At 42.0% G+C, this 72,089-nt stretch overlaps 1 protein-coding gene across 3 annotated transcripts; it reads right to left on the bottom strand.

Annotated features, from left to right (window-relative positions):
- Positions 1-31,131: 31,131 nt before the first annotated feature.
- LAMP2 (lysosomal associated membrane protein 2) lies at positions 31,132-68,850 on the bottom strand (the record flags this gene model as incomplete). 3 transcript variants are annotated; one of them, XM_081222232.1, is made up of 9 exons in its annotated part: positions 68,652-68,786; positions 57,756-57,874; positions 56,853-57,066; positions 52,637-52,795; positions 51,519-51,706; positions 50,145-50,267; positions 46,759-46,822; positions 46,174-46,338; positions 31,132-33,999 (listed from the first exon to the last, which is right to left on the bottom strand). In XM_081222232.1, exons 1-9 carry the CDS (start codon positions 68,713-68,715, stop codon positions 33,857-33,859), a joined length of 1,239 nt encoding a protein of 412 aa, XP_081078358.1. In that variant the 5' UTR covers positions 68,716-68,786. The 3 variants fall into 3 exon arrangements, with proteins under 3 accessions (XP_081078358.1, XP_081078357.1, XP_081078359.1); XM_081222231.1 differs by lacking the exon at positions 31,132-33,999 and adding an exon at positions 34,992-36,817 and having other exon boundaries at positions 68,652-68,850; XM_081222233.1 differs by lacking the exon at positions 31,132-33,999 and adding an exon at positions 43,662-43,801.
- Between the last annotated feature and the right edge of the window lie 3,239 nt (positions 68,851-72,089).

The raw sequence follows: 72,089 nt of genomic DNA, 5'->3' as shown, positions 1-72,089 counted from the left end.
TTGCAAATCAGCCCACCTTGAATGGAGCCCCTTCCAACAAAGGCTCTAGATTCTGTCAAAATTGCAATACAACAGCCAGTCTCATTAGTGCCCCTCAACTAGACTCCTTGCACAGTTGAAGCTTTAGCAGCCTTCTTCCATGCCTCCTGGAGTCTCTGGACCACCCATACTGGCCACAAGTCACTTATGGCTTTCTGATGCAAAAACTGCCCTCCTCAGCCCTGTCCTGTATGCCATTAGAACTGCAGTTGCTGACTACATCCTGGGCTTTCCTGGAAACAGAGGTCCCACAGGCCCTGAGCCCATGACCCTCCATACCCAGCTGCCCACTATGCATTGGGTCATGGGAACAGCACCGACAAGATTTCCAAGGCCACCAAGGCCTCCTTTGCTGCAGGACAGAACCAGACTGAGGCCCTCTTCCATATCCCATCTGCAGGAGGACTGGCTGTCCTGTCCTCATTTCTTTGCCAGATGTCATGGCACTGGAGGAGGCAACCCCTCTACTAGACCCCTTAGCTACCTGGGGAGCCCCTGGAATCAACTGAGTAGACAGCAGTGGGAGCTTGTACACTTTTCACATGCTTTTGCCACCACCACATGTAACTAAAGTTCACTGGAGAGCTACTGCTTTTTATCCCTTAACCAGGACACCCCTGATAAAGGATAAGACCCAGGGGTCAACACAATTGGCCAAACTTCAGGCATGTATCTAGGCACTGTTTTCCCTGGCTAAAAATCAGCCCCATCTGCACCATTTTACAGACTCTTAAGACTGCTGCCAATGGTCTGGCTCTCTGATCCAGCCTATGGCAGCAACAATAATTTCTTGTCCAAGGTTTCCCCTTTTAGGGTAAAGAATTCTTGCCTCATAGATACTCTAAATATAAATCAAGGTCACACATTCTTGTACATATACTGAAACCACAATAGAAGACCTTACCAAGACACTCTTTTTCCCCTTTGGAATCCAGGCATTACTGACAGTGACTAAGACACTCATTTCGCTTCTCAGAATACACAATACAGGGCCCTTGAACAAGATATTCAATGGAACTTTCACCTTCCTTACAGGCTACAGGCTTCAGGCTTCAGAGTGCCATAATCGCTTTTTTTTTTTTTTGCGGTACGCGGGCCTCTCACTGTTGTGGCCTCTCCCGTTGTGGAGCACAGGCTCCGGACGCGCAGGCCCAGCGGCCATGGCTCACGGGCCCAGCCGCTCCGCGGCATGTGGGATCTTCCCGGACCGGGGCACGAACCCGTGTCCCCTGCATCAGCAGGCGGACTCTCAACCACTGCGCCACCAGGGAAGCCCCATAATCGCTTATTTAAACAAGTTCAAATTCACTTACATGAAGCATGGTACACTTTTGTCATCACTCAAACATCAGGGGTGAATTATCATGAAGAGTCTGACTCCACTTTTTGATGTTTGACTACTGCTGACAGCCCTTAGGCCTCAACCCTCACTCTCACCTTGTGCCCCTCATCTGGGAAAGCTAGTAAGAAAGCCTCAGTGCTTCCTCCTTCGGTGCTGGCAAGAGTTCCAAGCCACAAGCCCCCACCCACACACTGGAACTGTCACCCCAGCCCCAACCCTAACTACAGTTAAAATCCCCAGCCAGTCTCCTTTCCTTGTTCTCTCAAGCCATTTTTGGACCAACTTAAGAGGCCTGGCTGTTCTCCTCAGAAAACTCCCTTATATAAGTAATAAAAATTTTCATACCCTCTTACTGTGTATGTGATGTCATCAGTCTTGACATCTGAACCAAGTTTGGTTCACCCTACATGATGGTCACAACATATGTCTGTCATTCATGGTCTCAAGGTAACTGCTGCAGCTCTAAACAACACATCCTTATACGGGCATCCCAAGGATGAAGGCTCATGGTGAAAGGTTTTCACTTCATTGGTCCTCTCTAATCACAAAGGAAAATCTTTCCCTGAAATCCCCAGCAAATTTCATGATACATCTCACTGACAAGCACAGGGTTACATGCCCACCCCTAAACCAATCATGAGACTCTGCCCAGGGCTTCACATACCACTGACTAAGCAATGTAGAGCTTCTGTTAGCAAGGAAGAAAGTAGGATTTGCTGTTATTAACAGCAACATCTGTCATATGAATGGTGATACTGTCTCTTTTCAGATATTTTATGTAGAATTTTTGCAGATGGATCAGTGTATTTATGCAATATTAATTAGTACACTATTTTTCTGATTGGCTATTAAATTTATCAGCTTCACAAAATGAACTGGGGAGCGGTCCATCTTTTTTATGGTGTGGAATATACCTCTTTAACTTACAATATGCATCTTTAACTTTATACCTTTAAGAGTTATTATAGGATGAATGGATAAAGAAGATGTGGCACATATATACAATGGAATATTACTCAGCCATAAAAAGAAATGAAATTGAGCTATTTGTAATGAGGCGGATAGACCTAGAGTCTGTCATACAGAGTGAAGTAAGTCAGAAAGAGAAAGACAAATACCATATGCTAACACATATATATGGAATTTAAGAAAAAAAATGTCATGAAGAACATAGGGGTAAGACAGGAATAAAGACACAGACCTACTAGAGAATGGACTTGAGGATATGGGGAGGGGGAAGGGTAAGCTGTGACAAAGTGAAAGAGCGGCATGGACATATATACACTACCAAATGTAAGGTAGATAGCTAGTGGGAAGCAGCCGCATAGCACAGGGAGATCAGCTCGGTGCTCTGTGACCGCCTGGAGGGGTGGGATAGGGAGAGTGGGAGGGAGACGCAAAAGGGAGGGGATATGGAAACATATGTATATGTATAACTGATTAAATTTGTTATAAAGCAAAAAATTTAAAAATAAAAAAAAAATTAAAAAAAAGAGTTATTATAGGACTTCCCTGGTGGCACAGTGGTTAAGAATCCGCCTGCCAATGAAGGGGAAATGGGTTTGAGCCCTGGTCCAGGAAGATCCCACATGCCGTGGAGCAACAAAGCCCATGCACCACAACTACTGAGCCTGCGCTCTAGTGCCCGCAAGCCACAACTACTGAAGCCCGCACGCCTAGAGCCCATGCTCCACAACAAGAGAAGCCACCACAATGAGAAGCCCGTGCACCACAACGAAGAGTAGCCCCCGCTCGCTGCAACTAGAGAAAGCCCGCGCGCAGCAACGAAGACCCAACCAACGCAGCCAAAAATAAATTAATTAATTAATTTAAAAAAAAGAGTTATTATACTCCTTCATATGTAATACAAGAATCTCACAACAAGGAATTGCTATCACATATTAACCAAAAGTAACATATAAATGTTGGTACAATCTCTTTGCAGCTATATTTATAAATGAGATGGGTCAATAGCATTCTTTTTGGTAATGTATATTTTTCTCATTGGATATTATAAAGGCTATACAAAATGACCTGGGGAGCTTTTCATATTTTTCTATGGCTGAAATGGCATACATCATAATTATCTGGTTTTAAAGTTTAAATAGGAATTAGCACAGAATCATTTTTGTGCTTTTAATAACTGACTATACTATAACTATGTGTCTATAAATTAGAGCGCACTGAGGCTCAGTCCTCTGTTTTCTACTCTCCCCTCTCCCTAGGGGATTTCATTCAAGTCCATGGTTGTTAAACGCCATCGACTTCTCCCCTGTGCTCCAGACCTGTATATCCCAGAAGGCCTGCTTGATATCTCTACTCTGGTCACTAAAAGATATCACAAACCACATCTCTGAAACAGTACTCTTGCTTTTCCTTTCTTCCCCCAGTCTTCTTTGTCTCAGAAATGATACCACCATCTGCCCAATTGCTCAAGCCTAAAACCTAGGGGTCATCCTTGTCTCCTTTCTTTCTCTCAATCTTTACAAACTCCATCCAAACAATCTATAATACCTGTCAATTTTACTTTCAAAATGTATTTTCAATCTATCTCCCTGTGTCCACGTCCACTAACACCACTTTAGACTAAGCCAAATCATGATTCATTCATTCTTTCTTTCTTTCTTTCTGGCCGCGTTGGGTCTTCGTTGCTGCCCGCGGGCTTTCTCTAGTTGTGGCGAGCGGGGGCTACGGAGATAAAGAACATCTTTATCAAATACCAAATACACAGAGAGTGTGTGTGTGTGTTGTCCATTAAATTGTTGGTCTATTATTATATCCATCTAACATTTGATCCTAGCTTTATAGCACATCTTAATAAATGCAGTACAAGTTATCACTCATTTCTTTCTTTCTAGACTTTCTTGGTGGTTATCACCTGTTTATTCTCAGTTGAAGCTTTACAATTTAACTCCACTCCTTTGAGTCCCAGATGTACTCCTTTCAGTTGGATTCTCTGAGGCTTATCCAATCACTTCATAATTCATTCCTTTGTTTAAAATAAATTTCTTTTATTTATTTATTTTTGGCTGCATTGGGTCTTCGTTGCTGCGCGCAGGCTTTCTCTAATTGTGGCGAGCGGGGGCTACTCTTCATTGCGGTGCACAGGCTTCTCATTACAGTGGCTTCTCTTGTGATCATGGGCTCTAGGCGCACGGCTTCAGTAGTTGGGGCACATGGGCTCAGTAGTTGTGGCTCTTGGGCTCTAGAGCGCAGGCTCAGTAGTTGTGGCGCACGGGCTTAGTTGCTCTGTGGCATGTGGGATCTTCCCAGACCAGGGCTTGAACCCGTGTCCCCTGCATTAGCAGGCAGATTCTTAACCACTGCACCGCCAGGGAAGTCCCCGTGGTCATTTCTTGCTTGGTCAACTGCAACAGCTTCCAAATTGTTACCCCTGTTTATACACTTGATGCCTTATAGTCTATTCTATGCAACATATGGAGTAAAACTCTTCAGAACTGAGGACACCACCCCTAGAAACACTACAGTGTTGTCCCCTCATACCTAGAATAAAATTCAGTCTTCTTAATGATTGCTTCTGAGGTCATGCAAGATGATGCTTTTGTCTATGTTTCCAACATCATGTCGTTCACTCCCTTCCTAACTTATCATGCTCTCGCCACACTGGAATCTTTTCTATTCCTTGAAGGTTTGAAGCTTTTCTACACCAAGCCTTTTGCCTCTGGAGTTCTGAGTCTCAGTTCAAATGTCACTTTCTCATAGAGACCTTCCCTAAATTCCTTATTTATAGGGGACAACCTTAAACCCCTGTGTAGTCCCTACCTCCCACATCAACTTATATATTAACTTGATAGCACATATCAATTTATAATTACCTTGCTTATTTATTTACTTTTTTTCATTTAATATTTCACCAACAGGATACTTTTCAAAATCATTTTTCACTGCTTTCTGTCAAGTGACTCTACTCTGTGTTCAATAGCTACATATGAAAGGAATAAAAACATATGTATCTGATGTTTACGAGAGATGTCTAAGTTGGAAATACTTAGACTTGTGATAGAGGTAGTATTTAAAATTACAGGAGTGGGGGACTTCCCTGGTGGCACAATGGTTAAGAATCCACCTGCCAATGCAGGGGACATGGGTTCGATCCCTGGTTTGGGAAGATCCCACATGCCACGGAGCAATTAAGCCCGCGATCCACAACTACTGAGCCCACGTGCCACAACCATGGAAGTCTGTGCGCCTAGAGCCTGTGGTCCACAACAAAAGAAGCCACCACAATGAGAAGCCCGCACACTGCAACGAGGAGTAGCCCCCGCTTGCTGCAACTAGAGAAAGCCCGTGCACAGCAATGAAGACCCAATGCAGCCAAAAATAATAAAATAAAATAAAATTACGGGAGTGGGATCAGGCCAGCTCACCCCCTCTCACGGGCACATCAAAATTACAATGATTTACAGAACACCTATCAATGAAAAAGACCAGAACCTACAAGAAAACATCTTCTACAACTAAAGATATAAATAAGAAACCACAACAAGATGGGTAGGAGGGGCAGAGTCATGATATAATCAAGTCCCATACCCCTGGGTGGGTGACACACAAAAGGGAGAATAATTACAACTGCAGAAGTTCTCCCCAAGGAGTGAGAGTTCTGAGCCCCAAATTGGGCTCCCCAGCCCAGGGGTCCTGCCCCAGGAAGATGAGCCCCCAGAACATTTGGCTTTGAAGCCCAGTGAGGCTTACTTTCAGTAGAGCCAGAGGGCTGTGGGAAATAGAGATTCCACTCTTAAAGGGTGCACACAAAATCTCACATGATCCAGGACCCAGGGCAGAAGCAGTAATTTGAAAGGAGCCTGGGTCAGACCTACCTGCTGATCTGAAAAATCTCCTGGAGAGGCAAGAGGCAACTACAGCTCACCCTGGGGACATAGACACTGGTGGCAGCCATTTCTGAGAGCTCTTTCTACCATGTGGACACTGGTGCTGGCAAGCACCATTTTGGAATCCTCCCTCTAGCTTATTAGCCTCAGGACCCAGTCCCGCCTATGCCCACCAGCCTGTAGGTCCAGTACTGGGACACCTCAGGCCAAGCAACTAACTGGGAGGGTACACAGCCCTACCAACTAGCAGACAGGTTGCCTTAAGACCCCCTAAGCCCACAGCCACCCCTAGACAAGGCCCTGCCCACTAGAGGGCCCAGAAGCAGGCCCCACACACCAGTGCATGCAGCAGATCTGGGACCACCAGGTTCCTATGGCCAGAGACCCTGGGACCCAGCTCCACCCAACAGTGTGCAGACACCAGCCTCAGAATCCCAGGCCCCACCCACCAGCAAGCCTGCTCTAGCCCAGGGAACAGCCTCACCCACCAGCAAAAGGACACCAGCCCCACTAAAACCAAAGCCCCGCAACCTGTATTCCCAAGTCACTCACCAGCAGGCCAGCTCCAGCCCTAGCACTAGCTGGGCCCTGGCCCTGCCCACCAGCAAACTTCCTCTAGCCTCAAGACAAGCCTCACCCTCCAGCAGGTGGATACTAGCCCCAGGAAAACCACAGCCCTGCAGCCTGCAGACCCAGACCAACCACCAGCAGGACAACACCAGCCCTGGGACCAGCTGAGCCCTGGTCCCACCCACAAGCAGGTCAATACAAGCTTCAGGGCACCCTGGGCCCTGCTGCCAGCTCTGTCAGGAACCAGCTCTGGGACCTGAGGCCCTGCAGCCAGATCCCAGGACCTGGCTTTACCCACCAATGGGCTGACACTAGCTCCAGGACCTTGCTTCATGCACTGGTGGGTGGGCACCAGCCCGAGGATCTCCTGGACCCCAACTCCACCCACCAGTGAGCCAGCACTAGCCCCAGGGACCCCCAGGGTTCTGCAGCCAGCCACCTTGTGACCTAGCCCCACCAAGCAATGGCCAGCAGCCTCTACAAAAGGCAGGGTCTGGCGACCAACTGGATCAGGGGCCAGCCAAGCCTAGTGGACCACCCACAGTAGCCACAACAGAAGGACTCAAGCAGCCCCGCATAGGGGGCGCCCCTAGAACATATAGCTCTAGTGACCAGAGGGAAGTGTGCTGCTGGGATGCATAAGACATCTCCTATAAAAGGCCACTTCTCCAAGGTAAGGAAACATAACCAACGTAACAGGCACATAGAAATAAAAATGCAAGTTAGGCAAAATAAAGCAACAGAGGAACATGTCCCAAATGAAGGAACAAGATAAAACCCCAGAAGATCTAAGTGAAGTGGAGATAGCCAATCTAGCTGAGAAAGAGTTCAAGGTAATGATCATAAAGATGATCAAAGAACTCAGAAGAATGGATGCACAGAGTGAGAAGTTAGAAGTTTTTAACGAAGAGTTAGAAAATATAAAGAACAACCAAACAGAGATGAAGAATACAATAACTGAAATGAAAAAAACACTAGAAGGGACAATGTGGTAGGAGCCCTCGCTCGGTCTCCTGCGCCTCCTCGGCCTCGGCGCCCGCTCTCGCGGAACCCCTCCAGCCAGCCGCAGCGCTATGAGGGCGCCTCTCCGGGGCTGGCCGAGGCCGGAGCCGGCTCGCTTTGCTCGCGGGGAAGTGTGAAGAGAGAGGCGCGGGCGGGAAGCGGGGCTGCGCGCGGCGCTCGCGGGCCGGCGCGGGTTCCAGACCCCGGAGGAAGATGGCGGAAGAGTAAGACGCGGAGATCACCTTCCTCCCCACAGATACATCAGAAATTCATCTACACGTGGAACAACTCCTACAGAACACCTACTGAACGCTGACAGAAGACCTCAGACCCCCCAAAAGGCAAGAAGCTCCCCACATACCTGGGTAGGGCAAAAGAAAAAAAGAATAAACAGAGACAATAGGATAGGGACGGGACCTGCACCAGTGGGAGGGAGCCGTGAAGGGGGGAAGGTTTCTACACACTACAAGCCCCTTCGCGGGCGGAGACTGTAGGTGGCGGAGGGGGAAAGCTTCGGAGTAGCGGAGGAGAGCACAGCAACAGGGGTGCGGAGGGCAAAGCGGAGAGATTCTGGCACAGAGGACCGGTGCCCTCAGGCACACACCAGCCCGAGAGGCTTGTCTGCTCGGCCGCCGTGGCGGGCGGGGCTGGGAGCTGAGGCTCGGGTATCGGCTTTCAGTCGGAGCGCAGGGAGAGGACTGGGGCTGGCGGCAGGAAGAGAGCCTGAAGGGGTTAGTGCACCACGGCTAGCCCGGAGGGAGTCCGGGGAAAGGGTCTGGAGCTGCTGAAGAGGCAAGAGACTTTTTTCCCTTTTGTTTCCTGGTGCGCGAGGAGAGGGCATTAAGAGGGCTGCTTGGGGAAGCGCCGGAGACAGGCACGAGCCGCGGGTAAGGCACGGACCTCGGAGACGGGCGTGGGCCGCCGCCGCCGCCGCCCGCCGCCGCGGCCCGCCACCGCCGCCGCCGCCACCGCCGCCCGCCGCGGCCCGCCGCCGCCGCCGCCGCCGCCGCGGGGCCTGTGTGCGAGCGCGGGTCACTGTCCGCCCCGCCTTCCGGGGGGCCTGTGCACCCCGCCACTGCCGGGGTCCCCGAGACCCGGGGACGGCTTTCCCGGGAAAGCGCACGGAGCGCCACGGGCTGCTGCAACGTCACGCCGGCCTCTGCCGCCGCAGGCCCGCCCCACACTGCGCGCCCCTCCCTCCCCTCTGCCTGAGTGAGCCAGAGCCCCCGAATCAGCGGCTCCTTTAAACCCGTCCTGTCTGAGCGAAGAACGGACGCCCTCCGGCGACCTACGCGCAGAGGCGGGGCCAGGTGCAAGGCTGAGACCCGGGAGCTGTGAGAGCAGAGGCAGGGAAATCTCTCTGTGCAGCCTCGGAGGCAGCGGATTAAAGCTCCACGGTCCATTTGATGTGCCCTGCGTCTGTGGAGTGCATGAATGGACAGCGAATCATCCCAAATTGAGGAAATGGACTTTGAGGACAAGATTTAAGACTTTCCCCCCTTTTCCTCTTTTTACAACGAATTATTCCAAATTAAGGAGGTGGACTTAGAGAGCAAGATTTCAGACTTCTCGCCCTTTTCCTCTTTTTACAACGAATTATCCCAAATTGAGGAGGTGGACTTGGAGAGCAAGATTTTTGATTTTTCCCCCTGCTCTCTTTATGTGAATGTGTATGTGTAATCTTCTGTGTAAGATTCTCTCTGTATAACTTTGCTTCCACCATATGTCCCAGGGTTCTATCGGTCCGGTTTTTTTTTTTTTTTTTTTTCAATAATTACTTTCTAATTTTAATAACGCTACTATATTTCATACTTTATTCTATTTTACTTTACCTGCTCTTTCTTTTTTTCCTACTCTCCCTTCCTCCCTCCCTCCCTCCGCTCCTCCTTTCCTTCTTTCTTTTTCTTTCCTCCCTCCCACCCTTCTTCTTTCCACTTTCTTTTTCTTTCCTTCCTCCCTCCCTCCTGTCTTTCTTCCTTTCCTTCCTCCCTCCCTCCCTCCTTTCTTTCCTTCTTTCTTTCCATCCTTCCTCCCTCCCTCCCTCCTTTCTTTCTTCCTTCCTTCCTTCCTTCCTTTCTTCCCTTCTTCCTTTCTTTCCCTCTCTCTTTCTTTCTTCTACTAATTCTTTCTTTCTACTTTTTCTCCCTGTTACTCTGAGCCGGGTGGATGAAAGGCTCTTGGTGCTGCAGCCAGGAGCCAGTGCTGTGCCTCTGAAGTGGGAGAGCCAACTTCAGGACACGGGTCCACAAGAGACCTCCCAGCTCCACATAATATCAAGCAGCGAAAATCTCCCAGAGATCTCCATCCCAACACCAGCACCCAGCTTCAGTCAACGACCAGCAAGCTACAGTGCGGGTCACCCTATGCCAAGCAACTAGCAAGGCAGGAACACAACCCCACCCATTAGCAGAGAGGCTACCTAAAAACATAATAAGGCCATAGGCACCCCAAAACACACCACCAGACGTGGACCTGTCCACCAGAAAGACAAGATCGAGCCTCAACCACCAGAGCACAGGAATTAGTCCCCCCCACCAGGAAGCCTACACAACCTACTGAAACAACCTTAGCCACTGGGGTCAGACACCAAAAACAACGGGAACTACGAATCTGCAGCCGGCAAAAAGGAGACCCCAAACACAGTAACATAAGCAAAATGAGAAGGCAGAAAAACACACAGCAGGTGAAGGAGCAAGATAAACACCTACCAGACCTAACAAATGAAGAGGTAATAGGCAGTCTACCTGAAAAAGAATTCAGAATAATGACAGTAAAGCTGATCCAAGATTCTATTTCCATGATCCATAATCTTGGAAATAGAATAGACAACATGCAAGAAACAGTTAACAAGGACCTAGAAGAACTAAAGATGAATCAAGCATCGATTAAAAACACAATAAATGAAATGAAAAATACTCTAGATGGGATCAATAGCAGAATAACTGAGGCAGAAGAACGGATAAGTGAGGTGGAAGATAAAATAGTGGAAATAACTGATGCAGAGCAAAATAAAGAAAAAAGAATGAAAAGAACAGAGGAGAGTCTCAGAGACCTCTGGGACAACATTAAACGCACCAACATTCGAATTATAGGGGTTCCAGAAGAAGAAGAGAAAAAGAAAGGGACTGAGAAAATATTTGAAGAGATTATAGTTGAAAACTTCCCCAATATGGGAAAGGAAATAGTTAATCAAGTCCAGGAGGCACAGAGAGTCCCATACAGAATAAATCCAAGGAGAAATACACCAAGACACATATTAATCAAACTGTCAAAAATTAAACACAAAGAAATCATATTAAAAGCAGCAAGGCAAAAACAACAAATAACACACAAGGGAATCCCCATCAGGTTAACAGCTGATCTCTCAGCAGAAACCCTACAAGCCAGAAGGGAGTGGCAGGACATAATTAAAGTGATGAAGGAGAGAAACCTGCAACCTAGATTACTCTACCCAGCAAGGATCTCATTCAGATTTGATGGAGAAATTAAAACCTTTACAGACAAGCAAAAGCTGAGAGAGTTCAGCACCACCAAACCAGCTTTACAACAAATGCTAAAGGAACTTCTCTAGGCAAGAAACACAACAGAAGGAATATACCTACAATAACGAACCCAAAGCAATTAAGGAAATGGGAATAGGAACATACATATCAATAATTACCTTAAATGTAAATGGACTAAATGCTCCCACCAAAAGACACAGAGTGGCTGAATGGATACAAAAACAAGACCCATATATATGCTGTCTACAAGAGACACACTTCAGACCTAGAGACACATACAGATTGAAAGTAAAGGGATGGAAAAAGATATACCATGCAAATGGAAATCAAAAGAAAGCTGGAGTAGCAATTCTTATATCAGACAAAATAGACTTTAAAATAAAGACTATTAGAAGAGACAAGGAAGGACACTACATAACGATAAAGGGATCGATCCAAGAAGAAGATATAACAATTGTAAATATTTATGCACCCAACATAGGAGCACCTCAATACATAAGGCAAATACTAACAGCCATAAAAGGGGAAATCGACAGTAACACAATCATAGTAGGGGACTTTAACACCCCACTTTCACCAATGGACAGATCATCCAAAATGAAAATCAATAAGGAAACACAAGCTTTAAATGATACATTAAACGAGATGGACTTAGTTGATATTTATAGGACATTCCATCCAAAAACAACAGAATACACATTTTTCTCAAGTGCTCATGGAACATTCTCCAGGATAGATCATATCTTGGGTCACAAATCAAGCCTCGGTAATTTTAAGAAAATTGAAATTGTATCAAGTATCTTCTCCGACCACAATGCTATGAGACTAGACATCAATTACAGGAAAAGATGTGTAAAAAATACAAACACATGGAGGCTAAACAATACACTACTCAATAACGAAGTGATCACTGAAGAAATCAAAGAGGAAATTAAAAAATACCTAGAAACAAATGACAATGGAGACACGACGACCCAAAACCTATGGGACGCAGCAAAAGCAGTTCTAAGGGGGAAGTTTATAGCAATACAATCCCACCTTAAGAAACAGGAAGCATTTCGAGTAAACAACCTGACCCTGCACCTAAAGCAATTAGAGAAAGAAGAACAAAAATACCCCAAAGCTAGCAGAAGGAAAGAAATCATAAAGATCAGATCAGAAATAAATGAAAAAGAAATGAAGGAAACGATAGCAAAGATCAACCAAACTAAAAGCTGGTTCTTTGAGAAGATAAACAAAATTGACAAACCATTAGCCAGACTCATCAAGAAAAAAAGGGAGAAGCCTCAAATCAATAGAATTAGAAATGAAAAAGGAGAAGTAACAACTGACACTGCAGAAATACAAAAGATTATGAGAGATTACTATAAGCAACTCTATTCCAATAAAATGGACAACCTGGAAGAAATGGACACATTCTTAGAAATGCACAACCTGCCAAGACTGACTCAGGAAGAAATAGAAAATATGAACAGACCAATCACAAGCACTGAAATTGAAACTGTGATTAAAAATCTTCCATCAAACAAAAGCCCAGGACCAGATGGCTTCACAGGTGAATTCTATCAAACATTTAGAGAAGAGCTAACACCTATCCTTCTCAAACTCTTCCAAAATATAGCAGAGGGGGGAACACTCCCAAACTCATTCTACGAGGCCGACATCACCTTGATACCAAAACCAGGCAAGGATGTCACAAAGAAAGAAAACTACAGGCCAATATCACTGATGAACATAGATGCAAAAATCCTCAACAAAATACTAGCAAACAGAATCCAAGAGCACATTAAAAGGATCATACACCATGATCAAGTGGGGTTTATCCCAGGAATGCAAGGATTCTTCAATATACGCAAATCAATCAATGTAATACACCATATTAACAAGTTGAAGGAGAAAAACCATATGATCATCTCAATAGATGCAGAGAAAGCTTTCGACAAAATTCAACACCCATTTATGATAAAAACCCTGCAGAAAGTAGGTATAGAGGGATCTTTCCTCAACATAATAAAGGCCATATATGACAAACCCACAGCCAACATTGTCCTCAATGGTGAAAAACTGAAACCATTTCCACTAAGATCAGGAACAAGACAAGGCTGCCCACTCTCACCACTCTTATTCAACATAGTTTTGGAAGTTTTAGCCACAGCAATCAGAGAAGAAAAGGAAATAAAAGGAATCCAAATTGGAAAAGAAGAAGTAAAGCTGTCACTGTTTGCAGATGACATGATACTATACATAGAGAATCCTAAAGATGCTACCGAAAAACTACTAGAGCTAATCAATGAATTTGGTAAAGTAGCAGGATATAAAATTAATGTACAGAAATCTCTGGCATTCCTGTACACTAATGATGAAAAATCTGAAAATGAAATCAAGAAAACACTCCCATTTACCATCGCAACAAAAAGAATAAAATATCTAGGAATAAACCTACCTAAGGAGACAAAAGACCTGTATGCAGAAAACTATAAGACACTGATGAAAGAAATTAAAGATGATACAAATAGATGGAGAGATATACCATGCTCCTGGATTGGAAGAATCAATATTGTGAAAATGACTCTACTACCCAAAGCAATCTACAGATTCAATGCAATCCCTATCAAACTACCAATGGCATTTTTCACAGAACTAGAACAAAAAATTTCAAAATTTGTTTGGAAAAACAAAAGGCCCCGAATAGCTAAAGCAATCTTGAGAACGAAAAACGGAGCTGGAGGAATCAGGCTCCCTGACTTCAGACTATACTACAAAGCTACAGTAATTAAGACAGTCTGGTACTGGCATAAAAACAGAAAGATAGATCAGTGGATCAGGATAGAAAGCCCAGAGATAAACCCACGCACATATGGCCAACTTATCTTTGATAAAGGAGGCAGGAATGTACAGTGGAGAAAGGACAGCCTCTTCAATAAGTGGTGCTGGGAAAACTGGACAGGGACATGTAAAAGTTTGAGATTAGATCATTCCCTAGCACCATACACAAAAATAAGCTCAAAATGGATTAAAGACTTAAATGTAAGGCCAGAAACTATCAAACTCTTAGAGGAAAACATAGGTAGAACACTCTATGACATAAATCACAGCAAGATCCTTTTGGACCCACCTCCTAGAGAAATGGAAATAAAAACAAAGATAAACAAATGGGACCTAATGAAACTTCAAAGCTTTTGCACAGCAAAGGAAACCATAAAGAAGACCAAAAGACAACCCTCAGAATGGGAGAAAATATTTGCAAATGAAGCAACTGACAAAGGATTAATCTCCAAAATTTATAAACAGCTCATGCAGCTCAATAGCAAAAAAACAGACAACCCAATCCAAAAATGGGCAGAAGACTTAAATAGGCATTTCTCCAAAGAAGATATACAGACTGCCAACAAACACATGAAAGAATGCTCAACATCATTAATCATTAGAGAAATGCAAATCAAAACTACAATGAGATATCATCTCACACCAGTCAGAATGGCCATCATCAAGGAATCTAGAAACAATAAATGCTGGAGAGGGTGTGGAGAAAAGGGAACACTCTTGCACTGCTGGTGGGAATGTGAATTGGTACAGCCACTATGGAGAACGGTATGGAGGTTCCTTAAAAAACTACAAATAGAACTACCATATGACCCAGCAATCCCACTACTGGGCATATACCCTGAGAAAACCATAATTCAAAAAGAGACATGTACCAAAATGTTCATTGCAGCTCTATTCACAATAGCCCGGAGCTGGAAACAACCTAAGTGTCCATCATCGGATGAATGGATAAAGAAGATGTGGCACATATATACAATGGAATATTACTCAGCCATAAAAAGAAACGAAACTGAGCTATTTGTAATGAGGTGGATAGACCTAGAGTCTGTCATACAGAGTGAAGTAAGTCAGAAAGAGAAAGACAAATACCGTATGCTAACACATATATACGGAATTAAAAAAAAAAATGTCATGAAGAACCTAGGGGCAAAACGGGAATGAAGACGCAGACCTACTTGAGAATGGACTTGAGGATATGGGGAGGGGGAAGGGTGGGCTGTGACAAGGCGAAAGAGAGGCATGGACGTGTATACACTACCAAACGTAAGGTAGATAGATAGTGGGAAGCAGCCGCAGAGCACAGGGAGATCAGCTCAGTGCTTTGTGACCGCCTGGAGGGGTGGGATGGGGAGGGTGGGAGGGAGGGAGATGCATGAGGGAAGGGATGTGGGAACAGATGTATATGTATGACTGATTCACTTTGTTATAAAGCAGAAACTAATTTAAAAAAGAAATAAATAAACTTAAAAAAAAAAAAACACTAGAAGGAATCAACAGTAGACTAAATGATACAGAGGAACAGATCAGCGAGCTGGAAGACAGAGTAGTGGAAATCACTGAAGATGAACAGAAAAAAGAAAAAAAAAAGAATAAAAGGAAATGAGGATTCAAAAAGAGTCATGTACCAAAATGTTCATTGCAGCTCTATGTACAATAGCCTGGAGATGGAAACAACCTAAGTGTCCATCATCGGATGAATGGATAAAGAAGATGTGGCACATATATACAATGGAATATTACTCAGCCATAAAAAGAAACGAAATTGAGCTATTTGTAATGAGGTGGATGGACCTAGAGTCTGTCATACAGAGTGAAGTAAGTCAGAAAGAGAAAGACAAATACCGTATGCTAACACATATATATGGAATTTAAGAAAACAAAATGTCATGAAGAACCTAGGGGTAAGTCAGGAATAAAGACACAGACCTACTAGAGAATGGACTTGAGGATATGGGGAGGGGGAAGGGTAAGCTGTGACAAAGCGAGAGAGTGGCGTGGACATATATACACTACCAAACATAAAATAGATAGCTAGTGGGAAGCAGCCGCATAGCACAGGGAGATCAGCTCGGTGCTTTGTGACCACCTAGAGGGGTGGGATAGGGAGGGTGGGAGGCAGGGAGACGCAAAAGGGAAGAAATATGGGAACATATGTATATGTATAACTGATTCACTTTGTTATAAAGCAGAAACTAACACACCATTGTAAAGCAATTATACTCCAATAAAGATGTAAAATAAATAAATAAAATAAAATAAAAGACTATTCCTAAACTGAAAAAAAAGGAAATCATGAGAGTTTAAGAGACCTCTGAGACAACATCACTGTTTGCAGATGACATGATACTACACGTATAAAATCCTGAAGATGCCACCAAAAAATTACTAGAGCTAATCAATGAATTCAGTAAAGTTGCAGGACACAAAACTAATATACAGAAATCTGTTTCATCTCTATACACTAACAACAAACTATCAGAAAGAGAAATTAAGGAAACAATCCTGTTTACAGTTGCATCAAAAAGAATAAAATACCTAGGAATAAACCTACCTAAGGAGGTAAAAGACCTCAGAAAACTATAAGACACTGATGAAAAAAACTGAAGATGACACAAACAGATGGAAAGATACTATGTTCTTGGATTGGGAGAATTAATATTGTTAAAATAACCATACTACCCAAGACAATCTACAGATTCAATGTAATCCCTATCAAAATAGCAAGGGCATTTTTCACAGAAAAAGAACAAAGAATTTCAAAATTTGTATGGAAACACAAAAGACCTCAAATAGCCAAAACAACCTTGAGAAAGAAGAACAGAACTGGAGGTGTCATGCTCCCTGACTTCAGACTATACTACAAAGCTACAGTAATCAAAACAGCATGGTACTGGCACAAAAACAGATACCTAGATCAATGGAACACAATAGAGAGCTCAGAAATAAACCCACACACTTATGATCAAGTAATCTACAACAAAGGAGGCAAGAATATACAATGGAGAGAAGACAGTCTCTTCAGTAAGTGGTGCTGGGAAAACTAGACAGCTAAATCTAAAACAATGAGATTAGAACATTTTCTCACACTATATATAAAAATAAACTCAAAATGGATTAAAGACCTAAATGCAAGACCTAAAACCATAAAACTCTTAGAAGAAAACATAGGTGGAACACTCTTTGACATAAATTGTAGCATTATTTTGGATCTGTCTCCTAATGCAAAAGAACAAAAAGCAAAATAAATAAATGGGACCTAATTAAACTTAAAAGCTTTTGCACAGCAAAGGAAACCATTAACAAAATGAAAAGACAACCTACTGAATGGGAGAAAATATTTGCAAATGATATGACTGATAAGGGGTTAATATCCAAAATATATAAATAACTCATACAACTCAATATCAAAAAAACAAACAACTTGATTTAAAAATGGGCAGAAGACCTGAATAGACATTTTTCCAGAGGAGATATACAGATGGCAAACAGGCACATGAAAAGATGTTCAACAGCACTCATCATCAGATAAATGCAAATCAAAACAACAATGAGATATCACCTCACACCTGTCAGAATGGCTATCATCAAAAAGGCCACAAATAACAAATGTTGGTGAGGATGTGGAGAAAAAGGAACCGTTGTACACTGTTGGTGGGAATGTAAATTGGTGCAGCCACTGTGGAAAACAGTATAGAGGTTTCTCAACTAAAAATGGAACTGCCATATGATCCAGCAATTCCACTCCTTGGTATATATCTGAAGAAAATGAAAACACTAATTTGAAAAGATACATGCACCTCAGTGTTCACAGCAGCATTATTTAAAATTATTTACAATAGCCAAGATATGGAAGCAACGTAAGCATCCATCAACAGACAAATGGATAAAGAAGATCTGAGGTGGACTTCCCTGGTGGTCCAGTGGTTAAGACTTCACCTTCCAATGCAGGGGGTGCAGGTTCGATCCCTGGTCAGGGAGCTAAGATCCCACATGCCTCGGGGCCAAAAAACCAAAACATAAAACAGAAGCAATATCGTAACTAATTCAGTAAAGACTTTAAAAATGGTCCACATCAAACAAACAAACAAAATCTTAAAAAATAAAGAAGATCTGAGATACACACACACACACACACACACACACACACACAGAGGAATATGACTCACTCATAAAAAAGAATGAAATTTTGTCATCTGCAACAACATAGGTGGACCTGGAGGGTATCACGCTTAGTGAAATAAGTCAGACAGAGAAAGGCAAATACTGTATATTATCACTTATATGTGGAATCTAAAAAATAAGACAAACTAGTGAATATAACAATAAAGAAACAGACTCACAGATATAGACCACAAACTAGTGTTTGCCAGTGGGGAGAGGGAAGGGGGAAAGGCAAGATATGAGTAGGGGATCAAGAGGTACAAACTACTATGTATAAAATAAGCTACAAGGATATATTGTACAGCACAGGGAACATAGCCAATATTTTATAACTATAAATGGAGTATAATCTATAGAAAATTTGAATCACTATGTTGTACACCTGAAATGAATATAGTTTTGTAAATTAACTCTCTCTCTACATATGTGTGTGTGTGTGTGTGTGTGTGTGTGTGTGTGTGTGTGTATAATATAACCAGACAGGATCTGGGGCTGTGATTGGGCACAGACTGTTAGAACTATGACCCCACACCACCACTATTATGACTTCTATTAGCAGCAACTATCTAATCATTGCAATAAGGATTAACATATTCTAAACATTTTATATAGATTACTATATTTAATCTTCACAACCCTATAAGGTAGGTCCTATATTCCCATTTTACAGCTGATGGATTGAAGCCCAGAGGAAAAAAATAAAAGTAAAATAAAATTATAGGAGTGAATAAGCTCATCCAAGGAGAACATATAGAATGAAAAGAGGAGGGGTCTGAAGACAAAACTGGGAAAATACTAACTTTGGAGCTGTGGGCAGAAGAAGAATAAATAGTTCAAAGAAACAGAAAGATAAGCCAGAGGAATAGGAGGAACATCAGAAGAATTTGATGTCACAGAAACCAAGACAGTATTGAGTGTCAAGGATGGAATGGGCAAGAGAATCAAACCCTACTGAAAAATCACGTGAAAACTAACTTTCAAAGTATCCACTCGCTTTTGTACTGAGGTAGGGACTGCTGGTGACCTTATCAGAGAATTTTCACTAACGTTTTGGGGGGTGAAAACCAAAGTGCAGCAGGTTGAAGGGTGAAGGGAGCAGAGTGAAGTGGACATAGTGTAGACTATTCTCTAATGATAAGAGAGAAAGGCCAGGACTTGGGTTAGAGGGAGGAAATTATTCCAAGTACAGAGGGAACTTGAACAGGTTTACCCTCTGGGAGAAAAATAACCAGTAGCACAGGAGGGGGGAGGGGCGGTGGAGATGCAGGAAATACAGGGGAAATAAGATGTAGTGAAGTCCCTGAGGAAATGGAATAGGAGGGACTGGGATCTAGAGCATGAAGGTAGGGTTTAGCAAGGAAAACCGAGGGGCTTCATGGCTCAGCCACTTGATTTTCTTGATGAGACGAACTCCAAGGCTGTCTGCTTTAGGATGAGGGAAGAGAGCAGACAGCTTGAGGCCGTATAGAAAGTTTGAGATAGCAGCTGACAGTTAAGCGAGAGGGAGCTGAACCAAAAGAAGCCCCCCCCCTCACGCCCACTCACCCGACTCCCGGGTTTGAAATTTGTTGCGCCATATCCAGGTGCCTTCCTTCAGAAGCTCTTGGAAACGAGAATCACTGTGAGGCGCACTGCGGTCCCCGGGAGCACAGTCACCAGCCAGCCTGCCCTGTAGGAGGCGCTGTGCCAAGGAGAGCACGTCCCAGGTGGACCCTGGAGCAGTCACCCAACTTGCCCGCCCAACAGAGGGCGCTGGGTAGAGTACGGTGGTTCCCAACATGCTTTGCGGCATGAGTCGGTGCCCACATCTCAGAAGTGCTAGCTCGTCGCTCTGAGGGGGTTTGGTATGGCGAGTGGGTCGCTTCACTCTTTGTTAGGCGAACACACGGGTGAGAGGGGAAGGAGGCTGAGGAGGAGGCCAGGACTGAGCTAGGGCTGAAGGAGGACTGCGTGAGGAGTGGAGAGGCAGATCGGTTGGCGGCCACCGCTCACCACAGAGGCAGTGGCTCTGCCGACGAGGCCGCGGCGGCCATGGCTGTGGACTTCAGAGACCCCAGCAGCGGTTTCCGCCACAACGAGGTAGTTATGTTCATCAACGAAGAGGTGCTTAGTAACGGAAGCGGCCCAGACTTCTACTTGACCTTCCGCTCATGGCCCTGGAACGAGATCGAGGACGAGCTGCAGTCCATCCTGGCCAACCTGCAGGTGCCATTGGCCATCAGGAGGGCCTGCACCTGGAGCGCGCTGGCCTTGAGCGTGCGTGTGGCCACGAGGCATCAGGATCAGCAGGCCTGCCAGGTCCAGTGGCTGCAGGAGCAGGTGGGGCAGCGGGAGACGGCCACCTGGGCTCTGACCTCGCAGCTGCAGTGCCTGCGCGAGGAGCGCGAGGAGATTGTCAGGCAGTTGCGTTGCACCCGCAGCTACCTGCAGCAGGTGCTGAAATAGCACGAGGCCCTGCGTAAGCAGCTGCTCCAGGCCGAGATGCAGTACCAGGACTTTGTATCCCGGTCTGAAGCCCAGCAGCTCTGGGCTGACGTGTGGCCCCTGACCCCAGAGAAGCGAAATACGTTGCTGGTCTCGACGTCGCAGCGCAGGCAGATGGAGCAACGTCGCAGCGCAGGCAGATGGAGGAGGCCCAGAATGCCTCGGCAGGCGGTGTGCTTTACGTGCCGCTACCCCCGAGTGCCTGGCCCCAGGTTGTTCAACCCCCTCCTCCCATGCCGTTCCACATGCCATTCCCATACCCACCGCCTCCCGCACCTAGGGTAGTCTCAAAAGCAGAAGCAGCAGCCGCAGCAGCAGCATTCCCACCCCAGATGCCTGCTGGGGGGATCAACCAACCTGGCATGCAGCCTGCAGTCGTGTCCCAGGAGGAGGTAGCCCTGCAGTGGGACCCGAGGATCCAAGGCCAAGAGGAAGGTCCTGTGAGGCCCCCACTTTGTAAATCCCTTGGGGCACAGCTGGAGCCAAGACGACCCAATGAAGCAACAACCTCAGGAACAGACGCCCAGGCCACCAGAGGTAAGAAAGCCTTTAAACCCCAGCAAGAGGAGAAACCTGCCCCAGACCTCAGGAGGAGGGATTGGGACTGCCTAAGGTATAGAGTGGGATTAATTTTTCCTGATACTTGCCTTGCAGTAAATGCCAGAAAATCTAGATACTAAGTGAGGTGGAAAGTCTTGCCCAAAACAAGCTCCTCATTAAATTCAGGGATGGGATGTAGAAAAAGAATGGACACATAGTCTAAAGAGAAATCAGTTTCTGGAGGCCCTCTTCTGATCAAAAACTAAGTCTTTTATTTACATCATAAAAAATTTGAAAATCCGTCGAACAAAAATTTTCATTATCCTACCATCAAGCAATAACCATTTTTAACACATAATATATCTGTTTCTACATATGGATCTCTTTCTCCCACTTTCATATTATACATGTATATGTATATGTGTGTATATAATGTGTATTGTTTTAAAGGAAGATGAGATTCTACTGAATATGTTAATTAATCCTTTAAAGGAAAATTTCTCCAATTGCATTTAAGTTCAGAGGTTGGTGGACTTTGGATGGCTGCTACCGATTGGTTGACACCCTCGAGAGGCTGATGTGATTAAACATTCTCTTTTTCTCCTTTCTGTATTCTTCTAACCTCCTCTCTCCCATAATACCAGGTCTTTGGCTGAGAATAACCATGCTCTTAGAACCTAAGATATACTTTATTCTAGGAACACTGCTTTTTCTTGAGAATGCTATTGTTATGCTGTATTCTGCAGCAGCGTTCATATTTGTTTCTTGATTTGTTTTTATAACATTCATTGGTTTGGGCCTGTTCTTTGTGTCTCTGAGCTCCAGGAACTTCGTGTGAAGCTGAAGGAATTCCAGCTCCCAGTGTGTGAATCCTTAGGAAATACCCTTCTGGCTCTCAGCAACCTTCACTTCAGTGAGATCTCAACTGGCTGGAGGTAAAGAGTATCAGAGAAAAGGAAACATTCTGGCACACATCTTGCAACAAGGGAGGGCAGACAAATTTTGTTAAACTTAATGCTTCTGTTGGGGACAAGAGATAGACATAGCAGAATCTCAAAGAGGGGGGTGGGAGGGTAGTATTAAACTGCAGGGGTTACAGAAAGTTTGTCAAATTGCATTCATTAATTCATTGAACAAATAGTGATTGATTGTCTATTATGTGCTAGGAACTACTATTGTATGTTATTATCTGGTGCACACATTTTAACTCAATTGGATAAGTTTGGTTAGATGACAGGAGAGAGCCTAATTTGGCATACAGATTATATCAAGAGTGACTTCTTTGCCTTACACATGGTATGGCTTTTGGGTAAACCCAATTGAAATAAAGTCAAGATCCATTTCTGCGATCCTGGGGGCAATGTCGAAGAGACTTTCATGGAAGGACTTGAATGACTGAACTGCTCCTCACATTAATCCCAGTGGAAATGAATGAGCAGGGGCATATATGGGGAATGTAGCCTCACAAAAGTACAGGCAGGACTTTCCTCATACTCCTGCTGATTTCCCCCCTTGAGAGGGACAGCTATTTTCCCAGTTGTCTGAAAGACCACTGCGTTGTCTTTAAGAAAGACAATGCTTTGGGAGAGTGTTGGCTACACACTCGAACCCTCAGCTTCAGGCTGCCCCCATCCCGAGCCCCTTTCCAGTCAAGAGCAGATGAAGAATAAAATGGATTCCAAGGACAGGCATTATGCTATGGATGGTGCTTCCCTTGGGAGTACCTACTGGATTCAAAGTAGAACTGGACTGGGACAAGCACCCTAAGTCTTGACAATGCCCCTGGGCCTTTCTCTTCCACTTGGTGTGTTCTCTGCAGGCTCTCTGCTCCCCGGAGGCAGCTGCTGCAAGCCAGGGGGAGCCAGGGTCGAGCCCAGGGGCTGGGAAGTTAGGTCAGCCTCCAGGATGAACAAAAAGTGTCCTCGAGTTCCCCCAGGAGATCCGCATTCACCAAGCTCAACATTTGTCAGAGGTTTTCTGATTCTACCTAGTAATACAGAGTGTGCACTTACTTGCTGTGTCTTCTGTGTAGTGTGTACCTCGTGGCAGGTTTGCTCAGAAGCGGCAGTTTGAACCTGCATGTTCCCTGCATCCCACTGAGGTGACAGAGAATCCAATCTCATTCACTATTGAAGGCCCCTCCTCTTCCTGTGAGTTACTCAAGAATGGGAGGGCAGAGGGTATTCTACAGGGTCTTCAATCCATTGTGATTGTCCCTGCTCCCCTCACTGTCCAAGTCCCCACGGTTCCTTGAAGGTGGGCATCTCTGCTACTCCTGGGCCCATGGGGCACGAGAGGTGAGGTGAGGAGGGGGCTTCTGCCTGGGCTGGGAGCCCTAATGCCTGGTGTCCAGCCTCCCTACATGCACCGAGAAGCCATCTCCCTGAGGCCCTGTCTCCCAGAGGTCCCCTGAGCAGAAATTTCCCCCCTGCATTTCTGCCCTGCAAGGCACTGCCCCCTCCCCCCTATGCATAATCCCATCAAGGTGCTCAGGATTCTGGAGAACAGCCAGGCTTAGACAGTCAGCTAGCAAGACAAATGTTCCCTGAGGCAAAGGCGGGTAGAGTCTGGCTACCTGCTTGGTGTAGAGACAGGAAAGGGGCAGAGAACAGAACCTGACCCACCAGCATTCTCTCTTCCCTCGGAGTCCTGATTGCCAGGAGGCCTGGGTAACTCGGGAGGGCGCTGGGGAGGAGGGGGACCATCAGGGACATCAACCCAAAGCTAGGTTTTCTGGGTTGGAGGATGGCTTTGTGATACACTTGTGTAGGCTGATAGCTCCCTGGAATTTTGGGAGGATGGGACACAGATGAGACTTGGGAATTATATTATATTATAGTACATTTTAATCCGGCAGTTCTCAATACATGGTTTCTGAGCCAGGAGCATCAGGATCACCTGGAAACTTACTACAAATGCAAATTCTCAAGCTCCACCTCAGACCTCCTGACTTGGGAAGTTGTGGGAGGTGAGGCCTAACAGGTGTTTCTGGTGCTTACTAAAGTTTGAGAACCTTTGTAACCCCTAGTGTAGTGTAAACAAATCACCCTGGATCTCGTTATGGTTGGTTCACTTAGGGCTTCACAACACACTCTGATGTCCATTGGAACGTCTGTAGATCCGTATGAAAGCAGACAGCCCAGGCACAACTCTTCCATAGCTCAGTCAGTGTGATCACCTAATATTTCAGGGCTGACTCTTTTCATAGCAACCTGCATGAACCTTTGGCCAGAATCATTGAGGGTGGCTGTCAGTCATCCCTTTGTTCTAGGCTGGGCACATGCAGGTAAAGGCAGCAAGTTGTTTAAGAGCCTGGGCTTTGGAGCCAGAGAGACTGGCTTCATACATCTGCTCTACCATTCACTAGCTGTGTGACCGAAAACAAACTAGTGAATTTCTCTGATCCCCCAAAAGTATTGGCTCCCTTCCCCCACCATTAGGGTTCTTCTCTGTGATGATGGGGTAATGGGTATAAAGGATACCCACTGTGTGCCTTCTCATACCACTGAGTACGTACTATGTGACACTGTATGGCCATTATCCCATTGGTGACCATCACAGCTCTGGAAAGTATAAGTATAATAGATACCTCTATCAATAGTTCTTCAAGGAGGATATTTTACTCCCATTTTTACAAATGTGGCAACTCAATAAGTTACCCAAAGTCATTCAGTTGGGAGTCGGTGAAGCCTGGGTTCTAACCCCAGTCTGCCTGGCACCAAACTCCATGCCCTTTCTACTACATCACAGAGCCTCAGCCTTGTACCCTTACCAATTAATAGCAGTTAACAGGGTCTGTCAATACCTTGATGGATATAATTGACGATAATGGAAGGACTGTGAATCATAGCGGCCGCCTGGTGGAGAGGGAAGTGAGTGGAGATGGCAAAAGAGTCAGGCTTGGTCGCTGTGGAGTGTTGGTGCTAGAAAAGAAGGTGCTGGAAGGAGTGTGGACATGGCTCCTAGGGGTGTCAGCCTGGTGAAAGCTGCAGAGACAGAGATGCAGAAGGCTGAGGCAGCATGCGGTGGCTGCCACGTTCCCTGCCCCACCTCCACCGAGCCCCTTGCCATCAACATTTCCACTCCCATTCGTCTCACTCAGCTGCAGAAGTAGTGGGCTCCAAGCCGACCCTTCCTGCGGGGGCCTCTGCAGGCAGCAAGTGTAAAGTTTAGGGATAGGGAGAAGCACCTCAGGTGTCACAGGAGGCAACAAAAGACCGATGGATAATAGGTATGCCTCTGCATCCCTCTGTGGGTGAGAGAACTCTGCCTGATGCATGGCAAAGGGCAGCTAACCAGACTAATGAGCAGTGTCAAATAAAAGGTTTTCTTTGATAAAACCAAGTTTCAGATGAGGGCAGAGCCCTGACACCTGGTACGAGTGGAGGCTTTGTCTTCTCACAGAGCCAACTCTTATTTATAAGCAGGATGCAAGAGAGAACCAAGGAGATTAAAACCCTTGGGAAATCATTTTCCTGAGGGCCTTTCTGACTGTCAAAGTAAACTAGATTCACCAAAACAAGAAGGAGGAAAAGCAATTGAAACCACACACAATCCCAAAACCTGGAGGCGACTGCTGTTTATATTTTAATGTATTTACTTTATACATAACACATATGCATATATATACCCACATACATATATACCAAGACACAATATGGTACATACTTTTTTGTAGCCTCCTCAACTGTGAAAGTAGTGGCTCAAATCTGGATCCTTTCTGTGGTGGGCTCCGCATCCCTCATGGGGGAAAGTATAGGGACTGGGAGAAGCACTTCTTGGATGGCAGAGGAGCAGTTACATAGATATAGATACATAGATATAGATAGATTTACCAAAACAGAAAACTGGTACATACTTCTTTCCTACATTTGTTTCTCACTTAACAGTCAGACACGAACATTGTCTCGTATTTGAATTATTTGAGAATATATGACTTTAAATGGCCGTGTAACGTGCTGTCATGTCAGTGTGTCAATTTACTTACGCTGTTCTATCTCACTGGGCATTTAGATTGTCTCCAAATTTTCCTTTCACTCTCAACACTGGGTTAGCGTGCAGAGTTTTCTGTACTGTGCCCAAGAGTAAATATAATCATTTAAAATATCTTTAACCAATTTGAAAGATACCTTGTTTTGATTTATATTTCTTTGCTTATTAGAAAGGTGGAGTAGTTTTTCAAATGGCTTATCCATTTGTATTTCTTCTGTCATGACTTAGCTATTCATGTCCTTATTCCAGTGTACTCATGGAATATTCATCTTGTTTTGTATTTGTTTGATAGTAAGGATATTAACCTAACCCTTTGTCATACTTAAGATGCAAGTATTTTCCCTTGTTTGTAGCTTAAATTTGTGTGTGGTGGCATTTTGATAGTCAGAAGTAGTAATTTCTTATATATTGAAATCTTTTCCCTGTCATTTCTTCTTTTTCATTTTTTAGGAAGGCCTTTATTCTGAGGTAAGATACAACCATCTATATTTGATTCTGTCTTTTACAGTTTTTAAAAATTTAACGCCTTAATCATCCTTGAATTGACTTTGGTACTTATGAGGTAGGTCTCAATGTCTTTTTTCCCCTAAATAATCAACCTAGTATCTCAGCATCATTTTTCAGTGTTCCATTCTTTCCCCATTGATCTGAAAAGAACATCTTTATCAAATACCAAATACACAGAGTGTGTGTGTGTGTGTGTGTGTGTGTGTTGTCCATTAAATTGTTGGTCTATTATTATATCCACCTAACATTTGATCCTAGCTTTATAGCACATCTTAATAAATGCAGTACAAGTTATCACTCATTTCTTTCTTTCTAAACTTTCTTGGTAGTTATCACCTGCTTATTCTCAGTTGAAGCTTTATAATTTAACTCTACTCCTTTGAGTCCCAGATGTGCTTCCTTCAGTTGGATTCTGTGAGGCTTATCCAATCACTTCATAATTCATTCCTTTTTTAAATAAATTTCTTTTATTTATTTATTTTTGGCTGCATTGGGTCTTCGTTGCTGCGCGCAGGCTTTCTCTAATTGTGGCGAGCGGGGGCTACACTTCATTGCGGTGCACAGGCTTCTCATTACAGTGGCTTCTCTTGTGATCATGGGCTCTAGGCGCACGGCTTCAGTAGTTGGGGCACATGGGCTCAGTAGTTGTGGCTCTCGGGCTCTAGAGCGCAGGCTCAGTAGTTGTGGCGCACGGGCTTAGTTGCTCCACGGCATGTGGGATCTTCCTGGACCTGGGATCAAACCCATGTCCCCTGCATTGGCAGGTGGATTCTTAACCACTGTGCCACCAGGGAAGTCCCATTCCTCTTTTTTTAACCTAGTTTGAGTAGATTTCTGTTCCTTAAGGCTTTAATCTCAGCCCTATTCTTTCTCTTCACTTCCTCCTTCCATGATCTTATCTAAACATTTGACACCTATCATCTTTAGGAAGAAGATTCCAATCTATATAATAAAAAAAGATCATGCTTATTGCTTATTATGTATATTTGGTGGCATTATCTTATTTAATTCCATTTAAAACCCTACAAGATAGGTAGTAGTACCACCTTCATCTTACAGATGTAGAAACCTAGGCTTAGAGAAGTTAACTAACTTGTGCTGTGTGTTAAGAGCCAGGATTCAAATTCTTTTCTGATATACCTGCCATCCTAAGCTATGTAGCATTTAAAAGAAGGAAACGTGAATATTAAAAATTCTGTCTGCTTTAAAACTGAAAATCATAGCCACCACAGATACAGACTTGTGTTTTTGGAATTGAAAATGACACAAGAAGCAGTATGTCATACTAAAGGGAGGTTGTAATGGTAGCGTGCTTAAAGGCATTGGCTCTGACCACTTGGGTGTGAATCCCAGATGCATTCAATGGATTAATGGTGTTATAATCCACATACAGAACTCTCCACAGTGCCTGGTACATATCAACTCTAAGACGTACATTTTTGGGGGTTCCCTGGTGGCCTAGTGGTTAGGATTTCGGGCTTTCACTGCCATGGCCCGGGTTCAGTCCCTGGCTGGGGAACTGAGATGCTACACGGTGTGGCCAAAAAAGAAAAAAAAAAATGTACTTTTCCCACATTTTTGAAACCAGTAGGTCTCTCACAATTTAATTGGCAGTATTTATCTTACAACTGATGGCATCTTAGATTTGATGAAATAAGGTAGAAAGTGCTTAATAAGTGTTTAGCTAGCACGCAAGATGACCACTCATCCATCAGCAAATATTTCTTCAGTGTGAACTATGTGCCAGGCACTGTTCTAGGGACTGGGATGGACTAGTAAACACAGCAAAGATTCTTGCTCTCATGAAGTTTACCTTCTAGTGGGAGACAAACATGAAATACAGATGAACAAGTAAAGTATATAGTATGTCAGATGGCAATAGGTGGTAAGTAACAGAAGTGAAACAGAAGAAGGGGGATGGGAAGTGGTGGGGGCAGGGAGTGCTCTATTAGAGTGCACAGGGAATGCTGCCCTGACTAGGTGACATTTGAAGAGACCTGCATGGGATTAGAGGGTGAGCCATGACGATAGCTGGGGGAATATCTTTCCAGGTAGAAGGCAGAGCAAGTGCAAGTGGCTTGAAGTGAGGGCACCCTTAGGGTCTTTGAGGGGTAGCAAGAGGGCCATTATGGCTGGAGAGAAGCGAGTACAGGAGAGTAAATGAGGTGGGAGGGGGAAGTGCTGCAGATTATAGTTGGAAACTTTAAGTATGTGGATAAGGATTTCTTGAAATCCTCTCAAAAAGGCTCTAGATCTAAGAGTAGGAACTGCGTATTGGGGCTCACAACCACCTAGCAAGGATTGCTGAGTGTCATGGCTACACTGCACTTAAGGCTGGGGGACGGCTGCGGGGTAGAGATGGCATTAATTTAGGTAAAGTGAGGAGAGAGACAGTTCCATTTAGTCTCTTAAACACACTAATGCACAGTCAAAATGATTCATGGTGCAGAACAGTTTGAGGGCAGAATGATAATGATACGTGATCAGAATAACTAGATGAAGCTACTCTGAAAAAAAAAGTGACATTCAGGGCTTAACATTACTAATGAGGTACAGCACAAACTGGCCTTGGTTTGATCTTTCAAAAGGCATGCTGCCACAGCATCCGTCCTTGCTTCAAGTGGGCTGGACAAAACTAAAGTTATTTTAAGAATACGGAAGAACATTTACAGGGTAACTACATGTAGGACAGAAGAGTACAGAAGTCAGACTTCTGTAACCATTTAATGTAAGGTACACGGTTTTTAAAAAATCTTTTGTTTCTTAGCAGCCAGGATGCATAGTGGTTAAGAGTATGGTCTTTGAAGGCAGACGGAGCTGGGCTCAAATGTCAGTTTTGTCACTTACTCTTTGTGGGACTTTTGTTAGGTAACCAACTCAAGCCTCGGTTACCTCCTCTGTAAACTGGGAATGATACTGCCTAACCTCAGAGAGTTGCTATGAGGATTAAATGAAATGTGTGTAAAGTGCACAGCACTGTAACTGCTCAATAAAACGATAGGGCTTCCCTGGTGGTGCAGTGGTTAAGAATCCGCCTGCCAATGCAGGGAACAAGGGTTCAAGCCCTGGTCCGGGAAGATCCCTCATGCCGCGGAGCAACTAAGCCCGTGCGCCACAACTACTGAGACTGCACTCTAGAGCCCGCGAGCCACAACTACTGAAGCCCGCGCACCTAGAGCCCGTGCTCCGCAACAAGAGAAGCCACCGCAATGAGAAGCCTGCGCACGGCAACAAAGAGTAGGCCCCGCTCGCCGCAACTAGAGAAAGTCCGCACGCAGCAACGAAGACCCAATGCAGCCAAAGATAATAATAAATAAAAAAATTATAAAATAAACAAATAAAACTATAGCTGCATTTTCCTACTAAAAATGTATTGTACACCAAGATTTCTCCTGTTCATTATCTCTTGAAAGAGAGGGACTCAAATTTACGACTGCCATCAAAATACATACAGACAATAAAAGCAAAGAGAAAGCACAACGTTTCCTTAGAATTAGGCAGTTCTAGCATTACAGTGTACACACTGAATTTAAAAAGATGGACCTCCAAGTTGACTTTTTAGATACATGGCAACATACATAGAACCACTCTACTTGCTATCAATAATCTTAAAGTGCTTCTTTCAGAGGCTCTATGAGGTGCAGAGTTGTGCAATATATTCAGCAAAGCTGAGACAAGACAGGTCCTATCGAGAACCCCCTCCCCAGTCCCACAAATGCAAGGTAAGGCCATTTTTTGACTGAATTAGAAGCCATTAAACATTTATCAGAAAATGAAACCCTGTTACTCAGGAACTATGGAGAGATCCAAAGTTCAATTCCTTCTCCCACCAAAAATGTCTCTTATGTAAAAAGGAATGTATGTCATTTAATCCAATCATATAACATTTGAGCATTAGGCTGGGTTATAAGGAATTTTCAGAAAATGGATAGCTCCTTCTCAGCCCCTGTCATATCCCTGAGGTGTATCTTGCTCAGAATGGAATGAACTTCAACAGTGAGTACATTTTATCAATGCAGACATACATATGCTGAAAGTACATTTATTATGAAGCTCTTAAATTTGATTTCCATATTTTATTTTCAATACTTTCTTGTAATTTTCATGACCACATAGGCCCCCATATTTGAAATGTCTGCATTAAAGATTCTAATGCCTTCTTAACGACGGCACTTGGTTAATTTGCAGACCTATGAGATCATATGAGTCCTATTGACAACTCAAAAGACAATAATTTGAGGAACTTAGATTTTATAAATCAATCCAAGCTCTTAAGACTGAGAACATGGAATAAAAATGAAGTTATCCAGTGATATAGATTGTATGATCTTTATTATATTTTAATCCATCAATCTAAAATTCACACACATCAGATCAAACAGGAGTACCACAGTATTTATTTTGTAGGTATTAATTAGTTTACTATATTGATATATACAAAACTTTAGGCAGCAGCAGGCATCAGTTCTTCCAAAGCTTAGGTAAAAACAATTCTTTATGAGTTCAAAGTCCTACTATTTGACCTCCCCTGTTGTACTGACAATAAAAATGAACTCAGTGAGTAAAGCTTATTGAACACTCAGTTCATAGATTTGGGGCTTCCTGTATTTTATTGGAGTTGAAGCAGTTAATGTTTGAACCCTCTGTTAATATTTTATATTTCAATTAATCTTAATTCTCAAAGAAGAATTAAAACATGTTTGCTAATTATCTAAGATAAAACCATGATACCCAATGAAGAATTAGTGATGTTAGTCTGCTACCCCGAAAGTAGAAAACTTTTAAATGAACCCATAATTTTGAATGTATCTGAATTTTCCAATCCATATACCTAGCAAGGTCACAAGCTGATTTAAATAATCTGGCTTTTAGACAATCATCTCAAAAATATTTTTTGAAACGAAGCCACTGTTCTTTATGATGCCATCATTTTGACCAAATAACAAATAAGCAGTTGTTTTCAAAGGAGAACATTTTAAAAGGAAACATTCTTTACATACTTAGCAAAGAGAGGAGAGCTTGAGTCTACAAGTCAGAACCAGAAAGTTCTAAGGGAAATGTAGTTGAGCAATGTATTTCTACTCCAGTTTGGAATATATGCTTTTGAGATGCACTATATATAAAGATAGTAAAGAAAGACGTTGATGAATTTTCTTTTTTTTTTAAAAAAAAACAAAATTTTCCAATTTCATTTATTGGCAAAGAGTTCTGGCATCAGTTAATGGCAGCAATACAGTGGTGAGCATCTGCATTGTGCTAAGAGGTAGATGGGGACCTAATCCTTGGATGTAATAACTAACTTTAGTTAAGGTTTAGGCTTAATTTTTTAATCCAAGGAACATTTTAAAATTTATTTATTTTTGGCCGTGTTGGGTCTTTGTTGCTGCGCACAGGCTTTCTCTAGTTGCGGCGAGCGAGAGCTACTCTTCTTGTGGTGCGGTGGCTTCTCTTGTTGTGGAGCACAGGCTCTAAGCACATGGGCTTCAGTAGTTGTGGCTTGCAGGCTCTAGAGCGCAGGCTCAGTAGTTGTGGCCCACGGGCTTAGCTGCTCCGCGGCATGTGGGATCTTCCCAGACCAGGGCTCGAACCCATGTTCCCTGCATTGGCAGGCAGATTCTTAACCACTGTGCCACCAGGGAAGTCCCAATCCAAGGAACATTTTTAAAGTGAAGGCAGATCTTTAGAAAACTTTTCTTTTTTAGTTATATAGAGATAAAATAGCTTGATAAAATAAACATCTGCCTTATGTTAATAACAGGAGTGCAAAGCAGCCATTTGGACACTAGAGAAATACAACAGTGTGCTTCCAAATCAAAGGACAATTCAATAGCCTAGCCAATCAAGCAGACACTGGGAGGAGTGGCCTCTAGTACCTTACTCCAGTAGCCAGAGCCATTAGAGGTCCCTACAGGGATATAAGTCTGTATCAAGATCAACAAATTTACAGAACAATCCTGGTCCAGCTCTGGCCAGGCAGGCATCTGACTGATGATACTTCAGGGCCCACTAGCCTCTAGAGTTAGCACATGCTGCTGTGAGAAAAAAGAAACCAATACATTAAAATTATCAATTAGAACTTATTCATACAGGGGATGAGAGAGTACATGAGGCACACAAAATAGAGAAGCTTTGTTTTGTTTTTTTAGTGGAAGATGAATTAACTTTGTGAACAAGTTAAGGCTGTAAGGGAAAAAAATTCTAAATCATAACTCTAAAGAAAAAATAACCCTTTCTATATCAACACCTTAAAAAAAAACGCCATAGATCTTACTTCATCCTTCAGCATAAATGGCAAGTCTGAGGTAATCAATATATTCCAAACTCCAGTAGGAAAAAAAAAAGACATCCCTGTTTTGTTTGGGGTTTTTAAAAAATATTTATTTATTTATTTTGGCTGCACCGAGTCTTAGTTGCGACATCCTTGTTAAAATACAGTAGCCACTAACAGTAATAAAGAAAACAGCCAGACTTTTGCTATTAAATACAATATTATGAAGACATTCCTTTCTTTCTTTCCTTTTAACTAGCAGGAAAATTAAATCAGAATTTAAATAATCTTGTTTAGGCGGTGGGGAATCTAAGTCTTATTACAAACCAAATTTTATGTTTGCCACCAATGAAAACGAATTCACTGTGTTCTTGAATTTATTTCCTGAAGCAAGTTAAATTCTCTAACAGCTTTGATTTTGCAAATAATGTCAAAGAGGCAAAATACAAGTAACTGCAACATATAAAATTATACTTCAGTAGAAATGCTTTCATAATTGGATCCAGAGGCTTAGAATCATTATTCACTAAAAAAAATATTCTAAGCCACAATTTTTCTTTCAATTACACTTTTACAAAGGAAGAAAAAAATAGGAAAAAAAAGAAGAAATTGGTCCTAATAGTGCTACTCATGCCCAAGTTAGCTAGCAACTCACTGAGGTTAATCTGCATCTCTCAAACAATCAATTGCACAGCATTTCCTGGCTCTTTAGCCAATGGAAAACATAACTTCTGATGGCAAAAAAACTCCAAAAAGCACTAGATTTAATTGATTACACAGACTGATAACCAGTACGACTTTTCCTTCTTCCAATCATATAAGAGATAAAGACAACAATTATAAGGAAGCCCAAGGCCACACCCACTGCAACAGGAATAAGAAAGTTGAGGTCAGAGTCAGCAGAACATTCTTCAGCTGTTTGAAAAGAACAGACAGAAAGCAAGGAAAGGAAATTAGTAAGGAATGCAATTAAGCAGAAACAAGAAAACAAGAAACAAGCATTTTGAAAGAGTACATAGGTTAGTCTTTTACAGCATTACCCTTATTTTCTTATTTTCACTATGTCCACCCAAGTATTTCCAAGCAACTGATCCTCCTGTATCTCTCACTGTCACTTCATCTCAAATCACACCTAATTCCTCAGTACAAAAAGCAGAAGTTAAGGGAAGAACGGGAAAGGGTCCAAAACAAAGAATTGTGCTTGCCTAATACGGGAAGATTTTATGTTGAATTGTCTAATGGCACTGCGGGGAAAGAGCGGCACTGCGGGAATCTTCACTTAAAACCACTACCTGCGTATTTCCCCACTCCCTTTCTCCCCTGCCACAGCTATCGTGAAAATATAAATAAGAATTCTGTATAAGTAATAACATCTAAGTTAAAAAGGACTCATGATCAAGAAAATGCAGTATAATTTTTTTCATACAAGCATTAGGTAGCTATCAGGTTATATGTAATTATTTTTAGCTGAGCAGTGGCCTGGAAGAATAATAGCAGAGTCCAATGGACATTGCAGTCCACTCCACTGGACCACCAGGAAGGTGGTGTGCACATGCAATGTAGATTCTGAGCTCTGGACTGAAACAGAACTGAGTTTGAATCTTGATTCCTTCAATTACTAGCTAAAGGACCTTGGTCAAGTAATTTAAACTGGGCCTCACTTTCCTCATCTGTAAAAGGGGGAATAAGAATACCTATATTATAAGGTATCTGAGGATTAAATGATATTTCTAAAGTATATGATACACATCAGGAGGTCAACAAGTGTTCATTCCCTTCTCTTTTCCTCCCATGTTTGTCATCCCATCCAAGGAGGTTTAGGCTTTGAAGTAGCAAACAGAGGTCAAAATAGGAGCCATTGAAAAAGCCAATATTCAGTACTTTTAAAAATACTTAAGCAAACAAAGTTGGTATCATGTGTCATTTATTGAAATTAGTTAGTACAGAAACTCAAAGTGCCAGTTCTGATCTCACAGTTTCAAGTTTAAACTACTGAGTGACTAGACTTCATTGGGACAATTTTTTAATCAAAATGCTAATAATGGTTTTGTTGCCCGCTAGATATGTAACCTCAGTGAAGTCACTCCTCTTTCTGAAAAAATTATGGGGTTATAGTAAGGAATCTTTAAGGTCCTTTCCAGTATGTCTAATGCAATTAACAAAATGTGATACTTGGTGTGATTTATGATTGAATAATAACTTGCATTTTTCCTCTAATTTTATCTTTTCCTCCTCTTGCACTTTTGTCATTCATAAAAAAATGCTGCTGAGGTTCTGAGTATATAGAACAGATTTTAGTAATGACATTAGCTTTTATTAAAAAGATTTACTATATTTTACTGAAAGCCTTCAGAGACTGATAGCTGGGTATCAAAATGCTGTAATCAGTGAATTACAAAAATTCTGAACAAGCCAATATATATACAGAATGAGTTAATAAAATAATCACTTCCATGTGAAATTCTCGAGTCTACTGATTAAGCTTCCTTCTTATTTATTTGTCTATACATTCAATGTCTGTGCTGCACTTCTAACATTGAGCGTGCTTCAACAGGGGCTGATTATCTAGCTCATTTTCATGCCAACAGCTTCTGTCTACACCCCATCTATGCTCTGCCCCACAGGGGCCGTCCTGGAAAAGGCAGGAGCCGAGTTGCTGCTTTGCTTCGCTGCCTCCCTTCTGAGATTGCTGCTGCTTACAGCTCATAAGTACCAGTCTGATGACAACACTAAATAGATTTTAATGCTCTAGAGACCAACAAGATGAGGTAGAGAAACACAACACAATCTCTCCTAATTAGTTCATAGAATATTTCTATCTTGCAATGCTAATCAGGCATCCAAGGAAGAGAAAAACATTTTTAAAAAGGCAAGTGGTTAAATATGCTTGAATCCTTTCTGTCTATTATTGCTGAAAAAGAAAACAGTTTTTTGAAAACTCTAATTCTGAAGCCAGTTGAAGCTCTGTTGCAGCCACTTGGGTCCGTTTTTTACCTAGGGAAAAATCACAAGCCAAAGATACTGACTTCATCTTCAAAGAAAGTCACATAACCTAAAAAATGCTGATGGTCCTGAGGACATTCAACTGAAAACCAAGTTTAAGCATCTGATGGGCATTTATGCCACATCAACATTTATTTAATGAACTATATGCAAAGGCACTGTGATGAGCTTAAATCAGGATAATTCTTATACACTGAAACAGAACACCGGTAGTGAAACAATATTTATTAATTCCATTAGGAGACAACTACATATTTTATCTTCATAATGGCCATGTTAATAAGTTTAAGGCATCTTGGGTTAGAATCAAAATTTGGCCAAGGCTTCTTAAGATAGACCTTAAAACACCGCACACCGATGTTCTTTTCAACAAGTTTGTCTTCAGGACCAGTAAATACAACATTAAAAAAATTTTTATGCTGTTCTATTAACAGTTTTTATTAATAAAGAATTATCTCAAAATGCTGGGACTGATTTAAGAATTAAAGTTTCAATATATCAATCTTAAAGAACAAAGTATTTCAAGACTGAAAGGGAAGAAAATCTTGTTATGTGCATGTATTTTTATATAATCAATCAGACTGCAGGTTCTAAAATTGCTCATATCCAGCATGATGGCGCTTGAGACCAATAAAGTAAGCCAGCAACACTAGAATAAGCACTCCTGCCAAGGCTGCTCCCACCGCTATGGGCACAAGGAAGTTGTCGTCATCTGCACTGCAGTCTTGAGCTAGATGTGGAGAAAGCACAATTGAGAACAGAAACAGTGACAAAATTTCAGATCTGTACATTTGAAGTTAAAATGACAGTACTTCCCAACACACATATTTGTTTTTTACACCAAGGCAACAAGTCATTGGAATTCATTACCAGCAAATCAGATGTTCCACAAAAGTGATTTTCCAAATAACCAAATCATATACTTTTAAGTACCCAAAAAAATGCAGTCATTTCGGTTGAAAGATATATAAAATGATCACATACTTCACAGATTCTTCAAATGGAAGATAATGGATAAATATAATTAGCCTTTCCTTGATGATCAGGCTGTGAGCTTTCAGAGGCAAATTGTTATGATGTTGAAGAAGCATAGTGCCTGGAACACTGCAGATTGGGAAGTATTAATGAAATGAACCAAATGAACAACTATATAAAGCAGATGTGAGAACTCAATGCATAGGAATATGGGGCCATTTAGTAGTAAGAAAAGGTATAAACTGGCCCTGATTGCATAACTGTTTGCCTCAAGATTTCAGTCTGGTGTAGGAGTCAGATAAGAAAATCAGTGGTTATAATTTCAAAATGTGCTGTAATAGGGGCAGGGAACACACAGTGTCATCAAAATATTTCAGAGGCACACTCAACCCAGCCTTGTTTCACAAGACACAGTTTGAAAGAGGTGACACCAGAGCTGAATTTTTAAGAATGAGTAGGAATTAACCATGCAGGTAATGGGTGAAGGGCGTTCCAGGTATAGAAAGCAGCACAGACAAAACTATGGAGGGTAAGAAAACATAGCACTTCGGGTGAAATGCAAGCAGGTTGGCATAGCTAGAACAATGGATTAAGAGGTACTCTTGGAAAAGAGGTGGAAAAGGGTACTAGGATCAGCTCACAAAGGCACCGTATGCTCTAGGTAGTTTGGCCTTATACTGATGCCCCCCCCTCAAAAAAAATTTCTGCAGAATTTTAAGCAGGATATTTGTTTCAGAAGTTATGGCAGATGGAAGACTGGAGGTATTAAGTTAGGAAGCAACTCTACTGCTAGAAGCCAGATGACCAATAATATGGTCCTGAACTTGGTTAATAAAGTGCAGATGCAGAAGGGATGGACTAGAGATCCAATTAGAAGACAGAACTGACCAAACAGATGTAGGAGGAGACAATATTGTAGAATGGCTTCCAATCCCATGATTATGTAGACACTGGTGCCATTCATTGTGATAGGGAATACAGGAGGAATATATACATTTCAGTTTTATTTGTAGTTATTTTTGTGTGGGTTTTTTTTAATTTAATTTTTAAAATCTGCATGTCAGGGGACGGTGGAGAGGGATATGTGGAAGAGGGAGACACTCCGTTTTCGATCTGCTGAGTTTAAGATACCTATGTGCTAACCAAGTGGTTGACGTGATAGCTCAAACCAGGGAGAAAGATATTTCTCAGCAAGGGCAAATAAAGAGTAATAAGAGGGTCAGAGACAAAACCCTTGGGAACACCAATATTTGAAGAATAAAGGAGCAGGAAAAAGTAGGAAAGGCAGGTAGAAAATGGTGCCACAGAAGCCAAGGAAGGAAACAGCTTCAATTATCATGGGAGAACAGTGTAAAATATTAAGAGACGCCTGCGAAATGTCCACTGGATGTAGCAATACGGAGGGTGGGGGCTAGGAGTCAAATTGTTGCAGGTTTAGGAGTGAATGGGAAGTGATTGACTGGTTAGGAGATCAAGAACTTGGGATGGGGAACACACAGTACTCGTTATGAGACGTTTAGAAGAAAGGTAGGTAGTTAGAAGGGGGACACAGGGTCAAGAAAGGATACCTTCAGGGTGGAAGAGACTTGTGGTTACAGGATGAGGGAAAGAGCCATGAGCATTTTACAGGTTGAAGACGCTGGTACAAAGTCTCCTGGGAGGCAGGGGAAATGGGATTCCAGAAGCACTGACCAGAAGAAAACCTACTGAGACTGGAGAAGAAAGGGATAGTGCAGATGGAGATATGTTTGCAGAGAGAGGAGGTGGCTAGCACGTTGAACCACCGCTTCTGTTTTCCATTTCCTTGCCTCTTATTGCCCTAGTTCTCCTCCTAGCTTGCAATTTACCAGGGATTGATAAATCAGATAATTAAACTTATTAGAACTGTGCCGAAAATAAAAATGAATAGCTGCAAGGCACATCTGATTGTGTTTGCATGTAAGAAATGTGCCAGTCTTTTGCTAGTCTCTGGGGCAATAACTGGGAACAAGATGCAATCCTAGAGTTTATGGACTTTATGACATCAATTTTGGCTGCCAGCTCAATGATCTTTTTTACTTGCTTCTTGGTTTTGTTAAAAATCCAGATAGCTGAGGTTGCCAGATGTGACTTGTGAATATATGGTGTTAAGAGCACCCAGTTAGCTCCTCCCCTTCAATTTCCCAAATTACCACCCAGCATATAAACTATTAGGTGACATGACCATAAAGTATTATGTCTTGGATTTAATATAACTTGGTTTTTTAAAAATTCATTAGATTAATTTCTTATTCTGGCAACGAATTCATAGTCCTCTTTCCCAAATTGGGTATTTGACCTAGTACTGAAACGACTTTCATAAATACTGCCAATAAGGCTTTCTTAAGGCTTTCATGCAAGACAAATATTCCCAGAGTAGATCAAAAAGGCAATTCTGCTAATACAAAGATCTTTCTAGATGCTGTCATTTACTTAAAATGCTCTCAGTTAGTATGTGAAGTATTAATTTATAATAATTATTGATTTTTATGAATTCGGCCTTTAAAAATTCTTTAGGTAATGGAAAGAAATTTTGGTAAAACAGTAATTTTAGTAAAATCACATCCAAGAAAAGAAAACCTCATTCTGTAAGTCATTTTGACCTGATCTATTTGCCTAATGTACACTTGAGACCTTTCTGGGGAAAGGAAAAGTGTATTTGTGGAAGAGTTTAATAGTCACGGAAGCAATGAAGATTTTTAAAGACAAAGTTTCACTGACCATTGAAATCTCAACGGAAAGGTTCATGTAGATTTTTAAAATGCTGTTTATCTTCAATTTTCTGTTAGTTCAGAAATTTTTCAAATACAGTTTTCAGTGTGAGGGCTGAAAAGCTGAGATGTACATTTATAATAAAGTATAAAACAAACACCTCTTCAAAACCAATGTGTCAAAAATTCTCTTTGGAAGAATCAGCATTTAGAAGCACATCCTTATGTGACATTTTATTTATTATATACCTTTTAGATCTATAGTCAAACTGTTTGAAATATATTACATGAATCTGACAAGATACTTGAAGCTACTCTATACTAGTTTCAAAAATAAGATATGGTAATTATTGATGCAGAAAGTTATGTACCAGGGTAAAAGATCAGGAGACAGGTAGGAGAGAGCTGAGCCCAAGACAATGTAACATTATCTATTTAAATAAACAGAGATAAAAGGCTATAATCCTAAAAATATCTGAGTCTCATAATAATTCCTCCTAAAAAAACACAAGAAACTTCAGATGGTGTGTTTTACACTGTATGCAAATATGTTCTTGATGCCTAACAAGTAGCTTCTTATCAGGTTCCTTCTAAAAATACTCAAATGTATATTTTTCTTCATTGAAATGAAAAACTATCACTCAAAGAAATAAGAGTAACAGGACTTAACAGCCCTCAGTCCCCAGATGAAAAAACGAGAGAGACCCCAATTGAGTAGCTTGACCAAGTCACATGGTAGCTAGTAGAGCTGGGAGCTCTGATGACTAACTGGCAGTCACGTGGCTTAACTGGGTAATCCAGAGGAAAGCAACTAGCCAGGCTGCTAAATTTTTGTGTGTGATACACTAAGGTGGACTGGGAAGCTATCTGGAAATTGGAAGGTTCAAGCATTTTAAGGTGATCTGAGAGAAAGATTAGGGCTTCCCTGGTGGTGCAGTGGTTGAGAGTCCACCTGCCGATGCAGGGGACACGGGTTCGTGCCCCAGTCCAGGAAGATCCCACGTGCCACGAAGCGGCTGGGCCCGTGAGCCATGGCCGCTGAGCCTGCGCGTCTGGAGCCTGTGCTCCACAACGGGAGAGGCCACAACAGTGAGAGGCCCACGTACCACAAAAAAAAAAAAAAAAAGATTACACACAATCCTATTTTGGCTCGGATCAATAGGTCAGTTTGTGTGGCTGAAATGTACAGATACTAAATATCAGCCTCAATTTAGGACCTGAGAAAAGTGTACAGAGATATTCTGTCACTTTTACTATGAAATAAATATTCTAGATCACTGGTTTCCTAATTGCCTAAACATTAGATTCAGCTGGGGGGCTTACACACACACACACACACACACACACACACACACACATGCGTGCGCGTGCGCCACACACGTCTCATCCCAGACCTGATTCTTACTCTATAGCCACCCCAACATCAGTAGGGACCTATGTATGGGACCACTCTTCCAGACAGTAATACACAGAACATTCTGGAAATAATTAATTCTACTTCTAAGCATTTCTTAAGTTTTTCCTTTTGGAAGAAATTGCCATTATGTAGTATACAAAATCTAGACTTTAGCCAATGGGAAAGAAATGTGAGCAAATTTCCTTAAGAAATAAAAGAATCTTTATTGTTTGTTTTAGAAGCAATATGTTGAGCAAATGGACAGGCAAATATCTGAAGAGAAATACCATACATCAACTAGTGGTTTAAACATCTGAGGAAAAAACATGGAAAGTATTTACATGGACCAGTTTCTTTATACAAATGCTAACCCATGAAAAACACCCAGAAACCAAATAGAGTGTTAGATCATCAAGGTGTAAATCCGTTAAAGCAAAACTACAAAAGGTACAAAGAACACATGGCTATAGGAAATGATAGTGTAAATGATAGCATATAAACTGGCCCATGTAAAATACAAAAATATTCAATTAAGTCAGATTTTCTATAAAACAGTACTAATTAGAGGTATTTTAATATAAATCAGATATATAATCTAAAGGTAGAAACTTTTAGAAACATTAACAGCATTAAGCCAGTGTGCCACCCACTTGTGCTTCCAATTTTTATTTTTTAAAAAAGCTGCTTTGTTTTGACTCATGAGAAATATCTAAGGCTCACATTCTTGCAAGCATTATCCATTCTTACAACGTTAACAATCTTACACTAAAACACTATTTAAATAAAAAATATTTTTAAAAAATCAGATTTATATTTAGCCTTTAAAAAGTGCCTTAAGCTGGCAATGCAGCTCAATGTAGCTTTTAGAGAGGGGCTTAGTCAGGAATCTTATTCTGAGCCAGTAAGATTTGCAGGCTACTCTCAACAGAGAGCAAATTTAGGTGGGAGAAAATATTTATCATGCCAATATAACTCGAAAGGTAGTTATAGACATACACATGCTAACATGCAATTGCCTCTGTGTGTGTGTCACTAGACTACCAAATTTATCCAATGCAAACATTTTGGAACCCAGATATCTCATTTTCTAGTGAATGGGAGGCACACATAATCTCCCATCCCCCAAAACACGGAACCTGCCATATATTGCTGCATGTTAACAATTTTTTAATATTTGCTCAGCCATCTCAATACCAAAATAAAATAAAGAAAGAAAGACACAGAAGCAGCAAGAAATACTTGATGTGCTAACTATCAAGCAGAAATGTCTTGCTTTCTCATATAAACATTAGGTGGTGCAGGTTAAATGGACAATTGGTGCAACTCCCCAGAGCACAGAACTGAACACAAAGTACATGAATTAATGATGATGCTACCATAATGAACAATAATAATGTAAGTTTTGATTAGCACAGAACTATTTAAATGTGAAAGCCAAATTAGTAAATGTTGTAGCAATCAACACACGCTGGAAACAAAGAACAGCTTTTTCATGAACAAAGAGAAGGCCAAAACTTTTGGGTTAGGTGCGAGTTCTTTATCTAGGTTCTAGGACATACTGGCATTTCTTCTTTAAGGAAAAGAAAAGAAGAGAATAAAACAAACCATCACCAACAAGGATACTAGAAAGGTAAAGAGAAATCTACATTAATTTTAGCACTGCATGTAGAAGCCAATTTACGGGTACAAAGGACTAACACCCCAAATTGGCACTGCCTAGCAATTATCTCTAAAACATCTAGAAAATGGATTGAAATGCCCAGTTGGAATAGTCTTGTGTCTTACAATTTAAAAGACGGAAATATCCAGTTTTTTTTCTTAAGAAGATTAAACAATAAGATTAACACCTATTCCAAAATTTTAAAGCTTTTGTATCTTTTGTCACTACAGCCACATTAAATACAAATGTATTCAAAAGGTATTAGAAAAGCATGCATTGCTAAGAACATAATAATACTAGACCCTGTTCAAATCTATTGGCATATCTCTCATAGTCAAGTACACAGCAATGCCAAAGCAGCTAAGTTAACCTGCAAACAAAATCACCAAAAAATGCAAAGGAGCAAGTACAAATCCACCGTAGAATGTGTTGTCTCAAATCGACTACATGTGGAGGTGTGGTTAACCCTTTCCTAAGCTGTATATTTCTAGTAAGAATGTTTAAAGTGAGAACAATGCAATACTAATTCAAGACAATAAAAAGGAATCTATAATCCACGTGATTTTGCACATGTTTTTTGCTGTAGAAATAACTTTTAAATTCCTTAGTTGGGAAAACCAAAATCATGTGACTAATTTATAGTTTATAGTTTTAGGGGTATTTTTATCTATTTAAGTTCGAAATCCTCTGTACCACCTGTTGTTAAGATCAGAATTGCAACTATATATACCTTAAATCGAATAGTATTGCATGTTGGATCTTGGATCTTGTACTTGCTTTACTGTTTTATAACAGAGTCACATGTGGATTAGTGTTACAGAGTCTGATATCCAGCATAACTTTTTCTTCTGCCAATTAGGTAAGCAATCACTATAACGATAATCAAGCCTGAAAGACCAGCACCAACTATAATTGGTATTAGAATGGTGTCATCATCCAGCGAACACTCTTGGGCTGTAGGTGAGAAAAAGTGTGTAACAAATAATGAGTATAATAAAAAAAATGATGTCCAAAAGTAAAAGATGTTGATTCAAAATTCAGAAATGCTCTTATAAGATCAACTTTAAGTAATTAAGACAGGTATATTTTAGTGATAAAGCTACATAAAATTATGGAGTCTCCTAGAATTAAAATCCTAAATGTTATTTGTCCTTTCATTCATGTATGTGTGTATATAGAGATAGATATATATGAATATATACTCATTTATATCTATGAGTAAAACACATACATGTGCCTGTATTTCTTTGTATATATTCCAAGTGCTTTCCAAAATAGGAGTATTACTTTATCAGAAATGAAGAGAGGTAATCTAGCCAGATAGCTACATAGCAGGATTACGCTCTTAGTGGTAGAGTGAATGTCTTTTGGGAAACTCGGAGCAGATCAGGAAGGTTTAACTGTGGGATTAGAACAGCCATGCTGGCTCTGGAATCCTTTAGAACAAAGATCGGGCAAACTATAGCCCGTGAGCCAAATCTGGCCCAAGGGCTAAAAATGCCTTTTGAACATTTCTAAATGATTGGAAAAAAAAAAAGAAGATGATTTTGTGACTCATGAGAATTATATGAAATTCAAGTTTCAGTATCCACAAGTAAAGCTTTATTGGAACATAGCCTCACTCATTTGTTTATTGCCTGTGGCTGTGTTCATGCTACAACAGCAGAGCTGAATAGTTGTGACAGAGACCACATGGCCTCCAAACCTAACACTTACTGTCTGGGCCTTTACAGAAAAAGTTTGCAGATTCCCGACTTCAAGTATATGCTTTTAGTGGCTGCAAAAGTCAAGAAACTGGGACCTCTTACTAATTTGAGTGTGTTCACCACATTTATCAATCTGGTCAGGGCTGGCAGCCCACAGGGGCTATTTTCCCCATTTCTAGAGAGTAGTCTGATCCAGTAAAATCCAATCAACACTCTTACCTTACTGAAAGTCTATTTCCTCCTCCTAAACAGTGAAATATTACCAGTGTGTTATATTTATAGGTACCCACAGTCAAGAACCTAGCTCCACAAATAGATTACGCATTCATTATCAGTACTAAATGTTGTATACTCCTTTGGGTGACATTTATAATTCTATGTACATAAAACCCAAAGTTTCAAATTAGAGAAAAAACACAGCTCATGTCTATTACAGCTGACTAGATAAACAGGCTTGAGCGGATTTTACACTGCAAATGATTTTAAGTTCTAAACACAAATTTGGACCTAAAATTAAGGTAATAATGTAGGGGAGCTTGATAAAGACTCAAAAGTAAAACTAGTAAAGGATCAAAATAATTGAAGTTCGTAAGCAAAACTGACAAAGGGGGAAATGAATTCTTGAAAGTACTTTTAAATTGTGATTAACCCTTCTAATCACAAGAACAGTAGGGTGAAGAGCCCAATTTATTCTGGCCTAACCAAGTCAGGCTAGGTGTTCAGCACTACTGCAAAACTGCTGAGCAGCTCACAGCACGTGCACTTTAAACACAGCCTCCACATTTCCTTCTAAACCATAGAATTAATTGTTAAAAAGGATGTGGATGACTGGGATGGCTCTGCTGGGCAGAACTGTGATCCACAAACCGTCAATTTTAAGTAATTGGTTTTAAAGGACGAGTCAATTAAGGAATTTTATGTACTTTTTCCTCTTCAAGCAAATTTTAATCTTGTAATGCCAAATGCATCTTTCATATTCATATAAACACACTGTAATAAGCCTTTCACAAAGCTTTCACTAAAAATCTGATAAATACCACCATTAGCCCTGAGTAGACCTTCAAAAAGTCTCATTCACACTGGCACATGCTTTTAAAACTCTCCAGATCTTTCTGTAAAACTCTCCAGATCTTTCTGGCTGGCCAAAACATAGGTCATGATATCTGAGGCTTTCCTACTGCAGTCTTTTGTCTTAACAAAATGAGACCAAACTGCTTTAATTCTGGTATGAAAATGTTTCCAGCGAGAAGATGGCCCCAAGAAGGCAGAGGCAAGATGCTCAAAAACTGCTGCTCCCAAGTGCCACCCTTCCCACAAACTACAACCCATGGAGAAATGTCTACACCTTAAGTAAAGCTCACTTAGAGCTCCTATCAGTTTTAGCTTTAAGAACTTTGTTGCAAATGGTTTTGAGATGACAAAACAAATCTAATTTGAGCAAAATGATGAGCTAAATATAGTTACACAACTTGCTCAAGGCTATGAGAACTCTACAACAGAGTCGAGAGGTGAATTCATATTCCTGTATTTCAGTGCTTAAATTCCCATGACTCAAAGGAAAAGCCACCCAGCAGTCAACCTAAGACCATAAATTATTAATAAAACTTGCTTGATTCTTACCTGTAGAATACTTTCCTTCCATCACATTGAAAGGCTGAACCCTTAGATCAAAGGTATTTATCTGAAATGCTCTAGACACTGAAACAGTCTGCTCTTTGTTGCACATATAAGAACTTCCCAGGGGGGCATCCCAGTAGCTGAGATTGTTATTTGCAATGCTAAAAACTTTAAGGGAAAAAAAAAACATGTTAGTAACTTCTTATCCCATCAACAACAACAACAAAAAAAAAATGGGACAGTCCCCAGGATTTTTCTGTCAAATATGGGGGCTTAGGGTACAGGGTCTGCCCACAAAAAGTCATTCTTAAGATTACTAGGTTCCGTATCTTTCTATAGATGTTTCTACAGTCTAAAACTCACTCACATTCTTAACTATTATCTACCATGCTTTGAAAATATGGGATACTGCAAAAGATAGAACACTCTAGTTCTAAGTTACTGATTTTAAGTTATGGTCAAATTACAATTTTGACATAGAATCTTCTGGTTCATTAAATAAGGCACTATTTGGTAACAAGATAATTACAGTTTCTATTCTTTCAGTGTAACCCATACTCTTCTCCCCGAGGCCAATGTTTTGCTTACCAGAGCCATTAACCAAATACATGCTGACATTCACCTCCTTTAGATAGAATCGGTTTTCATTTTTCTGTGTGAAAAAGAGCTTCCAGTTAATCAATGCATCACAACTGTCTACAGGTACAGTTAACGTCTACAGAAAGAAAGCAATCTAATACTATTACCCAGAAGATAAAACCATGGATTAGACCTGGACCAGTAGAATAAACTGCAACTAAGTAAAGGGACTCAAAATGTGACAGAAACCCTTTCCCTCTTCATTTTGTTTCCAACTTTTGGACCAGAGGTGTGCTCATATGGTTCTTAGACACTCAGCAACTCACTCCCTTCATTCCATTCCTTCTATCACTTTCTGAGCCCTCACCACGTCTAGCCTGGATCACAACAGCCTCTTAACAGGGCTCCCTGCCTTTCAGCCTCTCCAGCTCTAACCTTTCCTTCGCTGCTATTTTCTTTCTGAAGCACTCATCTGATTAGCCAGTCATTCTAATTATTTCAGTGCTTTTAGTATGTACAAGGTAACATATCTAAGTGTTCCAGGGAGCCAGCAAAATGGACCAGATATGGTTCCTGCCCCCACCACATTTGCAATCTGCCAGGTGAGAGAAGATAGATATAAATAAATAACCATATTACAAAAAAGTGATAGGTTATGAAAATTAAAAGGCGAGAAGTTACTTCCAACTAAGGGAGGAGCAAAGGTAACACAAGCTTAGGGATGGGCCATTAGAATTGGGTAGGATTCAATTAGGAAACAAGCAGAAACGAGTATTCGAGAAAGCAACCGCATGAGTAAAGGTAGTCAGAAAATGAGCATAATCACAAGCACACGAGCATTTGAGAACTTATGAAGTGACAAGCGCTGTTCTTAAAACTTTACATATGAGGCTTCACGGAATGGAAGAATTACAACACCCCATTTTGTAACTGAATTATGGAGGGTGTTGAGTAACTTCCGCAAGGCTACACAGTAGTCAGTGAGCTGGGATTTGGCACCAGGAAGTCTGGCTGCAGAGCCTGGGTACTGGCTCTCATACGCTCTCCTACCACACGGGATGTGCACAGGGAACAGGGTAAGGGAAGCATGAGATTCATATAAGGGGAAAGAAGGAATCATAAAGCTGGATATGCAGGTTACATTGCATGGCAGGGAGGGGAGGCTTGAACTACCCTGGCATGGAATTTAGATGTTTTCTTGTCGGCAAAACAGAACCACTGCAGGTTTCTGAGGAAGAGCTGAGCTTCAGGAAGATCAAGCTGATGCCGAAGTACATTGGGGGAGGGGAGGAAGAGATGGGACTAGTTAGGAGGCTGTGTGAGACATCCAGGTAAGAGGTAATGCAGGCCTGGATCAGTAGGGAATGAAAACCAGGGGGCAGACTAAGAGAATTTCAGGAGGAAGCATAAAGAGGACCTGACAACCTTATCGCATCTCTCCTTGGCTTGGCCTTCAAGGCTCTCCACAATTAGTCCCAAGTACTCTTCCAAACTTATCTTTCACTAAACATGCTACATGTCTCATTCTCCACCTGGTCTTGATTGTGTTCCTTTATCCAGGGGTAGCTTGTACTTTTTCACTTACTCCCCACCTTCTCCCCCATGTGTACAGATCTGACCCATCCTTGAAGGTCCAGCTTAAATGCCATCTCTTCTGTTAAACCCTCCTGACTCTACTCTAGCTAGAATTAATGGCTCATTCTTCTACACTCTTATAGCACTTTGTATCTTCCTCTGGTCTAGCACTCATCCCACAGCACTCTACTTGCCCAAAGAATCAATTCCAAAAGCCAGCATGACATTCAAGGCCTTCCATAAAAATGGTAATTATTAGTACATTGCTATCTTTACCACTAATCCATGGGCATCGGAAGAATACAGGCCTTCCTCTTTGTATCCCACCATAACATCCTGCACATACACCGAATTCAATAAATTATCCTTAGAAGCAAGTGTCATGATAGGATTGAAGGTGAGATGGGCCCCACTGAACTCTGGTGACACTGCAGATGTTTCTTGATTTTTCAAAGTGCCTATATCATGGTTAAAATGTCACTATTTTGAATTACATTTTAGAATAGTCTGCTGGGCAATTAAATATTGTAATCATTAAATATTACAAGTTTCCCCATGAGAGTCAGAAGAAACCATGTTCCTTTTAGGATCTAACCTCAGCGAGAAAGATCAAGCTCAATCACTCAAAAGGGAGTGAATCTAAAATATTACTTTCTTCATTTTTATTGACTATAATATAATCTCTATGAGGTAACTTGGGAAGCCTGCTCTTATCACACTGAAGACGACAAGCTTAACTAGACATTCTTAATAGTAATTCACTGGTCATGTATGTACTACAATGGAGTAATTATTTGAATGCTGGAAAAGGGAAGGTTTTTATAAACCTTTCTAAAATACAATCCTCAATTACTCGGCATATATTCCATAGAGAAAAGATACCAAGTTTTCTTGGTATTTCTCAAAATACCAAGTTCAGACATGAAACAAAGACATACCTAACTTTTCATACATCAGATGTTGAGACTATTTCCCCATCCCTAGATAAGAGTAATCTGATTTAAAAGCAGAACTGTTTTTTAGGCCCTTATACAATAACTTTGGTGGTCCAACATTTTCCCTCATTGATAGCCCCTCTTCCCCATTCCAATTTGCTGTAACATGTGTACATACTCACACACACACACCCTTTGAAAAATTATGGGGATAACAACTGCTTCTGAGAAGGTGGAAATAAAGGTCCCCAATGATCAATTTATGCTACCTAGAAGCAGAACATGCATGGAAACTTCTGCTTAGGGTTCAGCCCTTGATGTGATCATGAACAACAAAAACCTGAATGCTGCCATTACAAACTATCCTGACGTAATGCACGTAAAGTACTTGCACAGAGCCTTGTACATAGTGAGTACTCAATAAGTGTTAGCTATCATTATTACTGATACTATTACAAATAGTATAGCCTTGAAAAAGCCTAAAATATTTTAACAGACAAACATGAGAATTTTCTAACCAATAATAGAGAAAAATATTATGGAACTTACTTTGTCTTTTATAAATAGACTTTATTATAACATACATCTATATGGATAGACTAGACCTTTTTTTAATATGGGTTAATTCTTACTCCTACCCTAAGGTCTACCTAAAAACAGAATAGCAGAATTCGAGTCCAGCCCACAGAACATCTAAGTGACCCTGAGGGATTAATGGGGATCAATGGACTACACTTTATAATTAAGTAGTGTTGAAATGGAAAATAGAGGTAATTATCCCTCTCAACAAATACACACACACACACACACACACACACACACACACACACACCTTTTTAGACTTTCAGATGTGCTCCCCTAATTTTTGATAAACCTGTTACTCACCACAGCAAAGACAAAGTCCAGATATTTGATGCTGCTGCTGCTCAGCCTAAGTAGAGCAGTTTGAGGATGGCAGCTGCCAGTGAAGTTGGTTGTGTTGGGATTGATGTTAATAACCGAAGCAACCTTCAGGGGAAGAAGAGGGGAGAGAGGTACAGATGAACCATAAAAATCTACAGCAAAACCTTATACTCTAATAAGACCAGGTTCGTGGAGAACAAAAAAATTCTTTGTCTCCTAGATATGGATACTTAAGTGTATGATACCTTACTTTCAAAGCTGGCCCAGGTCCTCAAGCTATGACTCAGAAGACTTGAAAAAAAAAAAGGAAGACCAGAGGAAAGCTTCCTCAAATAATGAGCCAACTGAAAACACATTTTTTTTTTTTTTTTTTTTTTTTTTTTTTTGCTGTACGCGGGCCTCTCACTGCTGTGGCCTCTCCCGTTGCGGAGCACAGGCTCCGGACACACAGGCTCCGCGGCCATGGCTCGCGGGCCCAGCCGCTCCGCGGCATGTGGGATCTTCCGGGATCGGGGCACGAACCCGTGTCCCCTGCATCGGCAGGCGGACTCTTAACCACTGCGCCACCAGGGAAGCCCTGAAAACACATTTTTTAATGGAGCACAAGAGCCATCTGTCTAGCTGGCTTAAAGTCCCAGGACTCTGAAAATGGGATTGGTTTGCTGGCACACCCTCTGTAGCCCCAGTGGAGCACTGCAACCAGAAGTGCCATCGTACACCCCTATCTATATCTATCTACCTATACCATTCAAGTCATCAAATAGCTGGAGAAACAGCTGCACTGTTCCACACCTAGTGTGGTTCAGGTAAAAGCGTGAAGGAGTTATATTTTAAACTGACTGAAATAAAGATCAACTGCTCGTATTCTGATCTACTGATGGCAAAAAGAATCTACACCCCAAAGAGTCCTTTAAACTACTAGGTTTCCTGCTGGCCAATACAACACCTTGACAGTGACATTAACTCTTCATGGTTATAATAACTCAAATTAATCAAAACTCTACAAGTCGGGCTTCCCTGGTGGCGCAGTGGTTGAGAGTCCGCCTGCCGATGCAGGGGACGTGGGTTCGTGCCCCGGTCTGGGAAGATCCCACATGCCACGGAGTGGCTGGGCCTGTGAGCCATGGCCGCTGAGCCTGCGTGTCCGGAGCCTGTGCTCCGCAACGGGAGAGGCCACAGCAGTGAGAGGCCCGCGTACCACACACACACACACAAAAAAAAAACTGTACAAGTCAACACAGATCTCTATTTAAAACTGCATCATTCTAATAACACTACTCTTGGGGTGAAGGCTGGACCCACTACATCTGAAAGGAGATACAGAAAGAATGTATCAATAAAAACAGACAACTATACCTTATCATCAGTAATGTTCAGCTGCAGCCCCATGGTAGCCAGAAGACATGTCCCATTGCTATTTACAACTGAATAGGATCCAACCTCTGGCTTTTCCTTTGGAGAGGGTGTTGTAGTAGGAGATGGCACAGTGGTGGGAACGATGGGCACCACTGTGGTTAAAGTTTTATCTTTATCACACAAAAACTCTGAAACAAACAAAGGACAAAATAAAATTTTTAATTCATAAGGCCAGGGAAGAGCAAAATATTTCTCACAATAAAAGTCCAAAAGGGTTATATTTAGGGTAGAGAATATCTTGATAGTACTATTTTAAACTAAATGAGGCAGAGGTCCTCAAACTGCTGCTTCATATGCAGACAGTCTTAAGAGTTATGACATGGCAGACAGGCTCCAGACACATACAAATGCATTATCTACTCACGCGTGGCCATACACTCATTTTTCATACCCTTAAGTCCCTTTGTTCCCCCAAAACTTCATCTGTCTCTGAGGTGAAAATCAGAGGTTTAAGTCTGAAAGCAGCTTGCCCCTACCTAGGCCTGCCCTCTTCTTTTCCACATATGACCACTATAAGGAAAAATACTGTTTTTAACTGACAAAAGTTTAAAAATCATTGAAGGATTTAAATACAAATGAACTTTTTATTTCAACCTCTTCTTAGGAAGTGTTGGTAGTTTTCCAGAACTGGTGCACGAGAAATTATTGTATTTCCGATAAAGTCATATAAAAGTTACAAAATCAATATATAAAAGTCAAGATTAGAACACAGAAATCCCATTTCTCAGCCTTTGTCTTGGATCTTCAAAAGCTGAAGAGCTGAGGATCAAATGCTATCTGAGGATTTGTTCAAACAAAGATTAGGTTTTATCCACTGAAAACACTACAGGTAGCATATTTTAAAAGACCATTCCACAACATGTACATCAGAAACGTAAAAGTGCAAGTTCCACAAGAATAAGAATTGCTGTTATTTATAAAAACTTTACAGTGCAGTGTAAGGTGTAAGTCTTAACATATAAATGCTTTAAGATAACGACTTCAACTAAAGCTACCTGGTATACTCTAATCTTAAGTTAGGACCCAAGTATAGAAATATATATTTTTTAAGTGCTCACCTTTTGTGCTCACTGTGCCATTGTGGACAAAAGCTTGTACATGAACATCCCAATAGTGCTGGACAACATCATTCTTTCCTAAGGTTGATAAACTATTGCATCTAAAGATGTCATTCAATGGAACACTGAATGCCACACGGTCAGAAACAGTAAAATTTTCTGTAAAAGAAGATTAACAATAGCTATTTCCAAGAAGGTAGGAGGAAAGTGATCATATAAATATACATTAGACTTTCATCTCTTCTGTCTGCCTGCCCCGCCCCATTCCTGAAGTGACAAAAGACAAGGCCTGTTCAGGAACTGACAAATTCACTGTGGCAGAAACACAAGGAGTAAGAGGAAAGACGTGATGGGGATTAGGAAGGAAAGACAAGTTGCAGGTGGTCACACTTTGAAGCATCTTCTATGACCTAAGGACAGGTTGGGCTTTGTTTTGTTAGCAATAGAAGGTCAGCTTCAGTTTTTAAAGCTGGGAATAACAAATGTATCATTTATTTTAAGGAACATAGCAAAACTGTAGAGGTTAGGCAGAGCAGAAAACTTTTAAGAAAAGTCATTTAAGAGGGAAACTAGTTAGAAGGCCAATGAGCTGGTTAAGGGGAAAGGCGAGGAGTTGCCTAAACCAAAATAGTGAGGGGCAGTAAGAAGAGAGTAAAGAGGCCAAATTGAAGACACATAGCTAAGGTAGAATCAACAGAACTTAGTGACGAAACAAAGAAGAGAGATGGAATAATCAACGATTATTTTTGTGCTACTATCCCAAAGTAAGTTACAGTAACTAAAATGAGTTTTCAAAACCTTTTCCTGGATAGGATTTAAAGACTATTCCATTTCAAGAAAATTTCAGAATATGAAAGCAATAAGTTACCACCTTTCTGTGCAGAGTTATTATAACGCCTATATGGTGAAACTTCAAAAGACTATGATCACACTTATCCACCCAAATGGCTTAGCTTCTTTTGGAGAAGCAAGGAAGGAAGGTATTCAAGGCCCTTAATATAGGCTGCCTTCTGTGCCTCTCCATCACATAGCAAGGCAGGACTTATGCTGCCTTGGCACCCCCTAACGGCCAAAGGAAAAAACTTTTTTAAACCAATGAACCAGAACATTTTTCTCCAAAACTGTTTCCCACTGTTAACATCAGTGAATAGATGTATGAACTAGCTGTATGTAGATAGACCTCAAAAACAAACGAGTGCAAAAACAAGCTATAAACATACTGGAGTTACACTATAAAACTATGTCATTTTTAGGGCTTCCTTGGTGGCACAGCGGTTGAGAATCTGCCTGCCAATGCAGGGGACACGGGTTCGATCCCTGGTCCGGGAGGATCCCACATGCCGCGGGGCAACTAGGCCCGTGCGCCACAACTGCCGAGCTTGCGCTCTAGAGCCCGCGCGCCTGGAGCCCGTGCTCTGCAACAAGGGGGGGCCACTTCCATGAGGAGCCCGCGCACCGCAACGCGGAGTAGTCCCCTGCTCGCCGCAACTAGGGAAAGCCCGTGCACAGCAATGAAGACCCAACACAGCGAAAAATAAATCAACAAAAAATAAATAAATTTAAAAAAATAAAAAATAAAACTATGTCATTTTAAAAATGATGTATTGTTTATGAACATGTATTGACATATATATTAGTCAAATACAAACACGTGGAGTTCCCTGGTGGTGCAGGGGTTAAGAATCCACCTGCCAATGCAGGGGACATGGGCTCTATCCCTGGTCCGGGAAGATCTCACATGCCACGGAGCAACTAAGCCCGTGCGCCACAACTACTGAGCCTGCGCTCTAGAGCCCGCGAGCCACAACTACTGAAGCCTGCACGCCTAGAGCCCAAGCTCCGCCACCGCAATGAGAAGCCTGTGCACTGCAATGAAGAGTAGCCCCCGCTCGCCGCAACTAGAGAAAGCTGCACGCAGCAACAAAGACCCAATGCAGCCAAAAATAAATAATAAATAAATAAATAAATTTATTAAAAAAAGAAAAAAAACATCAACAGTCTATTTAAGGAAGCCATTTAAAATCTCAAATAGTTGCAAATATTACACAGAAGCTAGCAATAAAAATTGCATCTTCCCTTGTTTAAAATAAAAGGGATGAGGGAATTCCCTGGTGGTCCAGTGGTTACAACTCCATGCTTTCACTGCCGAGGGCACGGGTTCAATCCCTGGTCAGGGAACTAAGATCCCACAAGCTGCACGGTGCAGCCAAAAAAAAAAATTAAAATAAATAAAGGGGGGAGAGACTGGCATTAACCTTTCAGAGTCCACAATTTTTCCATCAAATCTGTCAGAGTAAACCCCATCTGCTTTTACTGCCACACCCCTTGGTCTGGCTACTCATTACATCATCACTTGATTCCTATAACAGCCTCTTGAACTGGCATCTCTGCCTGTAGTCTCCTCAATTCCAATTAATCCTGCAGAACATTCTTTATAAACTACTGTCTCTGCTTTTGTTACATCGTTCTCCTGCTTAAAAAAATAAAATGGTTCCCCAGTGCCTACCCCATCAAGCTATAAATGCCTTTCCTTGGCTTCCAAGGTCCCCTATAATTTAGACTCACTGCACCTAGCCAACTTGATTTTCCTTCTACTACACACACAGCCTCTATTTTAATCAGGCAGCTCTCCAATTACTGCTGTGCATACTATGCTTCCCCCTGCTGGAAATATTCTGCTCAAAATTCTCCACTTATTCAAAATCTACCATTAGGCCGAGTTTCAGCTCAGGTCCTCCTTCTCTACACCAAGCTTTCTCACTCCTTCAATGCACGCTGACCTCTGCTCCTCATCAGGACCTCTTGTCCACAGGCATCCACTGATGGGCTCAGGGACTATGTACCATATGCAAAGTTTACTCTGTACTTTGAGAGGGTCTAGAGCTTTCCTCACATTGTCAGAAAAGATTTATGAACCCTCCGTGCCCAAAACACAAACAATAACAAATTCACAAGGATCTCAATGCTTTCCAATTTATCCATGTAACTTGGGTAAACAACTTCACTTTGTCTCTCCAATTAGTTTTTAAGCTTGGTGAAAGTTAGGGGCAAATCCTAATACTAGTTCTGAAAGACAATATATGGCAGAAAGCTAAATACCAAGATATCCAATAATAAACTTGCTTTAGTTATCCTCTCAAATGAAGACATCAGTAAAAAGAAAACTAGGATTTAATTTCCAAGTCTCAGTTAGTGATACCTCTCAAGTTTTACATGAGCTCATTCACTTCTGGATCTTTAAAATATGATCTTTTGATATCCCATAAACCCAAATGAATCACTCATCCCCAAGTCCAGGAAACTAAAGCCCATCTACCTGTGCTTCTGGGGTCAGGATGAAATACTATCTGTGAGAAATGCTAAGCTACTACAAACACCGTGTTAATGTCCCAGTCTCAGTGGAGGGGGGAGAAAGGAGAGAATTATATGCCTAACAAGATTGAAATCTCCATTATCCATGCCTTCAAAATATTTTAACACACATTTCAGTTCTAGTAGTCACAACAATGGCCTAATTCCCAATGCCCTCCCAAGTTCATTTTGACCTAAAATTCTCTCGAAATAGCAGCAAATGTTGATTTCAGTCATCTTACGGGGTTTTTTTTTAACTTTTTTTCCTTACCTTTTTTACTTTTCAGTCAAAATCCTACCTAAATGGTAAAAAGATTTGAAGATGAAGTATTTCTGCTGGTCTCAGGTTACTAAACTTGTTCACATTTAAAATAGTTATTAGTAAAGGATTTTCTCATTCATTCAACACTTGTTGAGTGCCCACTATTGAATGAAATAAATAATAGTAGGTTAAGTGCATGGACTCTGTAAGCTCAACACACTTTGGTTCAAACACCAGCTCACGCACTTACTAGCTTGTGTGCCCTTTGGGAAAGACATCTAATCTCATCAAGCCTCATTCCCTTTACCTCTAAAACTGAGATAACATCTACTTCCCAGGGTTGCTGTTAAAGATTAAGTGAGATGCTGCTGGCAACACACTTAGGATACTATTGATACGTGGTACATAGTAAAGCACCAAGCAATGACAGCAAATATCCTTACTGTGTCAAACACTATGCCATGCAAGGGAATACAAAGACATGATGTTTCAATCCATACAGGAAGACAGACTTGCATAAGGATGGCTTTTAAATTATTTACATTTCTTTTTATTATTAATAAAGAGCAAGAGAACACAACACAATCCAATTCTTAAGGTTACCTTTTTCTTTCGCATCAGGAAATGTTGTGTTATCATTAGTGTTGTAAGAAAATGAGATGCTGTCGATTGAATAAGAAGACGTCTCCTCTGTAAAATTCACAATCCAGGAAAAACCAGATCCAAACTGCACTGCGATTTTGGGACCATTCTGGTCATCCCCACAAGAGCTTCCATTGTATGTTGCAGCACCAAGGTCTGAAATGGTTACAGTTTTCTAAAAGAAAAAAAAAAATCTGGGAGTTAGGCCCAAACAGGCAGCAATGAGCACAAGCATTTCCGAGCGGGGTGCCACTGCAGGTGACTTCACACCCCTCGTGGCCAGCCTGGCCCGTCTGTGCTGACCAGTCTCATATTCTTCAGCTACACACCAGTCCCTCTGGACAAATCCATGCAAGTCTAAAAGGAAAAGGAAAACCGGCCTGAACCTCTGTTATTAAGTTGATTTTTTAAAAAAATCAGATTGTAAACAGGAAGGACCTTAACCAAAAGAAATAAGAAGGCAAAAAGGATTGAGAGGATACCCCCCCAAAGGAGACTTTAATAGCAAGCTATTAAAAAAAGGACAAGCTTTGACGTTAGTACATGTTACAAACACTACAGAAGTAGTTAGACCTGAAACACCATACAGTCTTCAGATTATTTGCCCTTAACCAACTCCAAAAAACCTCTGAAGAACTGATGAATTAAAATATTCATTCCTAAATAAATAAATAAAATAAAAAATATTCATTCCAACACTAAATAGAATACCTTCAAGTGTACATGCTAAAATAGCTCCACAGAATTTACACGTTAAGTCAGTTAACATATGAAATCTTGTTTGTATAAATGAATACAAAGGCTAAAAAAAAGAGTAGAAGTAAATTCCTACTGTAAAACTCAAAGAAAAATAAAAATACTTACATTATGTTTGTCTGTGGTCTCATAGCGTATTGTGAAATTCATCTGCCATTTTGCATAAAGGCAAGTGGCGTTTTCTGAATCTGTCAAATTAAGTTCCAATGCATAAGACGAGACAGCTCCTAGATTTATTAAGAAGAGTAAGATTTTTAAATTGGACTACAAAAACATACATAAAATAAAAACAAGCTCTATCCAGCACTGAAGTTCAACCAGCTCTAAAATGAAACAAAGTACTTTTAATATATATGGTAACTTGGCGATTATCTTTTTATCGAAATCCTGTTGATAAAGTTAGCAATACCCCTTCCCCAAAAAGTTTACTCAACATAGGATGCTTAGGTAATGGCACAGACTGGTGACATTTGCCTTTTACCTCCTAATGATCGTTTCCACACTCTGTACCTTGCTAGTTTTGTTTTGGGCAATTATAGATTACCTGTTAGGACTTTTGTTTTTTAAGGTAAATGAGGTGAAGGGGAAGCATGGGAGGGGTGTTAAACTCCTGCTTTTCTCAAACCAGCTGGTGGAACTTTCTCTACATAAATAATGATAGATCTGATTCCTGTGGTCTTGCTGCTTTAAATCCTGTCACAAGCTATGTGACCTATGACACTTAGAAGTCTTGGCAAACTATTTTATTCCAATGCGAAAAAATGATGATGTGGGCCAGGGCTAAGCGTGTGTACCACATGACCAAAGGAACAGTACTGCAAAGGTTGTTAGATCCATAAGCAAAAGGTTAATTTTTGTAAATGCAGCGTTTATCATTTTTGTTTCATAATAAAATCCAATTGATTAGAAAGCCTAATTAATCTTTTGACATGGGACTTTCCTGGTGGTGCAGTGGTTCAGAAATCCACCTGCCAATGCAGGGGACACGGGTTTGAGCTCTAGTCCAGGAAGATCCCACATGCCACGGAGCAACTATGCCTGTGCACCACAACTACTGAGCCTGCGCTCTAGAGCCCGCGAACCACAACTACTGAGCCCGTGTTCCGCAACAAGAGAAGCCACCACAATAAGAAGCCCGTGCACCACAACGAAGGGTAGCCCCCTCTCGCCGCAACTAGAGAAAGCCCGCGTGCAGCAATGAAGACTCAACACAGCCAAAACTAATAAATAAATAAATAAATTTATTTATTTATTAAAAAAAATCTTTTGGGCTTCCCTAGTGGCGCAGTGGCTGAGAGTCCGCCTGCCGATGCAGGGGACACGGGTTCGTGCCCCGGTCTGGGAAGATCCCACATGCTGCGGGGCGGCTGGGCCCGTGAGCCATGGCTGCTGAGCCTGCGCGTCCGGAGCCTGTGCTCCGCAACGGGAGAGGCCACAACAGTGAGAGGCCCGCGTACCGCAAAAAAAAAACCAAAAACTTTTGACATGGACTTAAAGTCCCTTCCTACATTCTCAACCTGCTACCTCTCCTTTAGCAGAGAAACCTTTCAGGGACAGAAAAGCCTTGGGAGTTTTCAGCTAACTTGACTCTGATCTTCTACACTAGGTTAAACATGGGGACATTACCTATTACATTGAAGAGCCCAAGGACTCAAAATATGATACACCAGCAAACTTACTGGCAGCAGAAATGATAGGCCATCATCTAAGGATTTTCCTCACTGTCTCACACATATACCCAAGGGGTGAGCTGTTTCCTGTTAAGATAGCTGCATAGCCTTGAATGATACCTGAGCACACCAGCGTCACCTACAAGTGGGGACACGCTATAGACCTCAGAGAAAAAAGTCCTAAGAGGAATACCAAGAAGGCGTGCCTCAGCAACAGCTTTCAAGCTGTACACAAAGCTCTCGTCATGCTCTGCATGCTCTGGAGACTGGGCTGCCTCGCCAAGCCTGAATCTGATATGCTAAAGCTTGTGGTTGCTGACAATGCCTAAATTTATCGACTAAGGCTCCAATAAGACCTTGTGAGGCCCAAGTAGGTTTTACAGGCTTTCTTTTCTCAGAACAATCTGGAGTGGAGCTGGCATCATTGATCCAAGGCTACCCTGCAGTGGTGTTGAGAACTGCAGCTTAGAATTCTTCTAATCACCTGGAGGCCTGCTTTCCATACACAGTCTCTCTTGGCTTTGTTTAAAGTCCCTCGTTTTAACATATTCTCCTTGTGAATATTCAAAGCATTCAAAACTATCAGAAACAACCAAGAAAAGCCTGGCATGTATTAATCATTTTCTTTCCAAAGATACTAGAGTAACAAACAAAACAGTGTAAAACAGTGATTAGTATCAACGTGTGCTGGGGTGGAGAACTCCACCCTATGGAGCAGAAGGCACAGGTTGTGGTTCACATTTGCCACTACATTAATAGCAAAACAGCCTACCTGCCAACCCATAAATGAGAACTGAGAAATGCCCCGAGGGTCCAAAACATTCTGTTCTCATGCCTTCATAGCATGTGAGAGCTATGCCTTCACAGGGCTTCCTTGGCATCGCGGTGTACATCTCCAACTGCATAGGAGCCACTTTTACTCAATGCGTATCACCTCAAACTCAACAATTCCACAATGAAAATCTACTCTTCGACTTCCTCCAAATGGAGCCCACCTTCTCAGCCTCACTGGCTCGAAAGGAAAGGCAGGACCTTGTACCGACCCTCAGGCTCAAAAGGTTTTGGGAATTAGCTTCTACTTCATTCCCTTTGTTAAGTCCTATTGATTTTTTTCCCTTCAAATTACCTCTGAAATTCAATCCTTTGCCTTTTATTTCTATTCCAACTCCACCACCACACCCCTAACTTACTACAGATACCTCCTAGCTACCCCTAGAACTGCTGTCAGATTAATGGTCCTTAAATACCGCTTCCTGGGGCTTCCCTGGTGGCGCAGTGGTTAAGAATCCACCTGCCAATGCAGGGGACAGGGGTTTGAGTCCTGGTCCGGGAAGATCCCACATGCTGCAAAGCAACTAAGCCCATGTGCCACAACTACTGAGCCTGTGCTCTAGAGCCCAGGAGCCACAGCTACTGAGATCTGCGCGCCTGGAGCCTGTGCTCCACAACAAGAGAGGCCACTGCAATGAGAAGCCTGGGCACCACAACAAACCGCAACTAGAGAAAGCCCACGCATAGCAACGAAGACCCAACAAAGCAAAAAATAAATAAAATAAAAACTTTTTTTAAATTAAAAGTTAAAATTAAATACCTCTTCTCTCAGGATACTTTCTTGAACAAAACCTTTTACTGGCTCCAAAATTCCCACATTAAATTTAAATTCCTCTGCCTGACTTTCAAAGTAATCTTTAATCTTGTCCCATCCTATTCGTTCAACTTCTCTCGAGCCATGTTCCCAGAACACACCCTTTAATTTGCCTGAACTTGTTCCACTGGACCCAGTCGCCATGCTCTAGTCAACCTCCCAGGCTTCTACTGCTCCTAACATTTGAAATCTACTTGTTCACCTCAGCAGGGATTTCACTCTTTCTCGCTGTCCCAAAATCTGAAACACCGGCCCCCCTGCCTTTTTGTTACAATTTCTGGCAAATATCCCCACCTACTACAACAGCTGAAAATGTTAGATACTTGCTTTCCCAGCCTCCCTTGTGGTAAGGATGGCACTTACTTATACTAGGCTCCATCCAGCAAAGGCATCCACCCCAGATTCTGAATAAGAGGGCGGTGAAATGCAGCCAAGAAGGGAACTATCACACTCAGATGGAAGTAGCTACAGCAGGATCAGGGTCCCAGGAAACAAGGCCAGAACAGCTAGTGGCAGTGGCCAGCAGTGCAAGCTGCAGGTTAATGCTTGGCGATGGCAGTGCAGTTCAGTGGCATGAGTTGGGGTACTGAACTATGCTTTGGGGTATACAGTCAAGAGCTCCAGTAATTCTGAGTTACCTAATGAACATTTTTTTATAAAGTAAAAATTTACTGATGTGTTACATACAGAAAAGTACACAGTATACATTCGGAAGGGATTTAAAGCGCACAAAGTATACAGCTCAAAGAATTTTCACAAACTGAACCCGTCTGTGTCACGAAACATTGTGTCAGGAACATTCCAAGTACTCCTCAAAGTCCCCCTGTTCCCCCTTCCAGTTATGATTTCCCTCCCAAGGGCAGCTGCCATCCTGTCTTCTAACAGTATAGTTTACTTTTGCCTGTTTTTCAACTTGATGTAAATGAAATCATTCACTATGCTCTCTTTTGTATCTGGCTTCTTTCACTCAATATTATGTCTGTGAGATTCACCCGTGCTGTTGTGTGTAACTGCAGTTTGTCATTTCTCTCTGTGTATAGCCTTCTTTCACTACTTGTCTATGCTACTGCTGATGGGCATTTGGATGGTTTCCAGTTTGGTTCTATTACAAATGGACACATCGGTGAACACAGGTGTATGTGTGTCTATTGGGTACGTGTCTAGGAATAAATTGCAGGGTCAAAGGGTTTGCACATGTCCCAATATCTTTTTAATAAATTCCTTTTCTGCTTAAAAAAAACAACAACAATGAGATTTTATTTCTGTTGCTTACAATTAAGGACCCAGACTGATACGCTGTCCACTTTTCAGCAGCCATTTTCTCCATAAAGATTTCCTTGACTACAAAAGCCCTCAAGGAGCAGTCATACTGCATAGCCCCACACTTGAGTGTATTTTACACTATCATGAATTGTTCATTTATTTTATGCCTGTAAATCCTGTCTCCCCTACTGTCATAAGCTCCAAAACAACAGTTTTCAACTGTTACTTCGCAACAAACTGATGTGCCATGGTAAATTATAGTATACAGCAAGTAATTTGTTAACTAATAAAAAAGTAACAAGGTCCATGAATGAATGATATACATGGGTAGATTCAAGATTCCCTTTTGATAAGGTCTCTACCACTCATTTGAATTTCAATATGCTCCCTTAAACAGATGATCTTATCTATGCCACAGCCCCTAGGAGTGTGTCTTTTATATGAATGTCATCCGTCACAAGTGTCACGGTGGGGGAGACCATGTTTGTTTATTACCTCCCTCTATCTCCTATCATTCCTAGCAGTGCTGAATACGTATTAGATTCTCAATAAACACTGATTGATTAGATCAAGGTGAAAATACCATGCAATAACGACCCAGAACACAGCTTAATCTAATTACAGGAAGAGCCTTTAGCTCTTCCAAATCATGAACCCATCCTATCAGGCTTCTGGATATTCCCTCAACCCCCATGTCCATTTTTCGCAATAAATTTTGACATGGATTTCAAGCTAGGAATAATCCTTTTCCCAGAAGTTTATAGTTGAAACATTTACACTTTGGTAAAAAAATCTTCAGCAAGCCATTTCCATCCTTACTGAAGTGTTTGATTTTCGAATAGCCAAACCATTTTTGTCTAAAAGGCTTTGACATTAAAAAACCACAGCTGAATATATCCTAGAGTGTGTAATTATAGAGCTGACAGTTTATTCTCCAAAGAGAAGAAAAAGGCAAAATCAACTTTCTCAAATTCAAATATCCTCTTAATCTTGTTTCCAAAGAGATCATTTATAGGTTCTTTTAGAACTCAGAACAAACTCTGTTCTCCAAGCATGGCACACTGCAAAAAGTGGCTAGGTTTTTATAAGTCTATTTGACCCAAAGTGTAGTTGAAAAATATACATTTGTACACAATATGGGGGTGGGGTGGGAACATAATACTAGTGGTAAAACAAAACCAATAAAAAACAAACAATGATCTAAGAGGCAATATAATGCGACGATTAAGAGTCCCATCACTGGCATTGAAAAGCTAGAATTCAAATCAGGCAGTCCAGTTTACTAGCTGTGAGACTCTGGGCAAGTTAACCTTGCTAAGAATTGTAGTGTGTACTTCTCCAGTACATTCTTTGAAAGCATGAAAGCCCTTCAGAGCTAAGAGGACTTTGCCAAGCAAGCTAGAGATTCCAGCTTAAAAGTTTCCCTTCTAGTAAACACGGCACCTAAAGGGATCCTTCCCAAATTTTAGGTATGTCTAGTTTGATCATACTTAGTTATGGACTCTTGTCCTCAAACTCATCAATTCAGAATGAGGTTGAGCAAAGGGTCTTAAAAACAAAACAAGCCAAAAAAAATCAGGACATAGGCAACAATATCTATTTACTCTTTCTTTTCAACTCATAGGTCTGTTAAGTCAAATTGACTGTTCCTCAATTCCTAATGTAAGTACGATTACCGTTTCAGTTTCTGATACTCTGGATTTCTGGTAAACCTCTTAAAAAATAAAAGTAATAATAGATTTTAAGCTATGAAATAATTTTTTTAATGTCAGAGAGTGGGTAAGGAAATAGGACTCAACACCATTCAACTAATGGAAAGGGCTTATTGCTGAGTGCTGTTTGGCAGACCTCCAGAATTCTTTTGCAATGCACAGCAGGATACCAACAAGTACTTATAAAGTACACTTTTGGATCTGATGGGATCTCTGATCATTTTAATCTGAAATTATGATTGCAATGCTCTTGTCACTACAGGAGGAAGAGCAGTCTTCCTGCACCATGGAGCACTGAAGTCAGCTATAATGCTGTGAAATAATCCTTGATCACAAATTCCACTCAGTGATATAAGGGAAGAAAGCTGCATTCATGGGGAATATGTGAATATCTATAAATCCTATCAGGTGTGATAACCAATGACTAATGGATGAATAATAAGCCTGTCCTTTCAAGCATCTTTTTTTTTTTTTTTTTTTTGCGTTACGCGGGCCTCTCACTGCTGTGGCCTCTCCCGTTGCGGAGCACAGGCTCCGGACGCGCAGGCCCAGCGGCCATGGCTCACGGGCCCAGCCGCTCCGCGGCATGTGGGATCTTCCCGGACCGGGACACGAACCCGTGTCCCCTGCATCGGCAGGCGGACTCTCAACCACTGTGCCACCAGGGAAGCCCCTCAAGTATCTTTATTAAAGCTAGAACAATTTCAGCAGAATCTTGAAATCAAAGTTATCAGTGGTAAGGCTACAGAAAAATCTCAGTGCTTACTTTCTTGCTTTTTGATCACCTCCAAAAGAGAGAGATTGGTTCTTTGTGGAAAGCTTATTCTCCTGTTCACCTAGGACTTCCTAGCTCCCCAGGTGAACCTCCACTACTATGTAGGTGTATGTGAAGGGCTACAGGTAAGATACTAGCATTATTGTATGGGATTATAGTTTAATAAGTTGCTATCTGTACTGCTTAGCACTAATCTTGAAGTTCTCCAATGGAAAACACACACAAAATATCTTGCAAGACCTAATTTAAGGTTCACAGAAGAAAAAGGAGACTGAGTTGGTCTAGCTCACCATCATATCCCCAGTGCCCACCAACAAAAATTTACTGAGAGGTAACCATGTGCCACATGGCCCTGTGCTAGGGAGACAATGGGAAGTAACAGTACAGAAGACAGTCTCCACTCTCAGAGACTAAGACCACAGGGGAGACTTGACTATTACTGGGGGGAAAAAAGAGTGGGAAATAGGCTAGCCTAATAACCTAAGAGTTTGGGAAAGACAAGATTTACTCCTATTCCTCCAAATAAGTCACCTGGCTGGCCTCCTTCCAACACTCAGGTCTCTGCTCAAATGTCACCCAACAGTGAAGGCCTTCTGACCACAAAATGTCAAGGAGGGTCAACCCCACCACCCACTACCTATCGTCTGCTCTTCTTCCTCATTACCTGCCTCATTTTCTTCACAGTGCTTATCACTGAAATTCTATTATTTACCTGTTGGGCTGTCTTCCCCCACTAAAATGTAAGCTCCGTGAGAGCAGGAACCTGATCTGTCTTCTCCATTGCTCTGTCTACCCCTTTCACCTAGTGGCTGGTACACACAACTGTGGAAAGGAGGGACTCCTACCAGTGAAGTACACACTCAGGACACTTACATCAGGTTTTTTCCCACCCAGAAAAGCCTCAACCCTATAAAAACCAGATGTCAGACTAGTTACAGGAATCAACAACCACAGAAATCTGAAATCTATGATGTCAGAAAGGGAACATAAGCAGTGATGCTACGAAAAGTTTTTCATCCACTACTCTCTTTGTAATGCCTCTATACAGCTTTTCTTCATAAAGTTCTCTAGTCAGTTATAATTCATTCAAATAAATATCAGCATAACTTAATCTCTGTGAAAAAGACCAATACATAGGCTCTGAGAATTCTTTTCTATATTTACTCTAGAGCAACTATTTTTAAAAGCTACCTGCTGCAGCTGGGATAGTGTTATAAAGTTACAAAGTGAAAACGGCCCAGCTGGAAGCTAATGAGACCATAAATTCAGGAACAGATCCTCCTTCGTTGGTACCCTCTGCAGTAGTCAGGAACAGCATGAAATTCATAGCAGGTACTTTACAAATATTTCTTGACTTTTCAAAAAACTATTCTTGGTATCCATTTTGATATATAAAAGTAACATGCAAAACCCACCAAGCAACTGAAGAATTGCTAAATTCTTAAGGAAAAAACAAACACATGGAAGGAGTTTGAGCTCCACATTGAACCAATAGCTGGGAGCACAAGCAGCTGTAGGGAAAAGGGAGTTTCCATTTCATCCTGGTACCTCTGAAAAATCTGACCTACCTACATTATTAACTTTTACTTCTCCAAACCCTGTTCTGAACTTGAAAGTGGAGAGAATCAATCTTGGAAATCTTCCAAGAGAATGAATCTAGTTAGTCCCAATCAATAAATGGCAAACTAGCAGATGATCTGATGGGTTCTTTCATGTGCTTCTTTTTGCCTGTTTATTTTCTGCAATGAGCAAGCACTGCTTTTGTAAAAACAAAACAAAAAAAAGCTTTCATTAGAAAAAAAACTTAATGACATGAAAGCCAACAAGACAATGATTATTTTTTTTCACTTTCTCTAAACAATAACAGTGTTGTTTGTGCAGATCCAATTGGCAGTGAACTACTGATTACCAGATGCCTTGGTCAGATGTGTTCTAGTCACTGATAAGGTGCTTTTCGTTGTAAACAATCCTCTCTTAGGGTCGCTTGGCCCTCAGTGAGTACTTCACAGGGGAGTTAGGGCTTCGAACTGTGTTTGAGCAAAGCCTCTGTGGCCCACTTTCAAGAAGGGCTACAGAAGAGTTTCCTGCACTGTGTGCACAGCTGGACTCTCTTTTGGCATCAGGACCCCTTTACTCTATCCACTGAAGACCTCAAAGAGCTTTGGTTTATGTGAGTTACATCTATTGGTATTTGCTGTACTAGAAATTAAAACTAAGAAGTGAATAGAACACATCAGACCCATGAGAGTGGTGATGTCATCACACATTCATTCTATAGCCTCTGGAAAACTCCACTGTACTGATGAGAGGATGAAAGTGAAAAAAACAAATGTCTTAATATTCTTCTAGAAATAGTTTTGATCTGACAGAACCCCCTCCCCCAGAAAGATCCTTGAGAATCACTAGATTAGATCATCAAGACCCCTTCCAACGCCATGGCTCTGGAGCGAGATTTCTCATCTTTTGGCACTACTGGCGTTTTGAGGTGGATAATACTTTTTCGGGGGTGGGGGAGTGCTGTCCTGTGCATTGTGGGATGTTTAGAAGCACCCCTGGCCTCTTGCCACTAGATGCCAAAAGCAATCCCCAATTGTGACAACCAAACATGTCTCCAGATATTGTCAAATGTCCCCTGGTTGAGAATCCACCATTCCAGGGTGTTGATTTTATTCTCCTGAAATGTGAATTACAAAATGTGCACCTCTCACTGCCTTCTCAGGCCCCTAATATATCTACTTCCTCTCTACTCCCATCTGGATCTATTCCTTCTGTTCTTTTATTACGTCACAAACAGCAAGAGTCAGTGGTAGCAACAAGCACAGGATTTATCAGTTCAGGAAGAGATATTCTGGTCAAAGTTCACCTTTCAGGCATTAAAAGCCCTCAGGGACCCAATGCTTGGGGGTGGGGTGCACATAGCACCATCAGCCAACATTCAGCCAGTCATTCTTAGGACCTGGTAACAACCCAATCCTTAGGAAATTACCTACCCTCCTCCTCCGAAAACGAGGTAATAGGCCAGTTGTGTGAGAGGGAAGAAGAAATGGAGCTTCTGAAGGCAAAGAGGCAGTATACAAGACTCAGATATACCACCCCTCTAAAGCCTCAACATCTGGGGACATTTTTGTCAGGGTCTAGCTGGGAGGAAGTAACAAAAAAAAAAAGAAGAAGAAAAAAGAAAAAAAAAACCCACGATGTCTTCAGCACCTCCAAGTCAGATATTCACTCGCCACCAAAGTTCCTACTCATCCCTTTTAGTCTCCAGAGGTTGGGTCCAAGTTTTCTCCCCTGGAAACTGCCCCAGCCACCTTAGATCCCTTCCCCATCAAAACCCCAAGTACCAAACTCCAATCCATCATCATTCTTCACTTCTTTAATCACCCTTCCTCCACAGCGTCAAATTCCTAACCCCCGCCACCCAAGCCTCTCACTGCCCCTCAGAATCTACTCGTATCTGTTCCCCCCACTTACCCCAAGCTTTTCTCCAAGCAGGCAGTCTCTTCCCTCAGTTTTCTCTCCCGCCCCACAGTTTTCCACCATCTTCAAAACTCTTGCCTGATACTAGGACCAAGATTCTAAATGTCTATGCCACCCCAGAACCTGCACGTACCGCCCTCCTATGCTCATCACTCCTTAGTATCTCCCCCAAGTTACTCTTTCTAACCCGATGTGCTCCACTCCTCTCTCTTCCCTACCTACTCTCTCGGCGTCCACCCCCCCCCCCTTACTTGCCCCGTTATGGGCCCTTCTCCCCTGCCATCCCTCGGTCGGGCCTTCTCTAGGTCATCGCTCGTCACCTCGGGCCAAGCGCCGAGGCCCAGTGTCAGTCGTTCAGCTTCTCAACCCCCTCTCCCCGGACCAGTCTTTCAGGTTGTGGCCTCAGAACTGGGCGCCCCGGGCCCAGGCTCAGGGACTAAGCAGGAGGGCCCGACAACTCACCCAGGACGAGGCAGAGCAGAAGGAGCCCGGATCCCGGAACCGGGGCGAGGCGGAAGCACACCATGATCCCGCAGAGCAGGCTGCTGTGGTGACAAGTGCAGCGACAGCAGAGAAAAGCCTCGCGGAACCGGGGTAAGAGCGCTGTTGACCACCGACCACAACGCTGCAAAACCCAGGACTCGGCGCTTCAGCGCCGGTCATAAGACCAGGGGCGGCACTCTTTCTTGCCTTCAGCCAATCACCGCATTTGAAGGCGGCCAGAGGGGTGGTGAAGCATGGCTCGGTGGGAGGGGTGACCACGCCCTGGCTTTTTGGTTCACACTCACTTTTACGCTCCTAGGAGATGGGCGCGGACGGCCCTTTCTAAGGCTAAAGAGAAACGAACTTTTTTTTGGCGGGGGGCTAGATAGTAGAGATTATTTCAGTTCCGACTCCTTGAGGAAGGAGAGAATACTTTTGCTGGAGTAAAAATGATTGCTAGGCATCGCAACGTAATACCTACAAAAATAATACATGATTATTCTCCAAACACTGTTGCCCATGCAGTTCATGTCATTAAAAGGACAAGGGAGCTAGAGGGTGATACAGAGTCACTGAACGCCAGAGCAGGGCTTGGCCTTGAAGTTCACCTAGTTACAACACCCTGTTTTTCAGATGGGGAAACTGAACTCAGAAAGAGGAAGAGTCTTATTTAAATATAGAAAGAAAGAAAATGAGGAAGAGAGAAATAAAATAGAAGGACAAAGGGAAAAAAACAAAGATCATCCATATTCCTACTACACAGCGAGACACTGTTACCTATCTATCTGTCCATCCTTCAGGTTGTTTTTCCTCTGCCTATACACATGTAAATATTCTTTAATAAGAATTAATACTAAACATACTATTTGGTATAGTTGACCATTGGACAGATGAAGCCTAAAATATTCAACAAACGAAAGCATTCAAAAACTATAAAAATCTCAAGTTGGGATAAAGCACTGGTTCTCAAATATTTGTTTCCAAAAGAATTATCTGGGGATTTTTAATAACATATTGACTCCTCAATCTCATTCCCCAGAGATTCTGAAACAGTAGATCTTTGGCAGTCCTAGGAATCTGTTTTTATTTTTTTAACAGGAACCCCAAGTAATTCTGATTCCTATGGTCCCCAGACTACATTTTGAGCAACACTAAAATAGAGTTTCAAAATCATCTAGTCCAGGAGATCTTAATCTGGTTCCAATGGATGAACTTGGGGTCGGGGGGTGTCTGTGAATCCCCAAAAATTACATGCAAGGTTTCTGTATGTGTATTTTTCTGGGGAAGTTTATAGCTTTTACTGGTTCTTAAGTGGGACCTGTGACTCCTCACCCTAACACCCGCCCCTGCTCAAATATTAAGATCTAGCCCCCACTGTCCTTTGCTTTAATGTGATTAATTCCTGAAAGTGAGAACACTTCGCAATGAATGTGTTCTGTCATGGGTGAAACTGAGTCATGAGCAAGTGACTTCCTCTAAGAGGGACTGACATACACTACAGTATTAGGCACTGCCTTTAGCAAAACAAGGTCATTTGACTGCCCCACCATCAATAAGGCTAGGCAGCAGCTATGTCCTGAAGAACCCACAATTGAGTTGAGCACTCAGAAGTTGCCCCCCCCAATTCTTAATGAAGCGACTCTCTCCCTTCTCCCTCAGCTGTAAACTGCCTAACTTTAATGTTCAGTGAAACTCGAAGTTCCAGAAGAAGAGACAAAAGAGCATGGTGGAAAGAACATTGGATGGGCAGTCAGAAGAGTTGGGTATGAGATACCACTTACTGGCAGCATGACCTTGGGTGAGTCACTTCATCGCTTTGAGCCTCCATATCTTTATCCAAAAATAACATAGTGTGACTAGAGCTGTTTCTCAATCCTGGCTGCACATTGGGATCACTTGTAGAGCTTAAAAACTAGAGATGCCCCTTGGTCCCGCCCCTTGAGATTCTGATTCAGTTGATATGGAGTGGGGCCTGGGCATTGTGTTTTTCTCAAAACTCCCCAAGGCAATATTAATGGGCCAGACATGATCTCTCTAAGGTAGCCCCAGCTTTACAATTCTAGGATTCTATGAGAGTAAATGCTCACTTGTTTAAAATATTAGAAAACAAAGTGTCCCAATGAGTTAAACATCCCATTTAACAAATTGTTGTCCTGAACTTCTTGCAGATGTCATCAAATGAAAACATGGAACACAGAGAGATATCAGCGGCCTTACAAGCGAAATCCACCACCATCACCACCTTTTCCCCTGACAAAAACAAATGCTTGTTCCTTGACTGGGACAGCCTCCTTCAGGAGACAGAACAATGTTTTGGGGGTGGTGAGTAAAGGTTGGGTTATTTTGTCAGAAGAAGCAAGCCAAAAATTCTCAAACCTTTGTTTGGTCTGAGTGTCCATACTTGCAGTTGTTTAATGTCCCCTCCTCTAACACTGTGAGAACTACTCCCTTTTTTGTGCACTGTCTCCCATCACCCCCACCCAGTTGAAGGAACTTGACCGGAGCTCTTCTGCAGGAGAGGCAGATCCGTATGTAGGACTAGGGTCCATGGTTTGAGGAACTTTGTGAGATCCCCTGGGATCTGAGCTTCACATCTGTGGACTTGATTATTGATACTGCTGTAAACAGAGCGCTTTTACGTGCACTTCCTCTCCTACCAGACCTCGTACCTCCCCCTAGGGCAAAACTCCTCAGTCCCCCACCACCATAGGTAGATTCTGACTCTTTGGGGCAGCTCTGAGAGCTCATGACTTTTTAGCCAGGGAGCAGGGAATCACCGGCAAACACTGCCCTAAATGTGAACACACTGAATGGTGGCAGAAATAATGACCCTCTCAGAGTTGGTAAGTGACAAAACAATGAGATGTGTGGGTCCAAGGGAGGAAATGAACAAAAAGATACAGATTTAGAATGGAAAAAATGACAAATGTTTATTAAATAAATGAGCGACCCTGAGGTACTGGTGCCATCTACCTGCCATCTGTTGAATGAAGAAAAACCCACTGTCTAAAAGTTGGGAGTTCTGTTTTATTCGGGGAGTTTACTGAGCACTATAGCCCGCACCCGAGACCTGTTCCAAAGAGGCAAGGGAGGAGCCACGATATAGAGGAGTTTTTTGCTGGAAAAAAAAAAATGTGGTCGAACATCAAAAATTACTGCTAGGGCTTCCCTGGTGACGCAGTGGTTGAGAATCTGCCTGCTAATGCAGGGGACATGGGTTCGAGCCCTGGTCTGGGAGGATCCCACATGCCATGGAGCAACTAGGCCCGTGAGCCACAACTACTGAGCCTGCGCGTCTGGAGCCTGTGCTCCGCAACGGGAGGCCGTGATAGTGAGAGGCCCGTGCACTGTGATGAAGAGTGGCCCCCGCTTGCCACAACTAGAGAAAGCCCTCCCACAGAAACGAAGACCCAACAC

The sequence above is a fragment of the Mesoplodon bidens genome (genome assembly GCF_964165515.1).
Source record: "Mesoplodon bidens genome assembly, chromosome: X".
In the NCBI taxonomy this organism is placed as follows: Eukaryota; Metazoa; Chordata; class Mammalia; order Artiodactyla; family Ziphiidae; genus Mesoplodon; species Mesoplodon bidens.
Note: the sequence above shows the minus strand (reverse complement) of the source record. Positions and strands in the feature narration are given on the sequence as shown.